Source organism: Drosophila obscura, unplaced genomic scaffold, assembly GCF_018151105.1.
Source record: "Drosophila obscura isolate BZ-5 IFL unplaced genomic scaffold, ASM1815110v1 contig_73, whole genome shotgun sequence".
Taxonomy (NCBI): Eukaryota; Metazoa; Arthropoda; class Insecta; order Diptera; family Drosophilidae; genus Drosophila; species Drosophila obscura.
The window spans coordinates 7,546,797-7,617,319 of record NW_024542865.1 but is presented as its reverse complement, the minus strand read 5'-3'; the positions used below and the strand labels follow the sequence as shown (position 1 = coordinate 7,617,319).

At 43.8% G+C, this 70,523-nt stretch overlaps 5 protein-coding genes and 1 long non-coding RNA gene across 9 annotated transcripts in view; 4 read left to right on the top strand and 2 right to left on the bottom strand.

Moving 5' to 3' along the window:
• The first annotated feature begins 10,632 nt into the window (after positions 1-10,632).
• Positions 10,633-21,299, top strand: LOC111082262 (frequenin-1). The gene is made up of 7 exons (XM_022378438.2): positions 10,633-10,928; positions 15,031-15,055; positions 15,189-15,237; positions 15,754-15,843; positions 16,307-16,385; positions 16,521-16,609; positions 16,714-21,299. The coding sequence occupies exons 1-7, from the start codon at positions 10,865-10,867 to the stop codon at positions 16,879-16,881; spliced, it is 564 nt and encodes a 187-aa protein (XP_022234130.1). The 5' UTR covers positions 10,633-10,864; the 3' UTR covers positions 16,882-21,299.
• Positions 21,300-24,081: 2,782 nt separating this feature from the next.
• On the top strand, positions 24,082-46,390 carry LOC111081994 (frequenin-1). 3 transcript variants are annotated; one of them, XM_022378177.2, is made up of 8 exons: positions 24,082-24,578; positions 36,096-36,316; positions 40,919-40,943; positions 41,355-41,403; positions 42,252-42,341; positions 43,058-43,136; positions 43,218-43,306; positions 43,383-46,390. In XM_022378177.2, the coding sequence occupies exons 2-8, from the start codon at positions 36,253-36,255 to the stop codon at positions 43,548-43,550; spliced, it is 564 nt and encodes a 187-aa protein (XP_022233869.1). In that variant the 5' UTR covers positions 24,082-24,578; positions 36,096-36,252; the 3' UTR covers positions 43,551-46,390. The 3 variants fall into 3 exon arrangements, with proteins under 3 accessions (XP_022233869.1, XP_022233861.1, XP_022233876.1); XM_022378169.2 differs by having other exon boundaries at positions 24,082-24,587; XM_022378184.2 differs by lacking the exon at positions 24,082-24,578 and adding an exon at positions 30,479-30,709.
• Positions 46,391-47,226: 836 nt separating this feature from the next.
• Positions 47,227-48,397, bottom strand: LOC111082015 (transcription factor HES-2). The gene is made up of 2 exons (XM_022378196.2): positions 47,633-48,397; positions 47,227-47,556 (listed from the first exon to the last, which is right to left on the bottom strand). The coding sequence occupies exons 1-2, from the start codon at positions 47,813-47,815 to the stop codon at positions 47,296-47,298; spliced, it is 444 nt and encodes a 147-aa protein (XP_022233888.1). The 5' UTR covers positions 47,816-48,397; the 3' UTR covers positions 47,227-47,295.
• A 3,201-nt stretch (positions 48,398-51,598) lies between these two features.
• LOC111082331 (adenylate cyclase, terminal-differentiation specific) lies at positions 51,599-52,693 on the top strand. Its single transcript, XM_022378536.2, has 2 exons — positions 51,599-51,981; positions 52,044-52,693. The coding sequence occupies exons 1-2, from the start codon at positions 51,658-51,660 to the stop codon at positions 52,347-52,349; spliced, it is 630 nt and encodes a 209-aa protein (XP_022234228.2). The 5' UTR covers positions 51,599-51,657; the 3' UTR covers positions 52,350-52,693.
• Positions 52,694-54,625: 1,932 nt separating this feature from the next.
• Positions 54,626-65,236, bottom strand: LOC111082330 (probable G-protein coupled receptor B0563.6). 2 transcript variants are annotated; one of them, XM_022378535.2, is made up of 8 exons: positions 65,137-65,236; positions 60,732-60,965; positions 59,888-60,074; positions 58,894-59,047; positions 56,011-56,160; positions 55,819-55,912; positions 55,083-55,689; positions 54,626-54,898 (listed from the first exon to the last, which is right to left on the bottom strand). In XM_022378535.2, exons 3-8 carry the CDS (start codon positions 60,035-60,037, stop codon positions 54,770-54,772), a joined length of 1,284 nt encoding a protein of 427 aa, XP_022234227.1. In that variant the 5' UTR covers positions 60,038-60,074; positions 60,732-60,965; positions 65,137-65,236; the 3' UTR covers positions 54,626-54,769. The 2 variants fall into 2 exon arrangements, with proteins under 2 accessions (XP_022234227.1, XP_022234226.1); XM_022378534.2 differs by having other exon boundaries at positions 54,775-55,689.
• Positions 65,237-69,747: 4,511 nt separating this feature from the next.
• Positions 69,748-70,523, top strand: part of LOC111082339 — a 10,919-nt gene continuing 10,143 nt past the window's right edge. Inside the window, exon 1 of the long non-coding RNA XR_002608735.2 lies at positions 69,748-69,924. This is a non-coding gene — a long non-coding RNA (uncharacterized LOC111082339). The remainder of the gene's footprint in view (positions 69,925-70,523) is intronic.

Sequence of the window (70,523 nt, the reverse complement as noted above, 5' to 3'; positions counted from 1 at the left end):
GAAATCACCTGATGAAGTGGACAAAGTCCATTTATGGTTGATGTCTTTGGGGGGCACTGACAGATGGCTGGACAACAACAGCTTACCCACCTCAATCCATTAAAACGGACGAATCAATTTTTGGATCAGCAGTGGAAGTGCGGTGGCTGACTACGATCAGTTCCAGAGCCCAAGCCAGAGCCCATCTGTGAATGTCTTTGATTCTGAATCGTCACGGTGCTAAGCTGTGAGCTGTCGCCTGGCCTGGCCTGTCCTTTAACCTGGCTGCAACATTGCCAAGCTCCCACCCCGCTTGGGCTCCGAGAACCTGAACCTGTCAACTAGCTAAAAAAAACGTAATTAACAAAATCTGAGGCGTTGATCGTGCTTAGAAGCTCTTTAAGTTGTCGAGCCGCTTTAACCCGAATTAATCGTTAGAAAAACGCAATGAAAATGCTTCAAACAATAACAAGCCGACGATAATAATGTTTTTGGGGGACCGTTCTGGCTTCCCCCGGTCCGCCGTCACGTACTGCCCACGCTCTCCCTCCCCACCACCCCACTTTACGCATAAGTATTCCCTTCGCTCTCGCACTCGCCCCCACCCCAGCACATCCTTCTCGTCGTGTTTTATGTTAATTAACTTATTTATTATTATTTCATTTTTTGTGCCCTGTTCCGCTACGTTCCTCCTTCATCGCGGATGTTGTGTTCTGCCCTAAATTAATTTACCTACCGCAGGAGAGGTGTGTGGTGGAAGGAAGCATAAAAATGAGGGAAACACACAAACATACCCCGCAAATCGCGCATTCGCCATGTGGAACCCCCTACCTCTTGTCGTTCTGCGACGGAGCCAGGGTTGACACTCACTGTAGGTTCGTGAGGACTATTTATCGGGGCAGGGTTGACACGCCTCTCTCTTGTGCAGATCGCCAGCAGCCCTGGCAGATAACTCCTCCAGAGAGGAGAGGAGCATCAGAAAACATGTCCGCCGTGCTCAGCCGCTAATTACGTGAAGAGAGGGGTGCTGGTGATTAGCCAGGTGAGTGCGAAGGTGTGTGAGCGAGAGAAGGTAAATAAGAGAAGAGGTAGAAGTCATCAGGCAACATTCCTCCTCCCATCAGCTAATTGTTTTAAAAATGCTCGCCGACATTAAAAAGCACTTTCGCCCACCCCCCCCCTTGCACCTCCAATGATAATCAGAAAATGTGGCCTCCATCTTTCTCCCTCTCTCTAACTCCAGCAGTGAGTCCTTCGAGTATGCTTCGGTGCTTTACTGCCGTTCTTTTGTGGCTTTTTTGATAATGGCGCTGATTAGTCAGCGCTTACGACAACACAGAAATGTGTATGTATGTATGCCTTCCATTCCTTTGCTGCTTTTCTTGCTTTTCCGTGTTTTCATTTTTGGGGAAATTGTCAAGGCCTGTTTTGGGGGCTGGCTGGTAGGGGCTGTGGATAGGTGGATAGAACGGACGGAAAAAAAATCCAAAATAAGACACAAACTTTAAAACAGACCTCCAGTTGCTGACGGCTCTAACTGACTCACTCTGACGCAATCGGCGCTCGAAACTCGGAGGGACGCCATCTAGCCAAACTGTAAATTGTTTCAGCAAAAAAAAAAAATAAATTTGATTGATGGGAAATAGTTTTTCTGCTTCTGCTTCTGTTTCTGTTTCTGTTAGTGCCGCAGAAGCACTACACTTCTCTTGCACACATAAACAGAGCAGCAATACCATTTCTGATTCCATTTGCAATTTCAAATAAACAAGAGAACGAGAAAGAGATGGAGCAACAAAGAAGGCTGCCATGAAGGGTCGAACATGTTGATACCATTTAAAATTGATTGATTTTATTTCAGATATTATTTTCTCTTATTCTTATCCTATTCTTATTTTATTTATTCTTATTTTAGAGTCGTTTGCGACTACCCGCAGTAAAAACTCTCAAAACTCTGAACATGTATGGAACAGAGAAACAGACAGACAGACAGATTGTGTGCTTGGAAATGGTTTTTTTTCCTCTCTGTTTCGAATGGCAACATCTCGTCCAAATCGTGCAAATACCTGCCAGCTCTCCCCGCCAAGGCATCAAAACAAACATAAGAAGGAGGCGAAGTATTTGGCTAATTGCAGTCACAAAATGATTTAGATTCGGATTTGGATTTTTATATTTGTATTTGCCAAATCAATTGGAATGGGTAAACAATTTTGAAAATGAAATATCCAAAGACGATCCGTTGAGCTCTCACCGATCGAGAGTTGATGGAATTTTATGGACCTGCACGGGGATCTGTTGCTGCTGTCCCACCAACCCCTTGCCAGCAGCCTGCTAAAATTAACACCTGCTGGTCCTCGGGGGGGCCGGCCCATAAAAACTGATTCGGGCCACTGGAGGGGCATTTAACGAGCATAGCCACCATGGCACACCATACTGTAGGCGCTGCTACATTATTATTTGTGTGTGAAGCGATTTTACTATGCGTTTCGGCAGTGCAAGATTATTGATGGGTGGGCGATTGTGATTGAGTATCATATCCAATCAGTTAGAGGCTGGCACATATTGTACAATAGAAGTTTATAACTGGACAGATAAATGGTATATATATATGTAGCTCGTCTATAGCTCTGAGCATCTAGCGGCATCTCATGGGGTACGCACTGTACCTGATGAAGAAATGTAAATTACCCAGCCAGAAACTGTAACCGCTAACGCTGCCACGCTGCCACGCTGTCGACGCACTATGACGTGGTTCCAGTAGCCGTACGAGTGTATCCCCTGCTGCCTGCTGCTGTGTCCTCTTGCTTACCCGCCATCGCCATCGCCATCGCCACCTAGCTGGCCTCAGCTCTTTCCAAAGTTGTCTCTCCCGCTCTCGCCCCATGTGTGTGTGTGTGTATGTCTAGGAAGGGTTACGTCATTGGTAGGAACACGCAATGCCGAATGTTTGTGTTTTTATTATAATCGTGTTATGCTCTCTATGTAGTTGTTTGTTTTGTTTGTTTCTTGCTGGATTGCTGAGGGGGGATTGGGATTGCTGGACTACTTGCCAGCCAGCCAGCCAGCCAGCCACGTCATGGCAGGCAGGCAGGCAGGCATCATTGAAATCGTCACATTGGGGGGAGGAATCGTGAGGAGTCCGTCCGAGGTGCGTCCTAGGCGGCGTCTTAGGCGTCGGGCATATCCTTCTCGGGTTATAAAATTTGTTGGTAATGCGGGGCGATTTATCGCTAACTGCTCGCCATGACGATTGTCCTATTTATTTTTTGTTTTTTTTTTTTTTTTTTTATTTTTGGTTTTCATCGGTTAGCTCTTATCTTATGTCGTGTGGTGGTTGGGATGGGGAGATGGGGTGGGAGGGATTGTTATCCTCCTCCCTCCTCCATGTGCTTTTACTTTTGTCCATTGTGCTCAAGAAGTTTAAATTCCTCCCTGCTCCCCCAACATCGTCCTTCTCTTCGGGCACTTACTCGTATGTACATATGTATGTATGTATGTATGTACATATTTCTGTGCTCCCACTGCCACTCCTCCTCATCTTCTTTGTGGTCCTACTCCACCGTTTTTTGGCGCTTCTTGGTGTTCTTTTATTCGGTTTTTTTTTTGTCGTTCTTCCACTTTTGGTCCTCTGCTATTTTCGTTGTAAGTTCTTGCAGCTTTTAACACGCATACCAATGCGCCTCTAACACGCACACCACGACAACAGCGCCAGCGTGTGTGTGTTGGTGTGTGTGGTGGGAAGCTCTCTTCGTGTGTGGTGGATTTCCTCGTTCGTTCTCTGCCTGCCTGCATTTGTGTGCGTTACATAAGTCGGTTATGAGTCGCTATTTTATCTCACTCCCAGGCTGCCCTTCGCAGCCACTTTCTCTCTCTCTCTCACCTTTCCTCTTCCATCGTCTCTCTCTCTCTCTCTCTCGCGCTCTCTCAACAGTCAGTGACCAAGAAACACACCTCGGGGCCCCCATTGAGGAGAATATCAGCAGAAAATTTCTCCATTTGTTGATGGCCTGCGAGACCGAGACACAAACACACACACACACACACACACACACACACACATGGCTTCAGGGAGAGACTCCGTCCGTAGTCCGCAGTCCGTAGTCCGTGTGCGCCGAATAGTTCCAACCGTGCAGAGCGCTTTCAGTCGTTAATTTGACCGCCAAACAAACGGAACGTGGAACGGACATCAGCGGACAGCGAATCCAAGAATCCAGTCCAAAAACGCGTTCGGTCCACATGCAGAAACAACAATAACAAATAAACAAAAAACCTACAACAATAATCAACCAAAAACCAACAAAATTATTAAATATATATATAAATATACATAAATGAAATACGCCACTTTTTTTTGGTAATTTTTTCAAATTTTTTTTTTTGGTTACAAAACAACAAAGCAGAATTCAATGCAAAAGTGAGAAATTCCCAAAGCCCAAAGCAATAATTTGTAATAAAAACATTTTGGACACCAAAACAAAACCAACAAAATAACAGAAATAAATTTTTTAATAATAAGTAAACACAAAAGAACAAAGAGAGAAAAGAAGAGAGACAGACAGAGACAGGGAGAGAGAGAGAGAGAGAGAAACCTAAAGAGAAATTTGGTGTTTTTTTGGATTTGTGTAGAACACTTTTGTGCGACAGTCAAAATATTAAATGAAACGAAAGGGAGACACTGACACAGAGATAAGAGAATAATAGAAGGAGGACAAACACACACACAAAATAACATTGAAAAGGAGTCATCAAGTTGTAGATATTTGTGGATATGGGGATAGCTCCTGGCTCTGGCTCTGGGTCTGGGTCTGGGTCTGCGACTGGTTCCATATTTGGATTTGGTGTGGTTTGCTGAGGTTCTGGGCTTTTGGATATGGCTTGGCGTTTGGTATCCGTTATGCTGACAAAAACTTGACCCAAATTCACGTTTTACGGTCCAGTAGCTGCCGTAGCTACAGGAGGCTAGACATGGACAGTGCTACCGAAGGGGTTAGGAGGGGGAAGGGGGAAAACAACCAGACAGACTGCGAGACAACGTAGAAGGATTATATAAACAACAAGGAACGAAGGGGTAGATTCGGGGGGCCTGAGCTTTTGATGCCCTTGCACATTCATCGAATTGCGTGAGATTGTATTTGTAATTTGCACCGTTTGCCAAGGGATTGCCCCCCACCACCATACAGGTACAGATAAAGGGGTTTCTGATAAAGCTGTGCGTATACCCCAGTTTAGGGATATTTTTTGTACGAAGTGGATGTGCAAGCAAACTGTTCCGACCCCCTGAAGTGTGTACGAGTATCATGTACGATCAGCATCAATAGCTGCGAGTCGATATATAGTCATGCCTGCCTGACTGGTCGTGTGTCCGTCTTGTTTGACCCCCAGTTCTCAGAGCAACCAAGTTTTTGCATCCAGACTCCCGTGATAGCACTGAATCAAGCCCCCTATCGCCCCCGCAGTGGATAATCTGCCCCTCATTCTCTCACTCGCTCACACAATCTGCTCCGTGCAGTGTGGCGCCCTCTGGCGGTGGAGAACAAGCTAGAACGGCGTCTTGGTGTGAGCACAAAGAAAGAGACAGATGTAGCAAAAAAATGTAAACAGATGAAATATTTTAAAATTCTAGGGGCGGTATAGGGTATGTAGGGTACCTCTCCCTCTCTCAAGAATCAATATTTTTCAAAATTTCAAAAGCAGACAGTTGCCAACATCAATTGAGCATAAATAGCAATCTGTCAGAATCAGTTGCTAAAATTTAAATGGTGTGAAATTCTACAGCTTTTGGCGCAAACTATTTTCGAAAGTTGTAAGCTATGGTATTGGTGTATTCATATAAAACATTATTTAGATGTGTATTGAAACTGGAAATTGGAAACTATTTTTTAAGCTTAGCATCATGTTTTGCACGTGTCGCACGGACACATTTGCCGGGGATATCAAAACAGTTTATTTCATCAGCTTTCGACCAGGATTTGATTTTTTTTTTTTCTGGTGTTTCCAACTTTAACGGCCGAACTTTTTTCAAAGATGTACAGATGTGCAGATGTAGAAACGGCTACGCTTGGCATGTCGACCAATGTCGATGCACTGGCCAAGCCCGATGTAATTACGCCATCATACCTTACACTCCCCTACATAAATCATATGCTCAAATACTTTATACATATACTGACTGCGTTCCATGTATAAAAGCAGAGCCGCAGCAGCTGCAGCGGCTTACAGCGTTCCCTTTCGTTTTTAATATAGTGTCCAACTCTTAGCTTGAAAACCCATGAAAATGGATATATCGAAGCGAATATCATTGAATTATATGATTACAAAAATTTAGTCTAAATCATAACACCCCAAGGGATACTATAGAAGGGTATACAAATAGTTTCGGGTCGTTTGCACAGTATCGTATCGCAGAGTCTCGGCCTCGCCCCTCTGCCTGCCCCTCTTGAGCCATCAATGGTCGCAATTATCTGCTCACAAGCCATTCGTAATCATAAATGCCAGCAGCCTGCCTAAGCCTGCCTAAAGCCATGCGTGCTGTTTCGTTTCATTTTACCCAGCGCGCCTTCCTCCAGGGCCGATGTCGCATTACACGTACATATTCCAGTGACAACAAAACACGGCGACAAAATGTATTTTAATTTGCAACAATTATTTGATAATTGGCACTGGCCATCAGATGGCCAGAAAGTCCCACCATTAACACACAGACACACGGACGCTAACACACGGATACGGGGCACGGACACGGACACGGACATGGACACGGACACGGACACGTGCACGTACACAGACCAATTGCAGCCGAGCAGCCATCCGATTGATACGATTTCTCATTTGCAACCAAATTGAGCGCTTTCTCCCGCTTGAGAAAATTATTATCACTGATGGTGCGGAAAGAGCGATTTTTGACTAAATGGAAATTAAAAAATTTAAATGAAAATTCGAAATGGAGCGGTTTAAAATTAATTTATTCAAGTAACGCAGTACATATTTCAAAGTAAAACTCTTTCAATTTAGTTGAAGCATTTTTGCACGATAATTTGATTTGATTGCCACAAAGATAAAATTGTAATTTGCCCATTCTTTCGCTCTGAACCCCTGGCCTAATCAAATCGCCTTGCGGTAGACATTGACATTTATACAATCCTTCGGCAAGTTGATTGCAGTCTCAACCCCGCTATCCTGGCTCCCCGCTCCTTCTATCCTCCTCCTTGTTCTTCGAAGCCTCCGAAGCATCTGGAAGTATTCAGGTTTTTTTTTTGGCATTGTCTGCATCGAGTCTTTTATTTCATATTCGAACTTTTGGTGCTATCCCTCCTTTTCTTTCCGTCCGCGTTTTTTTTTCTATATTCTTAGTTTTTCCGCTGCGATTCTGGCGGCAGTGGAAATGAAAATTAATCCGCCATTCACTAGGCTGGGGCTGCTGGAGATTCAGATTCAATAGGTGTCCTCCAATCTGAGTCGCAGCCCCAATCGCAGCTCCGTTATGGCCTGCTCGCCCCATTCCGGGCATTGTTTACAATTCACTTCATTCGAATAAATTTTGCGCCCTGCTCCAATTCCGTTCTGTGCCGAAACTGTTTATTAAATAGAAGGTAGAACAGATCTCCCGCACTCGAACTGACTTGACTGTACTGTTGTACCTTGTTGCAAGATGTGGGAGTGGGAGACTGCAGCATAAAAATTAAGCACACTGTGGGGGGGTGGGGGCATGACGAGAGAAGAAGGATAAAAGGAAAGGGTGCAAGACACATTCAGACAGATAAAAAGAGTCGAGTTACAGCCAGCAGCCCGGACCTCTCCCGACCGGAGAGTGTGTGTAGTGTGTAGTGTGGCTGGGAGAGGGGTCGAAGTAGGTACATAAGTGGGTAGTGGGCCCTCCCTTTCTTTGGCACCTACATTAGCAGCCAGCTGTGAACGAAATAAACGTAAAAATATTTTTACTGTGCAAAAAATTTCCGCTCGTAGGTCGTTGTAAAAACGCGAAACAAGAAGAAAACGCAGAACTGAAACTGAAACAGAACAAGATAAAAAACACACCCATACGCACACACACAGAGGAGCGCACACCTGACATGATGACACACTCATGCACACACATACACACGCAGATATAGACACACACACACACACACACACAAGCAAAGACAAACAGTGTTTAGTTAGTAAATGCCAATGGCTCATGCTCTGAAAAAAGGGAAGAGAAACAGAGAAAGAGAGAGAGAGAGAGAGAGATATAGCGAGAGAGTGGGAGAGAGAGGGGGATGCAAAAAGAAAAAGAAAAGTGTGTGCCAAGGGTATGGTGGAGGTGCAGGTTTGGGTGTAAGTGTAACCTGTGTGTCAGACACTTTTGTAAACATAAAATGCCAAAAGCATCAAGAATTTTCACCCTCACAAAATCGGAGAAGGTCGGTCCTTCGGCTCCCCCCTTAGTACTCGTATAGGGGGATGCACACATACATACATATGTACACATGTAAATTCATAAGGTATATGAATCTTTGTTATTGCATCAATGAAATGATATTTCGGTAGAAATCAGGAATCGGTCACGCCGCATCCCATTTTGGGAACGTAATATTTATTTTGTGAGTGATTCACAACTGGAAACATCTTGGTCATAAAAGAACCTGTCATTCAGATTATTTTAATTCAAGACTTATAAACAGACTGATCGTTGGCTTTGATCCCCGCCCCCTTTTCAGAGCTACAATATGACATTACCATCTCGCGCTCCCCTCTAAGGGAGTACGATTTATTTTTATACCCGTAATTAAAAAGCGTTAAGGGGTATATTGTATTTGTGGTAAAAGTGGATATGTGTAACGCAGAGAGAAGGAAACGTTTCTGACCCCATATCAGCATCAACAGCCGAGTCTCAGTCTAGCCGTACCATAGAGAATGACCATATCTACCAGATTGCCGAATCTGAATCAGATCGAAACATTATTATAGCCAGAATAAAAAAAATAAAGAAATTGACTTTCAGAGTCTTCCCCCACCTCCTCCAGCGCTGCTGACGCTACTCATTCTCTTTCTCGCTCGCACACACTCTGTCCTGTGCAATGCGCGACCTTTGCGGAGAAGATGTAGAATCTACATTGTGCATGTAGAATCTAAATTTCATATGTAAAAGATATATAGAATTCAAAATAACTCATAAGCTCACAAATTTAAATACTGACTGAGTACGGGTATAAAAGTAGAGTCGCGTCCACAGAAGCGACTCACAACGCTCCTTCTCGTTTTGTCTGGTTTCTTTTTTGCGTTTACTGCACTCTGTGGAAACGTTTTTTTGCATGTGACATCTCTGTGGGTCTGCATCTGAAATTAACAGAATTTATTTCATTTCATGCTTCTCGACCTCTATAACTCATCATATTCCCGCATTCCCCCACTTCCCGCACCCTATCCCTGGAGGGGCAGGATGGCTATGCAGAAAAACAATGGCAACTTATTTTTATACCATTCGCGTCAACCGCAGAAGGCAGCGTGGCCTCCTCTTTGGCCACCAGTGCACGTCCACGTAGGTGCCCCATGTCCCCTGCCCCATGCCCCATGCCCCATGCCCCATGGCAAATACCCTATACCCCTCATTCTCCTCACACAAAGGGTTAAGTTTTTTTTGCGCATTTGTTTGCAGCCTCTGCACCCAACCCCACACCACTGCTCTGCCACGTCACCGCTCTTTCGATTCTTCTTTTTTTATACGCTGGTACTCAAAGAGAGGGATACTCGCATATTAGTTTGTGTGTAGATGTGTTCCAGAAGGAAGCGTTTCCGACCCGATAATGTATAAATACACTTGAATAGTCGAGACAGAAAATCGACTCCGATACCAATTCCGATTTCGGCGTTATAATTTCGTATGATAATTTATAAAATACATACATACTGAATACAGACTTGGTCCCAGGTATTGTAATTTCATGTACCGGATCGACGTTTTTGTTTGTAACTGGCTTGAAAAGTTCGAGTCGCAAGTTGACCTGCAAATTGCCGTTTTGTGTGTGTGTTTTTTTTTTTTTTTATCGGCCTGCCTCCTGTCTCTCCAACTACCCCTTTGCCCCTTACTCGACCATCACTCCTCGCGTTATCATCACCAGCATTGTCGTTTTTGTGCGCGTTGTTGTTTGGTGCGAAAATTACTAATTGAACAGCCAGAGCCTGGTAACGCCCACACCACCTCACTGTCCAAGTGGACAGTTGAAGATTGAGTTGAACTTTGATTGATGAGCCACATGAATAGAGCTTTTTCTCGCTATCGTGATGGACGAATAGAAACGTACAGGTGGGGATAATTTGACAGAAAGGGCATCTGATCACAGAAAGATTCCACTGCGGTCAAGGAATTTGGGAAGCAACAAATTGCAAGCACTGATCTAAGGGAAACAAGAAAACATGAAAAGCAGCGATCACTTCGTGTACCCTAACCCTAACCCCTAACCCTCTCCCCATCACAGAGTTCTGGAGCTAAAAAAACGCATTCGTTTTAAACTTTTCTTCAAACTCAAAACTATCTCTGACATACTGTATCGATACATAATCTGTGGCTGCTCGCGGATAGGTTGTTTAAGCATCAAATGTGCCATGCCATGCCATGAACTTTTCTCTGATTATCTCATTTTTGCCTCATGCCCGTATTTAATTTTTGTTATATAGAAGAATTATAAAGAATATTGAAATACTTATGGGAAAGTTTTGAATTCCCAAAAAAGAAAATAAAGGAAATAAAAGGAAATACAACAACAACAGCAAAGAAAAACTTGCGCAACAAAAACTTTTAGTTTGGCAATAAAAAGCAATAGCAGCCAAGTGCAACAGCAACAGCAGCAGCAGCAAACAAAGAAACAAGAAAAAAGAAACTAGCAAAGAGAGCTGAAACAAATACAACATGGGAAAAAAGAGCTCCAAGTTGAAACAGGATACCATCGATCGCTTAACAACGGACACATATTGTAAGTACTTACTTGAATCGATTTGTTTATGCATGCAGTGTGGGTGTTGTAACTGTAAGATAAATTAAGTGAGTTAAGTGAATGAAGTGAATGCCTTAACAAACGAGGTGAGGCGAAAACATAAGCCAAATTTAAAGAGCAGTACACCTATCGATATATCTGTTTATTTATCTGTCTACCGATAATCGGAAAAGATGTGTACATATTTAATTTTCAATTCTCTCTCTCTTAGATTTTAATTCATATTTTAAATAGAGCACTCCCTCTCTCTGTCTTTCGTGATTTGTTAAGCTTTTACCCTACCCCATAGCTAGCGTAATCACTTGATATCAACCCCATATCGATGCCCCCTTATAAACCCTATTTATATGAAGCCGCCATCTACGTTGTGATTCGTCTTGCAGTAATTCCCATGGCTTACTTATTTATTTTCTTATTTTCCGTTAGCATTTATGCGGGCAAGTACTTTGCCGTCCCTTTTCCCATTTCCCATTTCCCATTTCCCCGATTGGCATTTCTCATTTTGATTTGTTATTGTTTTCGTATTTGCCGGAGTCGGAGTGGGAGTGGAGTGGGTCCCCTGGTCCGCGTCTGGCTATCAATCAAACGAACGGAAAGGTGCAGAAAGTTATCTCTTTGTATCCGCCAGATAAATGCATAATTCAAAAGTGTTTTCACAGAAGTGGTTCATCAAAGAGGGCTGGGCTGGGCTGGCTGGGCTTGCAGCCATCACCCATCGCCCATCGAGGTATAAGCCCCTTCTGTGTAAGCTGACTCATCAGTCACTGTGAACTGGCAACGAAGTCACTGAACGACACACAATCGAACAACTTTTGCGAGTCCATGAATGCGATTATGTTTGTTATTCTCTCCGGAAATATACCCATATATTGATGGTGCATAGCCATCACATCACGCTGATACCTTTTGCTGCTGTTTTAGCCATTAATACGATACTTTGACTGCCATTGCTATATGCAGAATGTATTTGTTATTCATCTCCCAACTAAAATCTCTCATTCTATGTTCTCCATTTTCCATTTGATTGTCATTGGCTGTGTGCTACAATTTTGTAGCGTAACACTTACTGCTACTTTTACTGCTAAGCAGGAGATTTACTGTTACTTTACCTGGCTCACAGTTCTCCCTCACTTTTTTGTTTTGGTTTTTGGGGTTCTCCTCTCTGTTTCGGCCATTTTTTCTCCTTAACAATGCAAGTCACAAACTTTTTCGAGGCCCGAAAGTTTGTAACTAATTGCTTTCGCTTTTTCCCCATTTCCATTTTCATTCCTTTGCCCAAGTATTCTGCTGTGGGGTTCATATAAATAATTACCGGTGGGCATTTGCGGGCACCTGGCCAAAAAGCGAACGGGAAGACGGGGCAGACGGGGCAGACGGGACAGACGGGGCAGACTTTCTGGGGCTGTGGAAAAGTGTTGACAGAATGCTGCCAAAGTTTTCACCATTTTAGAATGGCTTTTTCTACAATTTGTTTGTCTTCCCGTTCGCCGGACTCTGACAGTGGGCTGCATTGAAAGGGGAAAGGGCAAAGGACGGGGGGCTAATGGGGGGGCTAATGGCTAAGGGCTAAGGGCTAAGGGCTAAGCTGAAATGGAATTCATTGTGCTCCCTGCTTAAATATGCAACTCAATAATTTTAATCCTCTTTGCTCACACAAATCCCAAAAGCTGCAATCTGCTACAGCTCAACTTTACCTCCCTCTCTCCCCTATCTGACCCACTGAGCTGGGTTCTTGTGTTTATACCCAGTAATTGAAAGTGGAGAAAAGTGGAGTGCATGGCACTCGTGACGAGAAAGATCGTCAGAGAAAGTTATCCCTTTTGCATAATCCCCTTCATATTTAAGTATACTCGTAAAATTATGTTTTATCTTGCCATGTGCTAAAAATATTAATTCATCGAATACAACGACTCGTACAATGTTTGGGCTAGTATATTTCGGAGAACCCACCACCCCACAACTTGCTTTGAATGCTGCGTGTGTGTGCCTTGGCTGATAGCAGCAACAGCTGGCGGATTACCAGCTTTTGTTTGGCCAGGCAAAACAAATGAATCAACTAAAGACTCAATTTACAACAGTCGCCAAGAGGAATGAAGAATCGTAGTCTAGTCTGTTGTGCGTTGTCTAATGTCCTCCGTTCTCCGTTCTCCGTTCTCCGTTGCTGAATTGGGTCAATATTTGTCCTGTCCATTGACATGCCAATCAATTGGACATTAAACTAACTCTCTCTGTACAGAGCTGCCAGGCCAATCGAATGGAATAAATAAGTAAATAGACAGAAATTATATTAGTTCGGGTGACATGGCAGACCACCGGACATGACAAGCCTCTGAGTGCATTTTGGCCAGGTGCACCGAGGTGTGGAATGTATATGAATGCGTTAACAATTGAGGGGCGTGTGCTGCAACTTCCACACTGCCCTGCCATTCTGCGTGTTCCCCTTGCTTCCCCTTGTATTTTCCGATACTCCAGAGCTAATTGTACTGGTACTCGGCCGCCGTGCACAGACAAACGGCGTATTAATTCTGAAGCTAAGCTGGAGCCCCCGTGTGCGAAGGGACAGGGAAGGTCCCCATCTGGCTGTCGGAATGGCTCCGTGCTCCGTTTGCGTAGGGTGCAACAAAAGGCGGCCTGTAACCACAAGCCACTGCGCTCCTCGTTCGTTATTGTGGTGGTGTCTGACACTGATGGCAACAAGTCGTATGAGCAATGTAAGCTTTATTTACAGTCAATGCTATAGAGATGTCAAAGAACGCACACACAATGGGTGGCAGTTCCCTTTAATGCCTTTATGTTGTATTTTAACATGCCACACACCAGTAGAATGGAAAGGGCGAGTGGGATGCAGCATAAGACTTCTGTCTGTCTATCTGTTTGTCGGTTTGTCGGTTTGTCGGTTTGTCTGCTGGCCAGGTTATCGATTACCAATCACTTCTGGGTATTTTGGTCCTTGCAATTGTTGACTTCATTGAATCGAAATACCCCCTGGGGAACAGGCAAGAGGCAAAGAGGGAAAAGATGCAGCAATGGGGCAGGAAAAAGCAGAATATTTATGTGGCTTTCTGGCTAATTAAAATGCAAATGTTGCCGCCATTTCTTCAAGCGTATAGGCGGCTAATCAAAATGAAAAATGATACCCAAACAGCTGGCAGACAAGAGGGAAAATTAATGAGAGAGAGCGAGAGAGAGAGAGAGCGAGAGAGAGAAACAAACAAAAAGAAGAGCCTCTGCCCAGATGATATATGAACCACAGCAGTATGAATAATTTGAGTGGCCGCTGCAGATAACTGGTAGCCATTGAGTCAATAGCCCCAGTCCCAGTCCCAGTTCCAGTTCCAGTTTCATCTCGTGCGCCATCTATTCTACAGCCACGTCCATATCCATCTACAACTCCAGATAGCTTGGGGTTCCGTTCCCTAATGCCACACCAGAGACTTCCATTGAGGCCATTGACCAATGCGCGTGCCACCCACCACCCCCCTATGGATGCTCTCCATAAAAGCAATTCCAATGTGTGTAATTTTGCGTGAATTTATGTTTTTATGCTTCTGTTTCGTTGCCCTCCATTGAGGTTGTAGGTGTGGCAGTCCCACCTCCCACCCCCTTCCAATTTATTGTGGTGTCCGTGGCCACAGCATGTGCACCATTCCCATGGGCCATGGAGGTATCCTGGGGAGCAGTGTTTAAGCGTTTTGTAAGCGGCCATTAGGCCTGGCCAGAGCAGGGCAGCGTGCCAATGGATAGCAATGGCCAATGCCAATGGCTGTCGGCAATGACCAAACAAAATGAAGAACAAAAAAAAAAAAACTGGCAGTAAGAAAACAAAAAAACAATTGTTATTCATGAATGGCACTGAAGATGGGGAAGGGTATGGCAAGGATAGAGGGCATCTGGAGGGAAAGATGGCCCGAATGAATACAAGAAAACATTTGCATACAGCCTGAGGGGCACAGCCATACACCGATATAGAGGTCACGCCCTACACTCATCCTCAACCACACATTGCAATTACATCAAATGCTCTATGAAATTTTAATTCATTTCGATTTTTCTGATTGTTTTCTGTTCTTTGTTTTTGCAGTCACAGAGAAAGAAATACGTCAATGGTGAGTGCGCAAAAAATTTGCATTGAAAATGTGCCTGGAGAAATTGTAGTTTGAGAATGTCAATAAGTATATGATAATTTCCCCCAAAACCTATTTCCCCCCTTCTTGTCATTTGAACGTTTCACGGTACCAGGCACAAAGGATTTCTCAAAGACTGTCCCAATGGCCTTCTAACAGAGCAGGTAAGTACGTTATGAGGACTGGGCTCTCTTATGCCTTCTATATCACGCCATGGGAGGATGCACCCTGTACATATATCGGGCGGGTGGCTGCTTCGCCAATTCATACAAGTCAACTGGTTGATTAAGCTAATTTTTGTGCTCGCCCCCTCTTCGAGGCGCTCTCGAATGGAGCTAATATCGTGGAGCACATCCCCATCCTCAGCAGGTGGCAACATGTACTCTCGTACGTGCTTTCTCCGAATCCGACTCCGACTCCGGCTCCATTTGGCCATGACAGGCTTCGGTTGTTAATGACATGGCTGTTGCTGCGTCGTCTGCTGCTTTTGATAATGAAATTTATTAATGCTCTCATTATTCAAAGACACACAGACAAGCGCACACATGTGCACCCACCATTCATGCCTCTAATTGATTCATCTTAATACATATGTACCCACATACATACATATTTATATATGTTTATATGTATTTCTCTCTCCCGGTTTCTCTCTTCTCTTCCATTTTTTGCATTTGCAGGGCTTCATAAAAATCTACAAACAGTTTTTCCCACAAGGCGATCCGAGTAAATTTGCCTCGCTCGTCTTTCGGGTCTTTGATGAAAACAATGTGAGTATATCCTACCATACATACATACATATATCATAAGGGGAGGGTCTCGCCTCAGGCCACAAGCAGTTCAATCAACCCTACAAACACCCCACACCGCTTCCTCGCCTCCTTTGCATTTGCTGACTTGGCCAAAAAACTGAGACATCCACGAAAATGTTTGGTCCACAGATTTTTGGTTCAACGTTAACGTCCTGTCCTCCCAGTCCGCCCAATTTCAGGGGTTTTGTGAATCATACATAAATATTTTGAGCGCTCACTGTTTTTGTTGTTGCTCATTTTTATTATTTGTGGCTAATGGGCGTGGTCCTCGCCTCGCCTCTCCTCTCCTCCATTCCCCTCCCATTCCCTATCTGGATCTCAATCATCGTCTCATGTGTGCGTATCTCTCTCTCTCTCTCTCTCTCTCTTTTCTCCTGCTTTTCTTCTGTGCTTCTTTTTATTTTCTTTACATATCCTTCAGGATGGCTCCATTGAGTTTGAGGAGTTCATACGCGCCCTTTCCGTCACATCGAAGGGAAATCTGGACGAAAAACTGCAATGTAAGTTGGACCAAGACAAAGGCAAAGACAACTGTAACTGACCCTGTGTGGTCCCTCAACCTGCCTTTGCTCCGACAAATGCCCATATACGGATATATTGGTACATCTATTGGCTTTTTTTTCTTTTTTTAACAGGGGCCTTTCGACTTTATGACGTGGATAACGATGGGTATATAACGCGCGAGGAGATGTACAACATTGTGGATGCAATCTACCAGATGGTGGTAAGTGCAGACAAGTGGTTTGGGCAACCATGTAGATCAGGGTATACGGATACGCCAACCATGTATGTATGTATGTATGTGTTTGTATATCAATGTATCCACAGGGCCAGCAGCCGCAGTCGGAGGACGAGAACACGCCGCAGAAGCGCGTTGACAAGATCTTCGATCAGATGGATAAGAATCATGATGGAAAATTAACATTAGAAGAATTTCGTGAGGGTAGTAAAGCTGATCCACGTATAGTTCAGGCGTTAAGTTTAGGTGGTGGCTAAACGGATAGCCGTGACCCCCAACAAACAGACCCGATTTCAGCCCAAACAAAAAAAATAAGCACGTATTAAACCAACATTAAGACCGAACCCAGAAAGCTATAGCCGGAGGAGACTCGACTCGACTCGACTCCCCCCTCTTTACTTGCAATTTTCCCTACGCTTTTCTCGATTGCCGATTCACGGTAACCGATAACCGACTACCGATTACCGACTACCGATTCCTGTTTTCCCATTCTCGATTTCGCGCGTCAAATGATACACACATTGAAGATGATAATAATTTTTCATATATAGATGCATAACGAAAATGGATAACTGAATGACATACAAAAAAAAAGCAAGAAGCAAGAAGTAAAAAGCAAAAAGCAGAATGGCGAAAAAGATAATGAAAATTCATTATAAAATATACACAAGAATACAAACAAAATATATAGAAAATCGTGGTGTAGTCCAATCGCAGTTCAGAGCCTACAGGAAAAAAGTAAAAGTAAAAAATATTTATTTATTTAACTTTAAACTTGAAAGGTGGAGGAGGTGCAAATCTTTTTTTTTTCGAAGCATACACCAATTACGAGTAATTAAACTGCGAACACGAATAAATCTGCATAGTTGTACTAACTATAATTGTAGCCGAGCTAAGCCTACGAATCAATCGCGTCTACTTCAGCGAGTGCAGCCTTCGAGATACATTCACGAAACGAACTAAACGAATCTTAACTACAACTACAACTACAACTACAAATAAAACTAAAACTAAAACTAAATTAACTCAACTAATTCAGACAGTAATTGGAACAGCCGTCAAGTCTCTTACACCTAAGCAGCAGCGACTATATACACTCCAATATCTAAATATATATATACATGTAAGAGAGGACAGTTTGATTAGAGAACAGGTGGACAGGCAGGTGGACGGATGGGGGAGGAACATAACTTAATAGATTCAACCCAAATCGAATTAAGGACTTTAGGAAGTATAAATAGAAACAGATAAAGTTACAGATACAGATACAGATACAGATAGGTGAATAGTGCTACCAGCTGCTACCCTACAACTCCCTCTCACTCCCCCTCAATTTCATTATATGTATCTCCCTATGTCTCGCTCTCTCTATCTCTTTCTTACAAAGACTCCCTTCAGAGAGATGCCCCTACAGCTATGAGTCGCACTGTAATTTCGCCTTGCCAGAATTCTGAGCAGCTGTGAGTGCAAGAAGTGTTGCATACTAAGAGGCATATTTGCTTTTATTTGCTCCCTATTTCTCTCTCTCTCTCTCTCTCCGCTTTCTCTCCCTCTATCTCTCTCTCTCTCTCTCTCTCTCTGTCTGTAACTCTCTCTCTTTTACCTGCTTTGCCTTGATTTCCGTTAACAACAATAACAACCACAGCCACAACAGTTACAAAAAAATAACAAAACACAACAAAACACATTGACAATAGAGCCAGCCGTTGGCCGATGGAAACATCTGAGAAATGCGGCGGCGGCCATCATTAAATGATAACAAAAAAAAATCAAACAACGCACAGTCTCAGCTAGGAACAACAAAAGCTTGATAAAGCCACATCCAGCATGAACATATATACAATATATATTCCACCATATTTATATATATATGTATTTATATGTATATACTTTTACTACTCTACAAGAGCCGAGCTGCAGCAGTCATCAGGCAAGAACAAGAAAAAAAAGAGTGAGGAGAAGAATACGAATATAACAAAGAAAATCGACAACAAAAATCCATCATACGATTTAATTTCTATTCTATATGCGGTTCAGCTTTATTATTGCATTGATTTTGATAAACCAGTTAACCCCTTCTAACTATTCCGATAACTATCTATACAGACGGGTCCTGCCGATCACAATTGCTTACTTACGCACACGAGTCGAATGTACATACATATTCCACTCTTAATAATCACATTTTAGCTACCAGACACAACATACTCTCTATACTACATATATAAGATATTTTCATCTCCTTTTTTTCCTTTTCCTTTTCCTTTTCGTTTCCGTTTCCCTTTTTGTATTAATTCTTTTCCGCTTTGCATTGCTTTCTCAAATCTATCAAAAGTTTAACCTTGCTTATCTCTTATCTTTTTCCAACTATTTGCCTATCTTTCTGTAAATTATTTTCAAGCTCGACTTATTCGGAAATGAAATGGAACTAAATTTAACAAAAAAAAAATATGCCATGCCACTAACCTAAAACTCCTCCCCCCCCACCACAACACACCCAAACACACACCTACGCATACACGCACACACATATACAGACATGTATGTGTATATATATTTATGACTTAAACTTAAATATACTCTAAACAGTAAGCACTGCAATACCTATAACGAAAACTAAAGAAAAAAAAAACAAAAACGAAAAACGAATACCGCTTCTATAAACCTCACTGAAATTCTTCGATAAAAATTCTAAGAAAATACACGCTAACACAAACAAACACTTGTACGAATACGAGTACGAGTACGAGTATATATACACGAGTACGATTATATTATATATTATGACAATGACAAACAAAATGGATATGCGAAAACCCTAATCAATAATTAAATAATTCGAAAGTGATATAGCTGACAAAACAAATGTGTCTGTAGTCTAGTAGTTAAAAGCAAATTGAAAACAAACAAAAAAATGCCACAAAAAAAAGTATACAAAAATTAACAAAAAAATATATATGATATGACAATGGAATTACTATGAGTATGACGGGGATGGGCAGTTTTCACGTTGTATTTTTTATTGTAAGGAGAGGTCAAGAAACTCGAAAATAAAAGCAAAATCAAACTGTAAATAACACTGAGTGAATCACGCGCACACCGACAGCACACAAACACACACACACAAACACACACACACACACATATATACCCACAGACACTGATATACAATTAAACATAGATGCATAGATTGAACACCAATTACGAAAAGAATTATACTGCATAAGTTTGTGAACACAAATATAAGTAACAGCAACAGCAACAACAACAAAAACAACAAAATGAAAAAGATAAAACGATAAAACATAAAATGATAAAAGATAATTCAGAAAAAGTAAACCTGCAAGAGCAAGGTATTTTTTTGGGATTGGATCGAATCAAGTCAATTGTAAAACCGGCTATGGGAATATTTCTAATAATTTACAATGGAAAGGCGAGGGAGGTGGATCGATCCTCAGCAGCAGATCCAGATCCAGATCCACAGATACTCATCTACGAGATGCAGATGAGTTTCTTTCCACCGCCGTTGACAAAACCACATGAATGTCAAGTTAAACGTTTCACAAGCAATATTTTACATACTTATATACATGCATTATATACACATACATATATATATATATATATATGAAAATAAATATACGATAATAACTATATACATTATATACACACTCCGAAATAATGAGTCAAACAGCAACTAGATACTAATAATAATAATAATACCAGAAATACACTATGCAACAAAATCGAACTTTTTTTATCTTAAGGCTAACAAAATTTATGAATTATGGATTTTTTTATGAATCAAGTGTTTTTTGAAAAATGTTTGAAAATTGTATTTTTTTAAAGGTTTTTTTTTTAGAGGTAAGCTTGCTTTTTGTCACAAAAATTGAGTATGTTACACATAATTTTCCGCAGCTACCAATCGGCCTTCAACACTTTGTAGCTTAAGCTTACCGTCAGGTCAGGGAAATATTAAGCCTTCAAATGCAAAAAAAAAAAACAAAAAAAAAACCATAATTCATTATATATTTTTGCAGCCCCAAGTTCAGAAGAAAAAGTGGGTTTGAAATAAATCGTGGAAAATAAAAATAAAAGGAAAAATTAATACAATTTAAGGGAGAAATGAGAGAAAGTAGGAAAACGTTTTAAGTGATATTATTTAGCAGAATTTGAATCTTATTTGTCTTGCTAAAACAACACGAAACATGGAAAGTCAAGAGAGGAGAATAAACAAAACAAAAATAATTGCAGTAAAAGCAACAAACAAAAACCTTAGGAAAAATTCGTATATTTTACAAAAATAAAAATACAAATAAAAAATCAAATAAAACAATAACAAAATATATTTGTTTCTGTCATTTTCCTTGACTCGATTTCGGTTCGTTGTTATCTCTATATTTACCCGATATCAATCATCATTGTATAATTTATCACGATTATTATTCCGATTATAATTATTATTATTAATGCAACGTCGGTAATTACTATTGTACGTATGCACACTAGAAAAAAAAACTTATTAAGAACGAACGAGTATAGAACAAGAAATGAAAATCAAATTCTTTTACCAAAGAAAATACTTTTTTTAAGTAATCGCAAAAGGGGGGAATGGAAAATTTATCTTGTTACTGTCAGAAAATATTACTTACTTCAAATAAAAATTTTAAAGCGATGAAAGAAGCGTTTTTTTTTTAATATTTTTTCTAGGAGGGCTATGGGCATGAGAAATCTGTTACTGCGATGCGACAGCTTGCGATGACCCTGGGTCGCCATGGTTAATGGATAAATTATTTGTGACATTTCAATCGCCATCTCATTCGTAATAATACGAAACTGTGGTGGCTTTCTCAGGAGAAAGCCAAGAGCTTTTTAAGTCTACTCCAGGTAAGTTATTTCATGCCCTACGACATTATGGGAGTTAAGAAACTCGCGACCTGGGACTGTGCTGACGGAGTCGACACTCCAGGGGAGCACTCGAGGTGCTCGAAACAGAGGCACGAAGCAGCGATGAAACTTTCAACTTGGTTGTGGAGCACTTCATAGACTTCATTGAAACTAAATATGGCTTAACCATGCTCGACATGTGAGCGTTTTATTTAATGACCATTTAATGCTATAATGGGACACGGGGCGTATGTGCAATCAGTGGAGACAGATATATTTACATAGGGAGATTACATGAATTAGATTTGGTTGAAATGTACCAGCCATACATGCTTCGTTCATAAATGTATAATGCGCTAACAGAAAACCTTTCTGCTGATATGTGGGGTAGGTATTTGTGTTGATGGGAGGTGGGTGGGTGTGGGAATGAACGATGTGTGCCCAGAGCAAACTTCAAGTGTGTTGATGGTCGCTCACATGCTGACATGCTAACAGAATGTAACAAGTTAGGTCAACTTGGTGGATTGGTGGATTGGTGTCATGTCCTACTTAATACTAATTGCAGTACTTATGTACATCAGACCAAAGGCGGTGCCTGCCAGTGTGTGTTAGTGCAAATATCAAAATACCCAGTGGACAAAACTATTGTGAAATTAAAGTCGACAGTTTTGCCAAATGGACATGGACATCGGTAAGTAATGATAAGTCGATTTCGCCGTTGGCACTTCTATCTCATTGCTGATAGGCAGACGGCACTGACTGTTGCAGAGCCAGAGGCGGCGGCAGCGGCAGCGGCAGCGGCAGCGGCAGCGCCGGGTGTTTATCTAGGCAGCCAACTATTTATAATAAAAGGCAGCCAGATAAAAACCGAAATAGATTCTGAATCCGAATCCGAATCCGAATCTCTCTATATGCTGCTGAATCTGTGAGAGTAAAGAGTAAATCTATCTGCATATTTGCTGGGGCAAATAAACCGAAAAACAGAGCAAAGTCTTGAGTTGAAAACTTTTGATACCCTCATTGACTCGTAGCATTCCCCATTCAGTGAAAGGGTACGAGCATACCCATATGGATAAGCGAAAAATGCGAAAACAATGGAATGCGCAACAGTAAAAAGTATTGGACTTTAATATTTTTACACCTTATACACCAACTGACTCATCTAGCATAAACAAACAGTAATTATAATCGGCCCGATTCGTATTCGTATTGGCACTCGAATTTCGAACTCGATTCTTTTCGGCATTGGCCGCGCTGCCCGTTGATGCGTCTCTGTTGCTGCTTCAGTCGACGCCAATGACGCGGTACCATACCCTCTCCTACCCCTTGCCATATTACCATACATATCTCTCCCCTTCAGAGCCCACAGAAGGTGTACCCATTAAATGCCGCTCTTATGTACGCAATTACTAATTTATTCTCCGCGCGTTCGATGGCGATTTGGAGAATTGCAAATTGAAATGGAAAATACTCGCACGAAATGAGGTGGGGGGTGGGCAGGAAACTATCATTGTTTTAAGTATTTAAAGGGAATCTGCTAGATTGGTCGATCGGAAAGACATCTGAAGCCCTTGTAGCGGAGATGCTTAGGAATTAGATAAAAAAATAAATATTTACAACTTTTATAGCAACAACAGATAACACTCACATCAAATAACTTATTGGGATTTTCTTTTAAGATTTTCTCACAACCTTCTTAAACAAAGATTTAAAGAAAGATTTCCCATTTTCAGAGAATTCTATCTGCCTGCCGGGCCTTGCCAGGTGCCGAAGGTAGTGTCTGCAGTGTTCGCTTTGGCGCTGCTCGATCCGCACATGTTCACATAAAAATACCCCAATAAACGGTTCGTTTGATTTGCCTGTTGTCCATATCCGTGTCTGTTCCTGCTGTTGCCGCTTTGTTGTTTATTTGTTTGCCGTTTTCTATTTTAATTTTACTTTTTTTTTTTTTTTTTCTCTCTCTGTATGCCTTGCCTGAATTTGTATTATTTACTATATTTAGGCAGACCATAACAAGCGGAGCCCGAGCCCCATGGGTGTACGATGTGAGGTGTGGGATGCATGGGGAAGACAAGACTATTGTCTACTGATGGATACCGTTGCCTGTGCCTCGACAATAATTAGTCACAGGCACAACCGAAGCTCTCTGGGCCAAAGTAAATTCCTTGTTGCTCAACAATTGTTTGTGATACCTCGTGCTGGGACAGTATCAGGGGATGGATTGGATTCGCGTTGTAGTTGCAACATGCAGAGGGAGAATATTTTGACTGACTTCCCTGAGTGTGTGGAAGGAAAAGTGTACAAGGAAGAGCCAGCAGTATTTCTTTTGCTTTTATGTACAGGGGACAGGAGACAGGAGACAGGTATCCCATAGTCGGATAGCATCGTCTGTTGTCTGGCTACTTGCTACTTGTTCAATTCTCTAATTCTTTAATTCTTCGATTGCTCGATTCTTTTATTATCGTCCGCTGCCAGCTGTCTGCGCTGACTGCGCGGTCGGCAGCTGCTAGCGACAGAGGCCGAGGCCCCAGGCCTGCCACTTCCTTAGTGGGGCAGTTGTTTCTGCCATTCGATTGCCTTTCGCACAAGTTGCATGTTCTCCTCAGCTTGCCCAAAACGCAACATAACGCGACGCGACGCGACTAGTTTTTCTCTTTTGGCTCTTTGGCAACTTTCTTTGTGTTTTCCCTTACCCCCATTTTTGTATTTTTGTTCTGTTTTATTTTGTGCACATTTTCAATTGCTTTCCCCCAAAACCTGGCATCCCCATGCACCGCACCCTCGCGAATTCCTATTAAAAGTCCGCGCTAATACGCCAAATAGTTGTTTCAATTGGTTTGCAATAGGCTGCCAGAACCTCAAATCACAAATTCAAAAGCGGTAGCTTTGTCCCTGTGAACTGCGCGAATCTTTCGCATCAACGTTTATGTAAATTACGTTTATAATTAACGCCTAATCAATTGCACAGCGAGTCCCCAAAGCGAATGAACTCCAGGAGACCGCAGAGTACGAGCAGAGCTGTGTTTTAATTGCAGTTTCCGCATCTCCGAACCACACAAATGCACAGGTAAATCAGGTATGTATGTATGTCCATGCCCATGCCTATGTCTGTGTTTATAATCATAAATTAATTCATTGCACTGTGAAATAAAATTTGCCATTACCAGCTACGGCCAAATAATTGGAGTTGTATTAATTGATAATACATATCAAACTAAATCTGGAGACTTCGTTAGAGCGTATACTTATTATCGAAATCTGTTTTGGTGCACGGACCGGAGACCTTTGCTTACGTTCCCTTTGGGTCAGAGGCAACTGGATGTGATTCGATCAGTCCATTGGGGATCTCTATGCGCCCCTTCGCATCCTTTCGTTTTCCACTTTTCACTTTCCACTCTTCACGTTTTTTTTTTTTCTATTTCCATTTCCAGTGGAAATTCGCAGTGGAATCAGGCCACGTGACGTGGCGCGTAAATGAGGCAAGAACAGTAGTAGAATCTGTTGAAACACACATATTCATATCTCTCTCCTTCTCTCACTCACTCTCCTCCTTGTATGCGGATGTGTGTGTGTGTGTGTCTAAGTACATAGACATGCTTAACACACACTCACACTCACACACACACACTCGCAATGGAGCCTAGAGGCATAATGGGCGAGCGGCATGCGCTCCATCCGCACAGTGGGATCCATTGACGATGATTTACGGCGAAAAAAATCAACGCTGCAGCTGCCAGTACCTGGGCTATCCCGATTTAGCCCTTACCCAATTTGGAGATGATATTTTTTGCCACTGCCTGTTCCACTGTGCTCGCTAAGAGGCGCACTCCCATCCCATCTGGGTGCCTACTAACTGTTTGCAACTGTACCATCAGCGATCCACAGCCCACAGTCCACCTCCCATCCCGCACCCCGCACCCCGCACCGTTCATCCCTCCCTCAGTCGTCCCTCAGTCATCCCCCCCAGTCACCCAGTCATGGCCTGGCTTGAAGTAAACAGCATTCGAGGGTAGTGTAAACAATCATTGACCTCGTTCATATTTCTTGGAGCGTTCGCTCATTTGCCTTTTGGCCCGAGCCTCGCCCCAGACGTAGCGCGGGTGGTTGGGGGGACGATGACTTTGCCTGGTCGCAATTAAAATTGTTGTTTAGCTAGTTGCCGTTCCCCCCACACCCCCATGCGCGGCACCCATTCTCCCATTCCATGCTGCCTTCGGCCATAATCATTCGCCAGTTGGGAGTTTGGAACCAATTAGCCGTAGAAAAGGAGCAAAAAAAAATCGGATTCTGTTGCGATTTTTTCGCTTCGGCCCAGTCCCGTTCCCGGTCCCGGTCCTGTGTGTGTCCTTTAAGAAATGATGATGGGCATAAAGCACAAAGGCAATAAGCCAGCAAGCGGGAGGAATCAGTAGCCAGAAGGAGCCCGGGGAAGAAACGACCCAAATCACGATAGGCCCAGAGCAAGCAATGTATGAAAAAAAAAAAAAAAAAATTAACCAGACAGCAGAGGAATCTCCCAAAAAACCGAAGCCTTGAATACTCTTCTTCTTCGTTTGTAAAGTTCTTTTCAAATAAGAATTGGTAAATGGTCTTACAATCGAACGATGATGCGAAATAAATGTTGGTGGGTCTTACCAGATAACACTCGCAGCTGCATAAGTACTACTATGTGTAGGAGCAACTCTGCAAGTTGCTCCTCTTAGCTTTCATACCCCCTCCAAGGAGGGCAGCAAGCTGCGTTCCTGGGGTGGAGCAGAGAGAGAGAGAGAGAGAGAGCTGAGGAAAGTTTAAGCGGCTTGTTTGCAGCCTGCTCATATCCCTTGGCCCATGACCCAATATCAAGGCTGGCAATCAGGATAACGCGCGCTATCCCGAGGCCCACATATGGAACGGAATAACGGAATAATGACATTGCGGGGTGCTTTGATGGAGGCTAGGGATCAGGCAGTTAGAAAATTGTGTGTATTTGTGTGTGCGTCGTCGCTGAGACGCCAGCATAGCATTTTTATGTGTCCCCCCGACTCCGACTCCGACTCCAATCATTGGCCTACAGAGACATTATGTAGTTGGCTTTATCGCCGACGATTTGCCAAGCACGATATGACGTGGACCAAGACCAAGACCAAGACCAAGTCAAAGACAATGACAATGGCAGTGGCAGTGGCATCGTAACCCTCAGCATCAATTAGAGGCTGGGAGAGTTTTTAATATGTGATATTGGGCATACGTGCCCCTGAGCGTCGCGAAAGAGATATGTACCCCTTATCTCCCTCTTATTTCACTCCTCTGCCTCTGTTCCACTTTCTCTGCTCTTTCTTCTTCTTGATTTCCGCTAATATCGAGCAGAGCAAACGCCATGGTAAACATACTTAATCACAGACTCTCTCTACCCGTGGTATCCCGTTCGAATATCAAGCATTAAGCTGCAGACACTGTACTCTGCTCAGTTGGCACTTGATTCTTTATACTCTCACTTCTTTCTTCCTCCTCGCTCCATCTCCATCTCCATCTCAATCTCTTCTCATTCTGTTTCTCCGTCACAAGGGTGTCTCTGTCTCAGTCTTAGTGTTTTTCTTTGTCTGTATCTGAGATGCTGGCGCCGGCATTCGGTGAAGTGTCTGGAAGCTGTCGCCCCGGGGCTGCAAACAGTGATTGGACGGTAGGGTAGGGGAGGGTGGCAGTGGATCGCCCAGTCAAGCAGCCGCAGTGTCAGGATACTTTAAATCTACCCCATCCACCACCACCACCAGCCCACCCACCTGGAGGCTCTCATTTGCTTATTTTTACGTCGACAATTTTGAAAAGTGTCGATTAATTTTCATCATCCGAAGTATTTTTCAATAATTATGTCCTAACGGAGTCTCACTCCACTCCACTCAAAAAACAACAAACACGCTCACATGGTGTCATATCCCTCCATTCCTGCACTCTCTTCCCGCTTCCCTTCCTGCCCCATCTCTTTCTCTGTCCGCCTCTCTTTTATTTTTGGCCTATGAGGCATTTATTTTTGCCGTCGACTCTTTTACACACACAAAATTAAATAATTATGCGCCTAATTATTTCTTGGCGCTTTACACCCTAAAAAGGAGACAGGAAACAGGTGGAAAGACACACCACCAGACTGCCAGTCTGTGTGGAAAAAGCAGCGTGGAAGAGTTGAAAAATATTTAATTGTTTTTTAAGTTGAATTTAAATGCGAAATCCCAAATGCCATACAGAAGACAATGAGCCGGCTATTAGACAGCTGCGGCAGCTGGGCCAAATCTTTGCCATAGAAACTGTCATAGGCCATAAGGGGCGGGGGGCGGGGGGCGGGGAGGTTTGTTATTTGGGGCAGATATAAGGAGAAGGAAGGCTTTTAAGTAGGTAGGCTCATGCTCATGCCAAGCTGCAGCGATTGATTCCCCAGCAAATAAGCAAAGGCAGCAGCTGGCAGCTGGCATCTGGAATCTGGAATTTGGCTCACGTTAGATTTGTTTTGCCCCACTTGCCCTCTCTCTCTCTTTCTCCATCAAGCTTTGCCCGGGAATTTCCCCACTGGGAGAGTGCATTTCCTTCCTCTAATTTTCTCGTATGTTTGCTGTTGATTAGTATGCGATTGTCGCACACATTTCAATGGAAATCCAATGAATCTGTTCACTTTCCCATTCTCACTTCACTTGTATCGTATCCGTCGCTACGATTTCAGATCTCAGATCTTTTTTATTATCTGGGAATTTTCATTGCGGAAACTTTGATTGGCTATTGGAGTGGTGGTCCTCAGTTAACTTCTGGCTCTGCATTTTGGCGCAGACCCTGCCAGACCACTCCTACATATCGCCTCTGTCCCTGACAACCTGCCTTATGGGACACTCTCCGATTGAAAATTGGATTGGCCTTTCGCCCAACGCAAAACTTATTATTAGCTTTCGTTGGCTTTTGTGACGCAGCACCCAAGGCAGCACCCATCTGCCCATCTCTAGCCAGCAACAAACCGCATTTCATCCTGAATGCGGAATGCGGTGGGTTGCATCCCTCCTCAGGCTGGCGCCGCCGGCGGCACTCGCCCAAAACTTAGCACAACATTTTGTCGGCTTAGGGCAGACCGACCCTAAGCCTGGTTGGGGGTCTCCCCACTCAACCACTTTCCACCCCTCCTCCTTCATCCCTTGCCCAGCACGAGGCTCAGCCCTGTGCAATGTGCACACTAATTACGACAAGGTCGGTGCACTAATTAACAATGGCTTTGAGGCAGTTAAACGCTCGAGAGTCCCAGAGCGACTAAAGCCAGAGCCAGAGCCAGGCCGAAGAAGTACAGGGATAGAGACCCGGAGTACGGTTGCTCACGTTGGTTCACTCCCAGCGGGGGAGGCCATTCCCGCCGCTGCCATTGCCTTTCCCAAGCTGCAAATGATGATAAATATTTTTGTTGATGCGCTGATAACCAACAAGCAGTGGACGAGGCAGGACCCAGAGCAAGTCGCGCAGGTGGTTCCATGGTGAGGGCGTGAACAGCACTGATTTAATGCGATTAGATTAGATGCCGCCACTCGTGGAGCATAGTCCTAATACAAAATACAATACTGCGTAGGAGCATGAACCCAAACAAGTCAAAATGAGGTTTCAGATTTATGTAAATATGTATATCCATCTGTTAGGATTGTTTTCGTACATCTAAATTTATGCTAGGCATGTTAATTCATTCAGTATTCAGTAGTCTGATTACTGGGCATAATGTAGTCTGTGGTATATGGACATATTTGTGTGTTTGCTATTACATAGCTGGATTCTTGATTCTTGACTGCTTTTCCGTGGCTCCTCCTGATACTGGCGCCAAAAACTCCGCAGCTGTCGCAAACAAAGCTCCGAGGCCGAGAGCTTTTACTGTCGCAGCAAAAAGCTTTGTGGTGAAAAAAGCCAGACAAGAGAGAGGGAGAGCGAGAGAGCGAGCGAGAGAGAGGCTGGGGTTGGCGTGGAAGCTTATATGCTCGTAGTGTCGAGTTACTTGCGTTCCGCGAGTCCTTATGCCGTGTATTTTTATAGCTCTGTACTGGATATTTTAGGGCCGTTGCCTTTTTCTTGTCATGCTCACGCACGGACGAGCACGCACAATACTGTGCTGGGCTGTGCGGCTGCGGCTGCGACTGCGACTGCGGCTGCCACATATTAATGCGGTCATATAACGCATACGACACGTTGTGCAGGCCAAGGTTCTCCTCGCGGAGAGTGTGTGTGTGTGCCCTTTACAGGTGCTCCTAAATAAACAAAAATGCAAATTAAAAAATATTCCATGACATAATTTAATTACATAATAGTCCCCAGAGAGAAGCAAAAAAAAAGGACGGGTCCAATTGAATTCGAGTTGCAGAATGTCCCCCCTAATTAAATGCTTTGATATGCTGCTGCCAGAACAGTGTTCTGGCTTTGAATGGAATTTCCAAATGCATGCCCAGACTCTACCGGTTATTAAGCGCTAAGATGCCTCGTAGAGTGGCAATCCCAGCCCTGGCCTGGTCCGAAATCAAATGTCGGACGTCCTAATAGTCGCTTAGCTTAGAAATTTTAACCATTTGTACCCAACTTCTGACGGGATTTCTAGTGTGACCAGGCTGAACAGGCTGCCTGGAGGCCCACGAATTTATTTATTTAAACTACTTAAGATATATCTGTGCTGGCTCAGTTGCTGCTCTGCTGGAAGCAGCCAAAAACCTCATTTCGCCTTCCGGCTGCTGCGATGATGATTGCCTTCTGCAGAAAGCTCGCTCCAGCCATGCGGCCATGCGGTGGCCCAGAGGAGCCACGATGACTGCGAACGGCGAACGGCGAACTGCGAACTGCGAACTGGGGACTCTCCCAACTCTCGTCTCTCGCGTTAAACTTCGTCCTCGTCGGCATCGGCATCGGCATCGTATCAGCAAGGACATTCGACCTACTGTTGATTGCGCTCCGAAGCTGTTCAGTTGATTTTCAGACCGTGTGACGTACGGAACGGAACGTTAAACGGAACAGGAAGCCGAGCCCAGAGACCGAGCCCTGAAGTTCCGGAGTTCCGTTAACGGTTCCGCCCACTCAACGCTGAAGCCACCTTCCCTCCCACTCTCCCACCAACTAACTGTTCTTCCTTACTGGTTGTTGTTTTATTTTTTTGGTTTTTTTAAATGTAAAAAACACAAACAATAACTCGAGTTTGACAACAAATAATTGCGGTTCTGCTGGAATGTAAGATAAATTTACAAAAAAAATATATACAATAAATATGTACCTCAAGCGATGCCGTCTGCCATATTCTCGTACGTGTTTGCGACCGTGTGTATGAGTTGTTCTGTTGTTCTTTTTATGGTCTTTTGTTTTGGTGTGAGGTAGAAAAGTGCAAGCTAAAAAAATCGGCAGCATCATCAGTGGATGTTCCGGTCAGCAGAGACGGCCACATCAACTGTGGCTCCTTTTTATGATAAGGTCACATACACACACACACACACTGATTTACAATGAAAATACACGCACGCACACACACACACACACACTAACACAGAAGCCAAGAAGGAGTCAAGTCTGACAAGTCTTAAGGACTTACTTGGCGAAAATCTAAACTAAAAGTAAAGTAGGAAAAATTTAATATAAAAAAAGTGCAAAGACATAAAATAACATGTTAGATATCCTTCCTTTCTGCCACAGTTTTCCCCAACAAATATGTGTTGAATGGAATGGGGCAGGAGTGAAAAGGAGCGCGTGGATTGTGTGTTTCTGCTGGTTTAAGGTTGAACGCTGCCCAATAGACGCTCCAGGCAGCCTATAAAAGGGGTAGCCGGAGAGCTCCGGTGTATACGAAATATGCATACATAGAACACACACTATTACACTCAGAGATACATATATGTATGTATGTATGTATATGTATATGTATGTGGAAAGTCGGAAGGTGTTGCTTACACCAGTAAAATATTATAAAACAAGAGTCGCGAGCCACGACACAGTTTTAATATATACAAATACATACATATACATATGTACATACATATGTATGTCCGTTTGTCTTTGCGTTTGTCTGTTCGTTCCATTTGTCGACTAGTGTTTATATAGAGTTTTTACTGTATTTTTCAAGATATTTTATATTGTATGCAGTGATGTTTATTTAAGTGTAGCAACACATAGGCATACATACATATGTACATATGTATTCATGTGCATTTCGACTCATCTCGTAAGTGATAAAATATTGAAATTATTTTTTTGTTGCCGATGGCTTTGGCCATTTTTGTTATTCTTGCACAGATTTTTGGTTTTTGGATTTTGATTCTTGTGTTGCTGCTTCTGCTGATTATTCTGCTGCTGCTCTGCCTGGTCTCCCCCCTTTTCGCACCCATTTTTTGCTGCTGCTTTTGCAGATTCTTTTGTTCGGTTTCCGTTTCGGCAAACTGCATTCTCTGTGCCTCATGCCCCAGCTACCACTTGCTCTTTTTTGACTGATTCCATCTCGTACTTTCGCTTTGCTTCAACTACATATTTCCACCACTTCAGCTTCCGATACTTTTTGACTTTCGCACTGCTTAATCTTCTTTTATTATGGGTCGTATGACGCATGCAGTGAGAGCAAGAGATATGATTGCTTTGGGTTGGTTTTTATTCGATCTGGTTTTAGAGTTTTCTAAAGGAATTAACGATTGCTATGCTCTGCAGTTATTGCTCATGCTATATGTGTCATACGACACTTGTGTACTGCTTCAATTAATTCCACTTTTCCACTCTCACTCAACTGCTTATCTGTGGTGTAGCTGTTGCGCTCTGACGCTCCAGCGACGTCAGCGATTCGCTTTGACTCCCACTCCCACGCTTCTACTTATCCTCCTCTGCCTCTCCTACTGCTGCATCGCTGCTTCGGCTAATCTCATCCCCCTCACCACTCTACATCTTGCTGCCATCATCTTGCTGCAGTTATTCTGCTCAGTTATCCTGTTCGCCTGACTTGCTAAATTGAATGAAAATAATTAAATCAAAATTAACGAGGTTATGTAAATGTCGCTCACATGCAAGTTTGCTCCTTTCCCTCTTTCTATGTTTCTATCCCTTTACGGCTATTTTCCTTAAATTTATCTTTAACTCTACCCCCGAAATAGGCAGAGGGCAATTGTGTGTGCCTTCAGGTGAATGAATCACAGCATTGCTGACTGCTAGCATTGACATTCCTTCCACTCCTCTGCAAGCAGCTATGCTTCAACGATAAGATTAGACAAACTTTCTCAATGAAATAAGTATTAAAGTGAAAGTTAAAGACTAGGAGTAGCACTCAACACTTTCAGTCAATCAGTCATTCACTCTGTCACTCACACACACACACACACACACACAGACAATGGGACCCAATCACAGCCGGCGAGCATAAGTCTTGAAAATTTCCATTCCAAATGGACAAGAAAAAATAATAATAAAAACTATTGAATAACCTGAAGCAGCAGCACTTGTCACCGCAGGAGAGGAGCAGATAAAAAAATGCCTCTTGCACCCCTCTTTATTTCCCCTCTATTTGAAGGGAAAGTCGTAGAAAACTTTTCACCAAAGATTTTGGTGAGACGCCAAGAAATGCAATTCCCTGATTGGGGGGCGAGAATGGTGATGGTGGAGGGACTACTTTCTGCTAGCTGGCTGCCCAAATGACGTGACTCAGAGAGGACTGGCTCTAATGAAAGCAACTTGACTGTGGACAGCAGTTGTTTTCGGGGCAAAATGGACGGCGACTCTGCGAAGAATAGATTGAGGGGTGCAGAGCGCTGATGATTTAGACCTGTGCACCATGGGAACAACGAACACTTGTGTTATGTTAATTGTTGCGACGTTTAAGACAACTGCCCCTTAGCTGAGTTGAAAATAGCTGTGCATTTTCAAGACTGCAATTACACAAAACTCACAAGAGCATACATATTTCATAATTCTCTTATTTTTTTTACTTTTTATGGCCAAAACATGCTCAGAAAATGTTCTTCTACGATTGGACTTTATGTATGTATGGGCTATGGATTCACTATTCTGTTGGTACATATTACTAATTGACTTAGGCCAAGTTTGAGCCAGTTTGTCTCTCCCCTTTCCATTTCTATTTTCGTAAGCAATTAAAGCGATAAAGTTTGAAAAGTTCGATAAAGTGCAGGTCATAGGGAAAGTTACGCAAATTTTGTAATTATTTTTGTATCCTTTCTCAGGTCGAAAGTTTCTCTGGCTTCCCCTAGTCACTCTTTGCCTCTTTTCTGCTTCAAACAAATTTGGCATTGAAACTCGTCAGAGAAAAATCACTCCCATCACTTTCAAATAACACCTCCTCACCTCCTCGCCAATCTTTTGAGTCTTACGTGTTTCAAAACTTGTTTACCAGTCGGTTGGCAATTATTAAATTCAATGGCAACGTTGATGGCTAGTTTATATAATTCCCTGTTGGACACATACATTTATAAATGTCTGTACGTATACTAAGCTGTATAGAGAAAGGGAATTGAGGGGGCAAATGCATTTGTAGTTGGCCGGAAATCGCGTAATACCCCCGAACAGCCGAGCAGCCACACCACACCCAACTGAGGTGCACTGACAGTGTAAGATTCGGTTCAAATCAGAATCAGAGCTGGAGACAGAGCCATGACAGACTGGCACTGTGACCAGGACAGTGGACGGAGGCGCCTAAAAGTATGCTCAATTTTTTCTTTCCTTGTAATTTCCGACTCTGACAGAAACAGACAGGGACATGGGCATGGGCATGGGCATGGGCATGAACACGGAATTGGAAACAGACAGGCGCCCTAAGCAGTTGGTACAAACAACTTCCGACAACTTCAGGGAGACTGCAGGGACTGCGACATGGTTGTGGCGAGAATATGGACGTGGTGAATGGACATGACAGGGCAGGTCGATGGTCCGGGGGAGTCTGTTCGTTAGCAGTTGCATCACCGGCAACTTGGCCTGCCGGTGATGCAAGCTCACAAGCCCACAAGCCCACAATCCCCTAGCCCCCATGCCACATCCCCGTCCTCCATTCCTCGGTCAGCATCAACTACCCAGCAACTTTTGGGCATTTTTGATTCGATTGCCTCGTCTGGGGCTCGTTTCGTTAAATAACCGACGAGTGAAATGTCTGTCCGATTGATTTTTTTTGGCGATGCGGAATCCATTTTCGCTCCATTAAATGGGCCTACTTTTATTACTTACATATATTGTTATAGATATATATATTTAAAACATTTCCAGTCACTCTAAGACCTGCTCCACACTACTCTCGTTCTCTGCAATTAGCTTTGGGAACATCCGTTGCGACTTGTTGTCGTGGCGACAGCTTTGTGTCCCTGTCTCTGCACCTGTTCGTTGTCGTTGTCCTGCCAGTCCATACGTCTGCTAAAGATGGAGCTACATAAAGTTGGAACTGAAAATGAGAGCTGGGTTGGGTATTTCATCAAAAGTTGCGGCAAGTCTGTGACATGTCTTTGCCAGCTTCCGCCAGGGCCATCAAAATTTGTCCGCAACTCGTAAAATGGCAAAACCGAAATGAAATATGAAATATGAAAATGGCCAACGTGGACAGAGAGAATGTGACAGTAGGCTCGAGGCAGGACAGTAGTTTCCTTGCGATTGTGTTATGCAAGTTCTTGTCTAATTTTGTCGTTTTCTGCGCGGCCATGACGCGTCTAGGGAGTCTAATTACGGTTGGGAGGGACCCCCTTTATGTGGCCATAAATTATGATTATTGCCCTACACGTGCGGGGGAGGGGAATCTCTGCCTGCGCACTTCATCGGCAATCCAAAGTCAATTAAAGTCTCACGCAATTTGCTTGTCAAGTGGCAACAAGGAATTAAAAAAGTTTTCTTCCTTCTCCGCCGTAACGGAAAACAGGTGCAGGAGAGCAGGCTAAAACTTGCCTGGGAAATTATTAAAATTTTAATTACGCAAGGATATAGAGAAAACTTGTGGACAGCGTCGCTGCCATTGTCGCCATCCCTGTCGTCGCGCCACCACAAAAGGTAGAGCAAACACGAAGCCTCGCCACAAGACGAATCCAAAATACCCTCAGGGATTCTTCATTAAGGGAGCCCGCCCAGCCGTCCCACCCGATCCATCCGTGATGGGGTTGACTTGATGGATGGACTCCCTCCGCTCAGCAAGGGAGCTCAGGATGTTTCTCCAGTCTATTGTGCCTAGTACCTACCTGGTCTCTGCTGCTGCTGCTGCTGCTTTTGCAGCTTTGCTGCTGTTTTCGTTGTCGTTGTTCTTTGCCTTGTTTTCGGTGATGTTTGGATGGTTGGTTGCATGGGTTGCATGGCTGGTTGTGAAACTATGGAGAGGGGTCCATACAGAACTCGGCGTCGACGTGCTTAAATATCAAAGTACCTTTGGCTATTTATCACGGGCAGGAGGCCCCAGGGCAGCCCTGACCATGGCAGGTGGTGATGCTGCTGGTGCAGCATACATACAGACAGACAGACAGACAGACAGACAGCCCCTCTGTGTGGATGCAGCATGATAAATGACGTTTTGCCTTGAAAATGTACAGCAATGCCTCGTTTGGGCCACTGACGATGGCGATGATGGGAATGATGGAAATCTTTAATCTGCTGCCACTTGTATTTGCAGATCGAACTGAGGCCCAATCAGGATAAGACACGTGCTTCCTGCCAATCACCTGTCATCGCTGCCACAACCATCGCCAGTCTGACACTTAGCCAGACCCGGGGGCATAACAAGAGTGCAGCAGGCCAGGGCAAGATAATCAGCTGGAGGCAACTGTAAGATGGGCAAGAAGAACTCGAAATTGAAGCAGGACACCATCGATCGCCTGACCACGGACACATACTGTGAGTACCATCTATCCCCCTACTTTGGGTCATCCAGTAAATCATTTCTGGCCGCGCGCTCCCAGCCATGAGTTACGAGCGCCACCTCCAGGACATACCTGGGACATACATATTTGGGCCGCACTCGGATGCATTTCTGGTAGCGAAATGTAATTCCCAGAGCAGCTTTTACTCTTTCGTCGCGCTCGTAACTGTAACTGCAAGTTGCGTGAGTCCAAGTCCCTCTCTACGCGTAGTTGCCAACTCCTCTCAACTCTCGTATATCAGAGAAAAAGTTTCGCACTTCTCAGGAATTCCTAATGAGTGCAGGGTTGTCCTTCACACCATCGCTTCAGACCATGAGGAGTGCCGTACACTTTGGCAGAAAACACTAGAAAACACTTTTCTCCTTATTGGAAAAGTACGTTCCAGAGCCATGTCCAGACCTATGACAAGGCTCATACATAGTACAAAATATATGAGGAAATTACCTCTATACTCATCCAGTCCTACAACCTAATTTGTGTCTCGTGCAATACGAATATAGTACACTCTACGTATACCCATTGAGTAGCGGGTATACTCGTAAAAGCCAACGTTGAAGTGTGTGCACCGTTGATTAGTTTTCGCATGCCCACTCCGCTCCGCTCTGCTCTGCTCCGCTCCAATGCTACCCTCACCCATTTTCCCTTGCACTTCTCCCTCCCTTTGCAGTCCTTTGGCGGCAGGCTGGGGCAGCTTGCATGGCTTTCATGTCAATTTCTGTTTGTTTTACGCTTTTGTAAACAGTCGTAGCGCAGAAAGCAGGGTGGTGTGGGTGTGGGTGTGGATGTGGTCCCAGTGTGGCATGTGGGGACTTGGGGGCAAATCGCTTATAAAACTAAAATGCACGACCCTGCCCTGCCTGGGGATACCATATTAACGCTCTGTAGCATGCGACACGCTGCTGCAATGTTGACAGCACTGAATGACAGCCGCATTCATTTGGCTCTGGGCACATGCATTCCGCTATGCAAACAGACAGCTGATAGAGGCAGCGAGGAGGCGTGCTTAGAGTGGGGTTGAAAAAAGGATGCTTAGATGCTTGGATGCTTGGATGCTGCTCTGTGCTATCCCCACTGACACTTCCATTCCCATGCGATTTTGTACGCATTGGCATCCAGTCATCCAGTCATCCAGTCAGTGGCCAGCACTCAAAACTCACTTCCATGTTGAAATGATTATTGAACTTGTTGTGCTCCTTTTCGTATTCGCTATTCCTTTTTCCCCCTGGCACTTATCTCGTTCTGACATTTTCCTGTCACTTAACAGTGGAAATCAAACGGGTACATGCACAAATAAAAGCACAGCCATCGCCAGGAACCAGAGACCAGCACGACGAGGCGACTATACTCGTAGATGAAGGGCAGGGGAGCGAGTAAGAATGGAGTGTATAGGAGGGTATATTGGAGACCAAACCTGCATTTCCCATTTCAATTTCGATCCACTATACAGACAGAAGCAATACACAAACATACATATGTACATATATACATATTTATTGTGTACAATTTGCTAATGGCGCCATCGCTGACTGTATCTTCTCCTTTCTCCTCGCACTCACTCTATCACATCTAACTGTTCCATAATAGCTTCAGTAATTCATTCAGTGACGTATTATGTGGCTTCTTTTATACATATCAGTAAATTGACGAATCAACAGGAGAATACACTATAAGATTCATCGATCCAATGACTGCTCCATCAACTGCACCCATGCGAGTGTGACAAAAATTTATTGAACTCCTATGCACTTATTAATTTAGCAAGCTTAAATGGCCGAGGGCCCCACTGTGCGAAAGCATGCACATGCATGCAACAGACGAAGCTGTCGGGCAGCGGGTTCGCGGTCAAAAACGAAGCATAGCCGAAAAGAGAATTGAAAGCTCGCGCGCTCCCTCTGTACATGGGGCGTAGCGATAAGCCACGCGCCATAGAACCCTTTTTTCGGTCGCTCATGCAGCATCTTGCACAGTAAGTTTCGTGAGCGAGAGAGGAAGAACAGTTATTTAGATTTGGATGATATTGAGAGAGTGCTGGAACAACAAAGCTACGACAAGAGAGCGGGCTAAATGCAATGTTAGTGCGTAGGGCGTAGAGCGTACCTGCGAAGAGCAACAACACAATCACACACGACTAACCCACGCACAGTGGTCCATTTCAGCATGCTAAGTTAATACTTCTGAACAAAATATGATATTTACATGAAAATAATCAAATTCAGTTGCTTTTCTAGTCCCATGCCCCTGGCGTGTGTTTGGAAGTTCCCATTTTGGTTTCAGTTGCGTGCGGGGCTATCAGCAGTTAGCCGCGGGTAGCCACATACATATGTATGTACATATGTACATTCATACGTGTGAGTTGGAAACATGCGAGCCCACCTGTGTTCAGGTTAAGGTTGAGATGTTCAAGGAGGTGGAACAGGCTACTTGTTGCCCTATGCCTTGGGTATCGGTGTAGGTTTCGGGCTCGGTTCGAATCTAATCAAGTCTGGTAAATATTTGAGCCCATATATGTATGGAGTTGCTTCAAGGCTCAAACTCCCCATGGCCCTGTGCTTGCCCCCACCTGCTGCAGCGCATTCCCTTCATGTGTGTACGTAGCCCGCATGCAGCTCATTTAAAGTTAGTTTTTGGCCCTTTTTCCAGGTCCCATTCATTAATTAGCATGTGGCCACACCCACAACCACACCCAGCGCGGCAAGTCCTTGCTTTCCCAAACATTCGTATGTACATACATATGTATGTATGTATGTACATTCACCCTCTTGTGTCCTTTCGCTGTTTGTGCATACACACGAGTATGTGAAAAAGTTGAAATTAAATCAGCTTAAAATTAAATTAAATTAAATAAATACCGACAAAAAATAAGGAATTTTGGCCCGCTTTTTTATGGCTCCCTCTACCCCTGCCCAGCTCCGCCCACTGCGGCAGCACGAAAAAATTAAATAAAGGCTGCGGGCCACAAACCACTTTTGGTATAAGAAAGGAGCTGGGATTGGAGATAAGGGATCCGTGATGCGGCAACTGAAAGGCAGCAGAGTGCAGAAATGCCTCCTTGCGTAAATAAACATTTAGATCGAAATTATTATACCCTAGCCAAAGGGTATTTTGTAATTGAGTACTTTTACTTACAAATTATTCATCAACATCGAGAGAGAGAGCCAATGAAATATTTATTACGAGTATAGCCATGTCTGAGCCATGTTTGAGTTGTACAGAATGGCCAAGATCGAGCCGCTACATCGCATGCACACGAGTATATGCCAGAGGATCGATGCAACGACAAGGATATCAAAGGCTTCGACCCATAGGAAGCCTTAAATTCTGTGCCATACTGCGTGGAGCGAGAGTAGCTGGGGGCAGACGGAGGAGCCCCAGAACTGGCTCGGTCTCGGGGGGACTTTAAGTATCAGTGCGTCCTGGCTGCGAACTAATTTGCTTTACTGCTGCCGGCGCTATACAAATATACTCATGCACGTATACGTACAGCAAAGGAGGTAGCAGTGGAGGAGTAGGGTAGGTAGGGTAGGGGGGTAGGGGTACTGCAGGAAAGGAACCCACTACACATGTATTATTCAGCTAGCCGATGTAGAAGTCGTTGTCGGGCCCACATCGACAGCCACTGACGAGCGGCAGGATAACGCTCCTTGGAGCTCACTTAGCCCTGGAACGCCGTGGCGATGGCGTGCGCAGACTTTTAAAAAGGTTGCGTGGTGTGATGCGGTGTCATGTGGGTGGGGGAGGGGGTCGGGTCGTGGGTGTTACTGGCTATGTCTGGTTATTCAGATACAGGCTGCGGCTAGGCCGAGACCGGGCAATTTCAATTGCGTGCCAGAAGGCACACTGCGAGAAATGATTGAAGATGCCGAAGAGCAGCTTATAGAGAATAGTTATAATATTTTTTTGGCAAACGACTCGATCTCGAGTCTCAAATATTTTCAGTGTAGAACTAAAAACTTAGGCAGGGGTTAACGTGTCTGTCTCACTTTCGGGAGTAGATCATCATGAACATCTCATCTCCATCATCTATGTATGTCATTTTTCTGTTTTTAATTTTCAAAGTGCTTTTCACTTTGTCCTTTTTACTGTCCTGTCTCACATCTCAGCCAGGAGAGTGCCGCACGCGCCTCAAAGTAGACTCGTATTATTCTGCTTGAATGACGCGCTGGCTGGCGAAGCGGGCATGGAACCGTAGTTAATTAAATGATTTATTAAATGAGTTGTGCAGTCGCCAAGTCGCGCGGCAGCTGCAACACTTTCGCATCTTATAGAACTTCTCTGTCGCTGGGCCATAAATTTCAATTGCACATTACTCATACGCAATGCACTCTGTGCTGCTGCTCGCATTCACATCAGCAAAGTCGGAAATGGGAAATTGGAAATGGGGGATGTGTCTTTGGGAGGTGTCCTAAGCTAAGCCCAAGCAAACCTAAGCTGCAATAACTCAGCGGCTCCGCCAGGACACTTGGCCCAAGCAGAGAGCCGCTTGAGAGAGAGAGAGCTGCAGGCGCAACCCCGTGCGAGCTTCAGTTCAATCTCCGGAAATCGCTTAACTAATCTTGAATTTATCTATTTATTGCAGTCACCGAAAAGGAAATTCGTCAATGGTAAGACAAAATTTTTGATAGTTTTCAGTTTTTTAATTAACTCAGACGATCTTTTTCACTTCCTCTGGAAACGAACGGAAATTTAAATTACAAATTAAAACCACTCCAGAATTGATTTTTTGTATCGTCGCGAAATTATCCAGCTGTGGAAAAACATTTTTTATGCGTTCAAAAATTATTTTTGGTTTTTAAATTTACTTTTATTCTTTATTTTTTTTCGGTTCACTTATATTTCTGTCTTTCTCCCTATCTCTGTCTCTCTTTCTCTCTCTCTCTGATGCTAATTTATTTTTCTCTCTCCCTCTGGCTCCTGGTTCTGCCTTTTCTTTTTCCCACTGTCTCTGCCTGTGACCTCTGTGTGCTATTCGCTATTCGCTATCCCGATCTCTGACTTCTGACACCAACGAAAAGGCACAAAGGTTTTTTGAAAGACTGTCCGAATGGCTTGCTGACCGAACAAGTGAGTACAGCCCAACCGTTTAACCACCCCGAAATCATAGTTCGTAATTAACATCATCATTCCCATCCGCATCCGCATAAACATCATTCCATTAGTGGGGCATTCCCTATTCGAGCTACCTCAAAACGAGCATCCAGCTTAATTACTTAATGCTAATGCTATTGCTGATGGCCATCAGCCATGCTTCGGCTATGGCAAATTTTTGCGATTTCCGATAACCGAAGCATGGCAGTATATTTACTTATATAAATACATATGTACACATGTACGTTAATTGAAATGTGAAATCGCACGGCTCCGATTTGTTTGTTTTTACAATTGAACCAGTGTGGGGGGTAGGTGGGGCTCGCTCTGCTGACTTTTGCTCATGAAAAAAAAGATTTGTGTTTGAGCGATATTTAAAATTTAACGTCTGATTTTTCACTATATAAATTGGATTTGATAATTGGAAGTATATACTTATATATTTTTTTTTCAGTGCTCCTTCAGAGTTATAGTTCCTAGCCAAAAAAAAAAAACAAAAAACGTACATTTCAGTTTGCTTAGCTCACACTTGCTCATACCATGCTCAGGATCACTACCACCCCATCCATTTCAACACACACACACAACCATTGGAGTCGTTAATTTCACTTAACTAGAGAACTTCGAAATTTTTACTCTAATGCTATTTTATGTGTCCTGCTCTGACTTGCCCACCAAACCAAACCCAACCCACTCGACTGCAATTGTGTACGAGTTTGGGGCCAATAGCAAATATTTAACTTGTCTAACACGTACTTGTATTTTTTTTCTCTCTCTCTCTCCCTCTCTCTTCTGTCTGCTGTATCTGTTGGTTTTTTCCTTAGGGCTTCATAAAAATCTATAAGCAGTTTTTCCCTGATGGAGACCCCAGCAAATTTGCTTCCTTGGTATTTCGTGTGTTCGATGAGAATAATGTAAGTATTTTATTGAACTTAGGATCGGAGCATCTGAAAACCGGAAGCTGTGCTTTCAAGAGATATACCTAATAATCAGGGGCCGCAAATAATAGTTCTGAATGCTAATTTTAAGTAAATAAAACTATAATTTATATTTCAGCAAAAAATTTCTATTTACGATTTATATATTATAAATCATTTTTAATTCTTATTTTTAATTTTTTTTTAATAGAAATTAGAAGTAAGGGTTATTATTAATTTGTATTTATAAAATTACAATTAATAGTTATTTATGATTTTTTTAAATAAATAAAAAATAAGAGTTATTTTTGATTTTTATTTTAAAAGTTGAAATAAGAGTTATTCCGTAACTTTTATTTTAAAATTCAAAAATAAAAGTTAAATTGATTATCCTTTGAACTAAGTGGTGTACTATCATAAATTTATACACATTCCTGATCTATGAATTAATACCTTTCATGCGATATAATATCTTTAAAGTGCGCCAATGGTCTTTTATTTCACTGCTATCTTTATTTAGACATCCCATAATATTTCAAAGTTTATTTAAGCTGTTTATTCTAGCTGCTGCCGCAGAACCAAACATAAACCTCCATTCTATAAAGCTCTTTTAGAGACAAGAGCTTTTCAGCCACTCAAGCTTTCCTTAGCTTAGCTTTCGGCAACGTTCATGCATGTAATTCTTACAATATTTGTGTGCTATCTATCTGCAGGATGGAGCCATCGAGTTTGAGGAGTTCATACGTGCCTTGTCCATAACATCACGAGGAAATTTGGATGAGAAGCTGCACTGTAAATATTGTATTGATTGGATTCAAACACCTCACACACTCGTACCCTGCCATAATGATAATCCTTACATTCTCTTGCCAGGGGCCTTCCGTCTCTATGATGTGGACAACGACGGTTACATAACACGCGAGGAGATGTACAACATTGTGGATGCCATCTACCAGATGGTCGTAAGTTGTTTTCTCTTCTCTTCACTCTTCTCAACGATGGGGTAATCAAGCACATTAAACACTCGATTGATTGCAGGGCCAGCAGCCGCAGACGGAGGATGAGAACACGCCGCAGAAGCGGGTGGACAAGATCTTTGATCAGATGGACAAGAACCATGACGACCGCCTCACACTCGAGGAGTTCCGCGAGGGAAGTAAAGCTGATCCACGTATAGTCCAGGCGTTAAGTTTAGGTGGTGATTAAACGCACGAGTTGTAGTTGCGTTAAGCATTGTTGGGGTGGTCCATTGTGGGAGTGGAAGCTGAGGCAGAACAGCAGTGGGAATGAGCGGAAGGAGCTAGTCAGTGATATGGGACAACGAACTCCACGCAATCCCATCCCCTCCCCCCAGATCCCAAGATCCACAGCAGAAACTACAGCAATGTGTGTGGATCTCGATTGGAATCGATACTCACACACACACACACTCTCATGTTTTTACCGAAAATCCTTCCCTCTACACCCCTCTACACACACGCACACGCACAACCACTCAACACACACACACACTGATACTCGTGAAAGATGCAAGGAAAGCGCCAGACAAAAGATCACCAGAAAATCTGGTGAAACGCGTAGTGAAATTTCAACTAACAGAATATGACTATGAATACATGTGCATACATATATCTGAGATATTATATACATATATATGTATGGATCTGTATGGTATGGTATGGATAAATATTTCAATTATCAAAAGGCAGAACTGTAAAGAAAGACGCCAAAAATTTATAAAATTCATCAAGAAACAAAAATTACAAACAAAAGAACACCAATTTATGTCAAATGAAACGCTTTTTTAAAAACATATTTCATAATCTATATACATACATATATTTATAAAATAAAAAAAAAAAAACAACGTAGATATACATATACGGGGTTGAGAGCCAGTTTCAGCCCTTTATAGGTAAATATGTGTGCAACAAAATATTAAATATTATCCAAGGCATTTTTATTGAAATGCTTGCCATGCAAATTCGAATAACAAAAGAAAAAACACATTTAAATTGATTTATAAATATCGCATAAGTATGGCTATCTAATCGATAAGTTGAAGTTTATTGAAAAATAATTATGAATCAAGGCGAAAGCGAAAGGAGAGAGAGAGAGAGTGAGAGTGCACTCTTGAACTCAGCTCAGCTACTTCTGCTCTATATGGATATGAATATGAATATGTATATGTACATTACTCAATATGTATATATGCTTATACTTATACTTCTACAAATACAAATACAAATACATACATATACATAAAATGCTACTACTGGCCTAGACGCTTGGCAGAAGCTTTACACCGCTCCTTCTCTTGCTCCAGATCCAGTTCCTCATAGTGTTATGACATTCGATTTTGCCAATTTGTCTGCGTAGAGAGAGGAATAGCATGAGAGACAAAATTGTGTGTTTCCAGCAAGCCAGCAAAATTGTATCCGCAAAGTAAAACAATGGACTTATTCTGCCACAGCGCGTTCTCCCAGCTCCGCTGGGAAGCCAGCTTCTCTCGCTCTGACTGCCGGCATTTCCCATAAGGCTATCTCTTTTTTTGCCAGCTAGTCGGTTAGAAAAGTTCAATGTCATAGCACTATTATCCATTATCCACCATTATTGTTATTATTATTATTATTAATGTGTGTGTTTCAACCTTTTGTGCTGAGCAAGCGCTCTGCCGAGCCAGCCAGCTACTAACTGTTGATAATCAAAATTGTTGATAATCGAAAATAAATACACACACGCATAAATATAGTAATTACTCTCTCTAACTAACCAAATACACTAGCCTAGCTACATATGTATATCTTGATTATATATAAACGATATTGGAATAGACGTATATTTGCTTCTGAATGCTGACTGCTTCTGAATGCTTCATAAATATTTTGCCGAGAATCATTCAATGGCTGCCATCACCCATTACATCCCTTAGATCCATACTAGATCAGCCACAGCCACACACAGAATATAATAAATTTAAACAAGACTAGCTCTAGCGTAAGTTCAGTTTACGCATGCCTCATAAGAGACACACAAAAATATATCAACTTGAACCATTTATGGAAACCCCCTATCTCCCCCACACAGAGCTTGAACTATATGTATATCATTCCATTCAAAGTGGGAAACCCAACTAATGCCTTACTATTAAAACTATCGCCTGAACTGTCATCGACAATCTCTCTCCGTCTCCCTTTATATGTATATCGCTCCATCTCTCTCTTATATATTAGTTAGTGTTTTTTTTTTCGGTCTTGTCGGACTGCTGCTGTTGGATTAAGTTTTGCTTCTTCTTCTTCTACCCTAAAACGGTTCTACCCCTTCTAATCACCATGCTAAAATAATTTCTATTTTATATGTGGTTCAGCTTTAGATCGTAAAAGAAACAACACACAACAATGTAAAGAAATCTTTCTCTGTACTCTGTACTCTGACTCATACTCCAACTGCATTAAAATCTACAAAATCGACGTATTATTTATCCTATCGTATCATCAGCATTTATCTTTGTAGTAGTAATTACAATGATTTGATTTTTTGATTTGCTTGCACCACAGAACCGACCCACATAAGCCCCGAATTACTTGATCTATTACAATCTATAGGGAAAGATATCTTTATATAGAAATATCTATGCACACACACACACACACACACACGAACAAACAAATATTGATAACTGTATACACACAAAAAGAACATATTTACATAGCCATATACATATGTATGTATATGTACAACTTAGATGCCGTATTTGTACTTGACTTGCGAAATTTGCAAATTGTTTTTGCATATGTATATTTATTGTTGGAGACGATTTAAATTTCAAAATGCCAAGCAGTTCTTCACACAAATGTTTGCATGCTTTTTCTATAGTCCTATATCAGCTTTGAAACATTGAAAAATCTCAAAACCGGAGTCAGATAAGAGTCAGATAAAGAAAACGATATCTACAAAATACATATATAATACTTATTAAAATAATCTTATACATATTCACGACAAATACAAATCAATTTCGTGAAGAAAACTGAAAACAAATGAAAAACAAATGAAAACAAAATGCATCAACAATCAATTTTCGCGCTTCTTACACTCGACTTTGACCTCAAACTCGAAATTATTGTGAACAATTAATTGTACATATTTATAAGATGGACGGAGGCTTTAAGAACTCCAGCAAAACTAGAACAAAACAAAACAATAAAAAAACAAAATCTAGAATCTAAGACACACAGAATCCTCCGACAGGAGCACACAAATAAATATTTATAATCAATCGAAAGCTAAAGAGTAATCTCGAGATAATATTTTTTTCAAATACTACGTATACATATGTACATGTATGTATGTTTTTTTTTTGGGTACTTGTAAGCTACTTACTTGCACACGTACTCGTACTACATATAGATAATGTGCATCGATAATGTTCATGTTAACGATTACTAGCAACGCTAATGATTACAGATTACTGATATTGATATTGATATTGATTGAACTGCAGAAGCAACCTAATTTTGTGTGCATTATATTCAACATAAGCAATACTTAATTTAGCATTGAAATGCGTTAAGCAACACAAATATTTAATACCAATTAAATCAATTCTAATTGAAGCCAAATTAGAGTAACAAAAGTCGTTTTTAGCTATTTATTTGGATTCGCAAAAACACATTCACATTCACACAATCAAAACTTCCTCACACACACTTGTACACACATAATAAAAGTTTTTGGAATTACTGCGAAAAGAAAACCCGAAAAGCAAACAACATTTTCAGTGTATTTTTTATTTGCATATCCATTGGATCGGAAGACCCATCCGTCAACAGAGAGTTTTAGCCTAAACTAAGTACATATATTAGCGCTTAACTTAGGGGGGGGGGGGAGCAGTTATCATCCACCCGACCTGAGCTCATCCTGTAAGTTTGTTTTGTGCGTTCTGTGCGTTCTACCAGGGCCTCCAGAGGGGCGGCTCCGGTAGGGCAGGCTTGTCCGGCAGGATCTGCTGCATGAACTCATCGAACTGGTCGCAGAGCGTCTTGTCGTGGTGCTGCAGGAAGCTGGACACCTGCCTAGCGCACTGTCGGAAGCCGCCCCAGTACGACGCCTCCAGTCGCTGCGATGAGGCATGGGCGCGCTGCTCCTGCAATAGGTGCACCGCCAGCTCCAGGATGTCGGCCTTCTCCAACTTGTTCAGCCCCTTGGCCTCCTGGGGGAGTTTGAGAATGGTCCGAGAATGATCAGCTGGGACTGATTCTGTGTCGGATGGACGGACGGCTACCTACCATGTGAGTCAGATCCGAGATGATAATCTTCAGCTCGTCCAAGCAGTGGTTAATGCGTGCACGACGCTTGCGCTCCATCAGCGGCTTCATCACCTTGCGGTACTCGGTGGAGCGTGACAGGCCCTGCTCTCCGTAGCCACCTCTGGGTATCTGGTTGAGCTTCATCTCGCTTGGACCATACATTGACTTCGCAAGGGGTTCCCCTGTTTCGGACTCCGAATTGCACGCCGTTTTTGCACCGACTGACTGGCAGTTCGCCTCGGCAGCAACAGCACTGGCCACTGCCAGTGGCAGTGGCAGTGGCAGAAACCGAGAGCGCGGCGCTTTTCGCTCAAGTCAGCTCCAATTTCTGGTGGCCACTCTGACGGCAACAGCAGCGTTAACGCTGACAGCGACGAGCCTGCATTCTCCATTGACAAAAATAACAAGCAAATAAGGCTAGCCTCGTAGGCCGGAGTGTTTAATACCCTTGCAGATAATACCCAATGTCAGCTGTATGACTATAGTCCGTATCTGTATCTTATACTCTATTTTGAGACTATCATTATACACACTGTTCAAATAGGCGAATAATAAGCAAATGTACATAGGTCTTGGCAAAGATTCAGCAAAAGAGAAGACTACCTTATTTAAGGGTGTACAAACTGTCGATGCCAGGAAGTTTTGTTTATTAAACTGGAGATATTCTATAGATATTCAATAGCGGACTGCGGACTGGGGACTGGGGACTGGGGCCTGGCAGAGACATATGTAGGTGCTCTGTCCGCCCAGATCGTGTCGTTTTCCCTAGGTGCGTTCAGTGGCTGAAGGTCAGTCTCCGTCCGAGCTAGGCGAGCTGGGCTCAGTCAAGCCACTTTCTTTCCACGTTCACCTGTTTATCAGCTGTTTATGTAACCAGAAACTGTAGATCTCACCTCGCTGGCTGAGGGGTGTCAAAGTAAACCGCCATGGCGGCTGTCGCCATTCTGTTTATCCAATGGCGACAACGTGCAACCAGGCACTGGTCTGGTGTCACCTGACAGAGCCTACTGGTACGATAGTTATGCTTAAGAATTGCTTAGATGTTATTTTTTATCTGCCGCTTCTGTTTGCGCATCTGTGGTGGTGGCGGTGGTGGTGGCGGTGGTTGGCGGCGCGATGTCGATCTTCAATAAAACGGAACTGCGCCGCCAAGTCTCTGATTCTGATGCCTTAGTTGATCTTTGCAGCAGTGGCTTTTGTTTTTTTTGCGGCAAGTCGCAGCTTCCCACGATTGGGGTCCATGTTGCACGCGAGCAAGAGAACACAACACTGCTGAGGCAGGCATTCCTCTCTTTCCCCTCTGTGGCAGCTTTTAAACGCCACTCATGACTGTGAATTGCTGAGGGCAGGAGGCAGCAGGCAGGAGGCATGCGGCATGGATGATGGCGACAACACATGTTCTGTTGCGCACAGAAATTTCATCTGATCTCCCCCCCCCCAACCATTTTATAGCGCTCCCGCCCCTCCCTCGGTCGTTGCGGCTGTGCTCGTGCGCAAACTTAGAATGTCCTAATACCCTACCCGAACCAGGAGTTGCAGCATTCGAGAGAGGAGAGAGAGAGAAGTGGGCCTAGAGGGAATGGATCGGCCAAAGGAATGTGAAAGAATAGCAAACAAAAACATTTACACTCGCTCAGAGATATTTGAGACTGCGCACAGAAAGAGTTGGAAGCTTGGAAAATAAACAAATATTTGGCGATACTTAGAAAGAAGCCGAAATATTAATTGGGTGCTCCCATTCCGAATGGCATTTTCATACAAAAAGGAATAACAGCAACTGTCAGCAGTCCATCGCATCCATCGCAGAGACACATCGCCAAGAGCATGCACATCTCTATAGGGTAGAGGCATTACTGTAGACTCCACCCAAATACACGAAGCTCATTAACAGCGATGAAGACTACTTGTTGGCTGGGCTGGCTCCCCCTCAATCTTTTGGTTAATGTGGTCCGCGGGCTGGGAGCGTGAGAAATATCGCGCAGTGGGTTTCGGGTAGAAATGGGGCCCCCACCGAGTGGCAGGGAAAAATTGACAGATTTTCGCGCACAACAACGCGTTGGGCGTTGGGCGTTGAGCGTTGAGCTGCATGCATCATGTGGCATGCAGCCACAGGCAGGCGCAGGCGCAGGCGCCGACGTGAAAGGAAGTGGGCTCGGACTCAATGGCTCTGCCACAGGATTCTAGGACTAGATCCTGAAAAATGTGGTTCGGCCAAACAAAAGATGATGACCCCTTCTGTCCATAGTGCACTGAAGTAAGGGAGGGCTGGCTGACTTCGCTTGCCATGTCCATGAAATATCAGAATTACATTTTTAACAGACAGTTTCATTGGGGATCCTCTGCTAAAGGCACACACACACACACACACATATATAGGAGAGGCCCTGCCCGTGCAATGGGCTGAAAAGTCAATAAAGTTGCTCATTAAACATAAGTATTTCAGTTGAGGATAAGGGGTTGGCTGGCATTAATAAAAACCTTCGTTATCGGTGCTCCCTCCATATTTTTGTTTTGTCTGACTTTGTGTAGTCCCCGAGATATTCCCAAGCAGCCAAATATAGACACAAATTGTAACGCACTTTAAGTGCACTCTGAAACATCTTGAGCAACAACAGAGCAGAGCAGAGCTGAGCAGAGCAGAGCAGAGGAGGCGACACGCAGAGGCGCAGGCGCAAGCATGTGAGGCATGTGATATTACGAGTACGAGACAGCAGCAGAAGGGGCTGTGGCAGGGGCAAGGGCAGGGACATGAAACGAGTCGCGTTGCACATTCAACATATGAATGCAGAGTTCAAGTGCATGCCATGACACAGACACAGCCACAGACACACAGACACACAGACACATAGATACAGACACAGACACAGAGAAGTATCTGTATTTGAGTGCCTGTGGCTGTGGCTGTGCCTGTGCCTGCCTGCAAAGTGTTTTTCCCAGGAGCTATTTATAGCTACGAGTATGCCGTTATTCCGTTCCCGATCCCATGTTTCGGCACAATGATTATGACGATGGATGTGACGTTGTTTTCGTAACTCATCTGGCTATTTAAGTAGCAGAATCTCTGCTACTCTACACAGAAACAGAAAGAGGAATATTAAAGAAGAAGGGAATATTGAAGTCTCCTGTTAGTACATTTTTTTTTATCATCTAAACTTCTAAACTAATTGCTGAAGTAGCTATGAAGGCAAAAGGTGATCACCTGTGATCACTGATCAGTATCTCTGAGCCGGAAGGAGTTTTAAACTGATAGCCGAAAGCATATATGTAAGCTCTGATAGCGTGAATCTTAGCGCTGAAGATCGATCAGTGCCAAGCTCTTCACTTAGTCAGGAGGCCAGGGCGGGCATACCCTTCCAAAGGGAAACAGGCGCCAAAAAATGCTGTTTCTGGCTTTTGAATGCCGGGACCAAATATTCGATTTAAGATTTGGGAATGGACATGGACATGGAATTGGAGATAAAGATAAAGATGGAAATGGAAATGGAAATGGGACTTTGACTTTGACTGTGACTGAGAGTGTGAGTCGGCCACATGCGAGGAGGAGTCGGTGCAGCGAAAGTATTGCAGCTGTGTGAGAGACCAAATCTATTTTTGGGGCAAGTAGTGCCTCTGCTGCTGCTGCTGCTGCTGCTGCTGCTGATGCTGTTGAGGCTGCCACATGTGTTGCTAAAAGGCACTGAGAGCAGAGAGCAGAAATAGAACTCCACTTGAGCAATGTCTCATAATGCGGACTTGAAGTTTGGCGCGCAATATGCAGCACACACACACACATAACACACATGGACACATGAACACATGGGCGTTATGTTTTATTTTTAATCTTTCGATTTTGGAACTGATTCTCTCAAAAAAAGCCTCTGTCTGCTGCTCGCCTGCCCCTGCCCGAAGGGAGAGCGAGCGATCATTCGAGGGAGAGAGCACTGATATAAGACGAGCAGTCTGCGCGTATTTTTGGACAGTCTTTGTGCAGCAGCTCTGCGCTATAGAACCGTGAGCAGCAGTGCATGCGCACCGGAACCACAATGGGCGTCATCTATAAAATACTCAAGCAGCAACGCCAGCAGCAGCAGCAGCGACACGGACACGGACAGGGACAGGGACTTACCATGGACCTCCGCCTAAGCACGGCCACCAAGTGCAAAATGCAGGCGGCCATAAAGCAGCGCCAGCAGCAGCAGCAGCAGCAGCGCCGACTCGAGGATCACCTGCAGGTGCCAAAACCAGAGCCAGTACGGAGCGAGGAGAGGGATCACGACAAGGAGGAGCTGGCTGAGCAGCAGTTGCAACAGCTCTGCCGCTTCCTGGCCGAGAATGCGTCGCGCAAAAAGGTGAGGAAGACCTCCTGAAATTTACCTGGCCGTGTGCTAAGCCCCACTTTTTTCTGGTGCAGCGCCAAAGCTTCAAGCTACGATACGACAGCGAACCGACAGCGGAGCTTCAGGAGGATCCAGAACAAGAACGAGAACGAGAACGAGAACGGGAACAGGTGCATCTCTTAGCGCCAGAGATGGATCTCATCGAGCAGCTACATCACGCCCACTCACCATTCACGGTCGCCAGAGGTGCAGCGTCCACGGCGCCACGTGACAGCATCCTAATGAAGATACGCCACCAGATCTTCGAGCGCAAGCGACAGCAGCAGCGGCAACTGGCGGAGCTAGTGCAGCAGCGACTGGTGGTGTGGCGCCCATGGTAGGACTCTGCTGGCTGGCCATAGCCATAGCCATACGCGAGAGAGAGAGAGAGAGAGAGAGAGAGACTCGAAAACTTAAACTAGTCTAGGGTTAGGCTGTAAAAATGATTTCGGTATTATTCCTGCTGCTGAGTGATGATGGCACTGCTCTTCCATTTTCCCCCGAACAATAACCTTTTTTTTTTGCTGTTAAATATAGTTGTAAAAATAATAATGATTTATCCTTAGCACAAGTACCATAGATGGACGAGTATGTGAAAGATGCACGAGCTTCCCATACATATGTATATTATGTATTCGCTATGTTTAATTTTTTATTTTTTTATTTTTTAAAGTGGAATGTGAACACGATGTATTTTTTTAATTAAAATTTTACTATTTTATTTTATTTTAATTCATATTTGTAATTGTTCCCCTGAATGGCAAGCAGTTCCTACAAACTCCCACTCATTCGTTCCTCTCCCATTTCTGCTCTTACTTCTTAAATGCCAACATTTTGCGCTCAAAATTCGAGTTTCGGTTGAATTTTCATTTTGGGTGATTTTGCTAGGAGTTGCTGTCAGACGAGTGACATTGGCACTCCATTCAGAGGATTAGCTATGGTTATGGTTAGGTTATGGTTATGTATGCATCTGATTGATTACTGAATTACTGAATATTTTGTATGCTCTTTAGATACCTTTCATATTGAATTACTTTTGTATATTTACGTTAATATTTATGTCGTGCAATTTGGTACCTTAGCCGAGGGATCCGCCATCCGCCATACGCAATCCGCTATTGGTATCCTAAATGCTTGGGGCTACTGTACTCGTATGTAAATAGACATTTTATAGCAGTAAGGAGGGTTATAGGAGGTACACACATTTAGTTTGGTTTTCGTGGAGCAAGGGCATGTAAAGGTGGAGAATACGCATATTCGCAATACTCGTATTCCCATAAGACTGACACAAATTAATGAAAAGGAAACCTCAATCGGGGACTAGGCCGGGCTCTGAGCTCAACCCCCGAATCTCTCCTCGCTGTTGTCACTGAACTATCTAACTTAGATCAAATTTAGAGCTAATTTAGAGTACAATATGCGTGTAGTTGTATATATGTACATGCACATACATATATCTTATCTTAGAGTTAGACAAGTGTATACATAAAAACGCGTTTCACACCAATATCGATTACTTATAATATTGACTTAGACATTTATAGATAAGTATACTTTATGGTTTAGTATTGTATGTGTGTATCGTATCGTATGCATCATCGTATGATTCTCTGCATGTATTTCCTTTTTATTTGCTCGTATGTTATGTCTGGAGTGGGGATGTCTGAGTGGATTTGTGAAATGAATCTATAGCAAGTTCTTAGCGCCTTCCACACACACATATATTCTATTCTAAACGTCTAAATAAACTATCTTTAAGATAACATTTATAATTTCATTCCGAAAATCGTATTTTCACTTATCACTTTATTTTTTAACATAAAAATAATAATTTTTAATGCCAAGTATCGTTTCTAACTGAATCCTGAATACCGATCAGATTTTTCTGCACCTAAGCTCGAGCAATCTTGTATTTATTACTTTCTTCATCCCCACAGGAAGACACGTACATATGTATACTCTATCCCACAAGCGAGTATACCATATGGAAGATACATAGTAGAATGTATGAAGCCTCCCCCGCTCTTTATGCCATTCTGTCTTTAATTCTCCCATTTGTCTATCTCATCTCTCTTTATGTTCGTCTGCAGCTAAGCTCTCGCGAATGTCGTATCGAATACTTATTCTCCCCATCTTCCCTTACCATCGTATGTGTGTGTTGTGTGTTGTGTAATCGTTTGCTTATCCTGTGCTTAAGCTCGTATGCTTCTCTCCCTATTGCATCGATGAAGCTTCCAAGTGAATATACTCTACCGATAAATACCCCATACGATAATGGATAATGCCTAAACTCTTCCCTAAACTTCTTTTTGGGGGTGTGTGTGGAATGCCATTTACGAGTATGTATGCGTGAACATTTATATATATTTTTTGTTTTTTTGCAATTACTTTTCACTTAGCCTAGAACTACTGAGGGATCACTACCAAAAAAATGAGTGTGTCTGTGTGCACATAATATGTATCTATATACATATATGTATTACACATATGTACATATATAAATGTTACTAAGATGGACTTATTAATAGACATCTAGACATTCAAATCGTTATTGAAGATTCAAGCTTAGTGGCTTATGTGATTGACGGGTAAGTCAGGTCAGACTCGGACTCGGGCTCGGACTCGGGCTCGGGCTCGATCTTGGAGTGTGGAGCGTATAGGTAGAGCGTGGTGAAGGGGTGCTGTCTGCGGGATAGATGATGGTATGCTTGGGTGCTTAAACGATGGTGGTGGTCATGTGGGATTGGCTATTCAGTCGGGGCTAGATGCTGGTGGAGCGTCCCAGATCAATGCTCGATGTGGTGGTTTCTGTTTTATTGCGGTTGAAATGGGGATGCTTGGTCACCTTAGCGAAGTGCACCATGGGCATGCCCCTTTCGGTCTGGACGGGCTGAGTGATGTGGGTGGCGAGTCGGATTTGGTGGTGGTGGCAATCGTTGCATGCGTTTGGGTATAGGTATAGGTATAGTGACAGTAGTAGTAGGATTAGAACTGTTGCCTGCTTGGGCTGGAGCAGCAGCAGCAGCAGCAGCAGCAGCAGCTGTGGCCGCCGTCGCCGGGGGGCTAGCACTCACCTCCAGGTCCACCTGGTGGCAGAACTGTCCCTTCAGCCAGGGCCACTTGAACGTGCGGAAGAGTGTGTTGCGGAAGTCCTCGCTGAAGAGGCAGTAGATGTAGAAGGTCAGCGAGTAGTTGATCAGCTCCATGAGATTGGCACTGGCACGGAACACCTGAAACGGGAAGCTCGGATACACCTCCGAGGCGATGGTCATGTGGAGTATGGCCATCGGCGAAACGCAGACCAGGAACAGGATCGATGTGCTACCCAGAAGAAGAAATAAGCGGCGCTCCTCCGCAAACTTCCTCGGGTCATCGTCCTTGTGGAAGTTCGAGTTGGCCCGGGTCAAAACCATTTGGCGGCGGCGTTCGCATGTCTGTCGGTATACAATCATTATCTGCAGGTTCAGTCCACCAATCACCATGGTCGGAATCAGCTTGAAGACCATCTCCAGCATGATCTTGTACACCTTGTAGAACATGGTTTGCTGGTAGATGGTGTTATCGCGTCGTAAATAAACATAGACATCGGGCGAGGAGAGAATGCACTTGATCAGCTCGCCCCGAAAGATGCTCGGCAGGTAGACGATGATGGTAACCAAGGAGGTGAGAAATACTACCAATCTATGGATAACAAACAGGAAGAGGAAGAGGAAGAGGAAGAGGTGACAGGTAATCAAAGAATCAGTTCTTTAATTTACTACATAATATTTGGTTATAGTTGCATAGCCAGCAATTGGCCGCTCCACTCACCCAGGCCGCCCCATGACGGGGCGCGTGACTCCGGGATGGCATACCGAGACATATCGCTCGAGTGTCAGCACGAGAAGCATCATCACGCCCACACCTGCGAGAGGAAGCAGTTCCGTTAGTTGCGCTAGTGCCTTGGTGGATCGAGGCACGCCCGGAAAGTGCGCGCAGGCCGGGCTTCAGGCGAGCACTCACCCAAGCACCCGTTGCCCAAGTAAAGTTCCAGGTGAGCCGTGTAAAAGGCGGGGCCGAACTCCTCCCACTGGCCCCGATCCTTGTGGACCTGCATACGGATGCCGAAGGGTATAGCAAAGAGAATCGCCAGAAGTGCTGCGGCCGAGTATGCTGCGGGGGTGAGCAAAGCGAGAGCGAGGCAGGCGGCAATGAGAAAAACAATGGGGATTAGCTTGGCTGAAATCTGTAAAAATTTCCTTTATGGCAGCAGGAAGCAATCGCGAACACACACACACACACACACACACATACTCATGTATAGACTTACACACATACTCGCACAGAGGCATCCATCGACTGTTGAGTGAGTGAATGAAATGAATGGCTTTCCTTTCCGGTTTGCTTTTGTCCTTTTTATTTTCAATAACTTTTGCCGCACTTGATGTGCGAGTGTGCGAGTGTATGTGTGTGTGTGTGGCTGAGAATGTTTGTTTTTATATTGATTTATTATTATTATTTTTATGTATGAGCATAAAATTACATTATTACTAATATCATGTATGAGCAGCGTCTGTCTGTTTTGTTCTGTTTTGTTCTGTTTTGTTGTGTGCTCAGATCTACTCTACTGCTCCATTCCGGTATGTTCGAATAGCTGTGTACACTTGTAATGAGCGTAATGTTTGACTATTTGACATCCCGGCTCCAACACGCACAGCACAGAACACACACACACAAAGTGGTGGCAGTGGGGGCAGTGGGGGCAGCACCCTCTCATCATAATGGGCATATAATTGGGTACAGGCACGTATTAATATAAATGTTAGTTTTGTTTGTGCTTAGCCTGACAAGTGTCCGGCCATCACATTCCTAGATTCAGTTTCTGCAGCAGGCTGAATCCTGCTGCCTCACAGCCTGCCAGCCCAGCCCAGCCCAGCCCAGCACAACCCACTCCACTCCACTCCACTCCACTCCGCCTTTCTTTCTGATTTATTTGGCAAGTGGACAGGCCAAATAAAAAATAAAAATATCTGGTGTTTGTCTGCTAACAACAGGCAGGTCCTATTATGTCCGCAAATGTGACTCAAAGGTCTGGGGCTGACAAGTGATTTTGCTCGTTAAAGATCAAGGATCTTCATGAAGAGAAGATGGAAATTTCTTGTGACTCTATGGCTTCTTTCTTTACTCTCATATTGTCATAAGTTTTGGTTAACGCACACAGGTGGGTGCAGCCCAGCATGCCGACACCAACACACATGCATACATACATGTATATACATATGTACAGCCAATCAGAGAGGGAGGAAGAGCCCAACATTTGGTGGCAAAAGGCAATAACCTCTAATTAACTAAATGGGGAAACAGCCGCGTCGGCTGGTGAGCTGTGAGCTGCGAGCTGCGAGCTGCAAAATATTTGTGTCTTTTATTTCAATAAAATGAGCTGGTCGGCCACAGGGGAGACTCCTGCCACTTCTGGGCAGTGCGGAGTGATAGAACTTGCTCTGATTTCGGTTATTATTACCCCTAGCCATGCGACAGCTCTTCACAACTTTTATTTACTGGCTGCCACTTGCTGCCACCAATGCTGAAACTATGGCGAGATACATATTGCATGTCTCCATTTCTCTCTGCTTTTCTTCTCGACTTCTCCACTTTTTCATATCTCCATTTCTGCCTTTTTCATTTCTCTGTTCTCTTTTCTCTGCTCCACTTTACTCTACTCTATTTGACTATGTCCTGGCTCCTGTGATTCGTGGTTTTCTCTGGCTGTAGGGCAGTGGAAAGGGCAATCAATTATGCTGCCATAGCATTCGAATTCGAATTACAATTTAAGCTTTTTAAATATTTTTATCACATTTTCAGGGGACTTACTTTCCTTGGTCCCTCGGTCAACCGCTTACTACGCCCTTTTTATTGGGTCACATATACCTCTGGCCATCTTATACACTACCATTTCTTGGCATGGCATTTGCCTAGAGTGCTTGCAGCTTCGGCTTTGCCTTGGACACCTTCTTTGTTGTTTTGTTGCTAAATTGTTTTCCCAGTAAAGTGAGTCGTCTGCGTAGTCATTGGCTCCGCCTCTCGCCTTGCAGCATTCTTTTTCGGCCGTCTTGAATGAATTATAGTCGAGGCTAAAAACTGGCTAATAGGCGGCGTTGACAAAGTTGCGTTTCTCACGTTTCTGCCTGCACAGTGAGAGTGAGCGTGAGGGGGAGAGTGAGAGCTAAGAGCAGCGAGAGCTCATTTATCAATTAAAGTGCCACAAAGCAGGCGGGCATCTAATGCTAGAGTTGACATTCTGTGCAATACCGAACATTGTCATTGTTGGGCGCTGCCCTGGCAGGCTTTGCGGATTTGCATAAATTTCGACGGGGTTAACCAGTCTCATCTAATGAAATAACTTCCAATGAGCCTGCCACAGCCACAGCCACGAATATGCGCGCACACATGCACAAGCAGCAGGCTCAACTACACACACACATATGTGTGCATGTATGTGTGCATGTATGTGCGCATGTGGTTAGCGAAGGGGAGGGCGGGCAAGAAACGCGTACACATTACTGCTACTTGCCTACTTGTGGGTATGCCGAGTATTTCATCAGAAATCGTCGCGAGGTTATGTTAATGAATAAATTCTACAGCACAATGGATGTGATGGCAGGGGGGGGAGGGCCGAGGGGAGTGCAGGACGGCAGGACGGCAGGAGCGTGCCAATATTGGTACACATTCTCAAAAGGAACAAACTCAATTGGGCAATCAGTCAACAGTAAACAGTCAACAGTCACCGTCTTCCCATTCATTTTCGAGAAGAATCCCAATGGAGCTGGGTGGGATTCAATGTGTTTTTTGGGGTGCGAAGACATACGAGTGTCTCCTGGTGGATTCCGGACTCTGATGGCTACTTACCCCGCATATAGATGTAGGCGGTGCCGCGCATGTTGCGACGGGTGAGCACAATTAGATTGAGAACATTGCCAATGATGCCCATGGCACAGATAATGGGCAGCAGAATCCCGTAGCAGTACTCGCGGAGGGTTTGCGTGCGCGGATCCTCCACATCCTGTGAGAAGAGGTAAACAGAAATACATACATATACTCGAGTCGCTTATAAAGAAAGGAGAAAAGCTCATTAATCATCTGCCACGCTGTCCGTCCCTCTACTCGTATTTCCCCGCTTTCCGTAGTTCCTTTTTGTGTCAGAAAGCTGAGCTGCTCCTTTTGTATCTTGGATGGGCATGAAGTGCCACAGATAAAAATTCAATAGTCGACTTGACACTATTATTTTTGTGACTTTTTATGCACACACGTATACCCCCCCCATACCCTCCCTTCCCCCCGCATTCCCTCTTACATGGCTTTGGCTTTGGCTTTTGTTTTCCTTTTGGTTCTATCTCTGTTTCTCCTTTACCCATCCCATGGTCGCCTCGAGCCAAAGTTGTGTACAGAGCAGCTTCTGCCTGTCTTCGAGAGCAGCAAGGGGGCAGGCAGGAACTTTTGCAACCAGCATTCAGAATGGGTTCGTTCAGAGTATAGAGCGTGCTGTGCCATGAAATAAGCTTTTCCCTCGGGGCCCTGTTTCTCCTTGCTGCTACTTGCTCCTCCATGCCGCTCCATGCTCCTCCTTCTGCCTGCTGTTTAACTAAAAAGCATTTCAGAACCCCGTGGCGCCTAAAAGTAGCCAACAGTTTTCACTCGCAGCAGGCAGTCCTAAACAGAGCAGAGGGCGAACTACAGCGGGAACGAACAGCCTCGCCTCGGAGAAGAGTTATGCAAGCTGACCCAAGGCAGTGGTAATGTCATGCGAATATATCTTCAGCTCAATTGCCATTTGATTGAGGAACCAACATTTGCCCCATCTGTGGTGGGAGTGGGAGTGGGAGTGGGAATGGTAGAGACTTACCCGATAGATGTCATCCCGCAAGTCGGTGCCAAAGACGGGCGTGGCATTGGCAGCTCCGTCCAGAACATCTGTGGTGCTGCTGAGATTGGACCCCCAGATAAATGAGCAGTAGGCGGGATCCTCCTCGGTGTGGTATAGCCTCGTTATCATTGTTGTTGTTGTTGTTGTTGTTGTTGTTGTTGTTTTGCTGTTGAGCATCGAGTTTAATTTGTGTAAGTGAAGCGAACCCAACAAAACACCAGAGCAAGACCAGAGCACAAGATGGTTTGCTCTAGCCAGAGCATACGGCAATGAGATGGCACTATGGCAATGACTGATACTGCATGGGACTTTTACTGGTACTGCGACGAACGAATGGAAATGGAAATGGAATGCCTTTTCAATGCCAGTAATTTAAATAGGGCGAGGGAAAAGGGACTAGGGACAAGGGACAAGGAGAAGGGAAAGGGAAAGGGAAAAACAACTGTGACGCGTCTAGCGGAAACGGAAGCGTTCACTTGTACTACAGTGCGATAAAAACAAAGCTCAAAAGAAAAACACACAACGGCGAGGGGACTAAGAGAGAGAAGTGAAGGAGAGATGGCGTAACAATCGAGGCTTTGATTGCAGGCACGCAGCACAAACAAATCAACAAAAATTGAAAAGCAGCCTGTGAAAGCGTAAAAGCAAAATGCTGGAAATAATTGCGGGCCGTAAACAAGTTGGCAATGAGCACAAAAATAAAGCACATATTTCCCAGGGACACAATTCTCTTTCTCCAGCTATCGCCAGTTTGGAATCTGTGGCCGTTGCTTTCCTTAAATAATTTTTTAGTTGCCGCTTGAGGGTGCAGAGTGCCACTCACCTGTTTGCTTGTGCTTGATGTGCTTGATGGAAAACCTTCCTGGTGTTTTCTTCCTTAGTTACCTCAAAGTAGCTTCAAAGTTCAGCTGCTTAGTAACTCTTTTGCTTCTTGGTAACTTATATTCTTCTTGGTAATTAATCTGTTGTATCTGTAAACTTCTTCGAATTTTTATCGAAATAAAATCGTTGGATCGAATTATTGTGGCAGTTTTCGTTTGTAATAAATTGCTAGTATCTATTATCAAACAAAAAAAAAGATAAGAAAAGAAGATGGAAGAGATTGAAGAGAACGTGTTCTAAGAATAATGTGTGTAATGAAATTTCGTATTATTATTTCGATATTTTATTATGCGACAGCCGGACCATGGCTCTACCACCTGTCACAGTGTATTGTATGTGTGTGTGCCACATTATTGACGTGTGGCAACAGGTGCGTGTTATTTGCACGCCCACAGCCCACAGCCCACAGCGCACAGTACTGCCAGCAGTTGGCAGCTCCCGCTAAGCGCTTAAATCAACGTTGACAGCCAGAAGAAATATTGTACGTACCTATAATATTTTCCAATAAATGCCCGAATCATAGCCCACCAAAAGCCCGAACAAAAGGCAACAGCTGATAGTCCTGCGAGTCTTGGAAATTTAATTCGTCTCATTTCCGATTTCGAATTCGATTGGCATTAGCAGCAGGCAGCAAGAAGCAAAAGCAAGCAGTGCAAGTGCACTGTGCACTGTGCATATACCCAAAAGTATGCAACACTTTTTGCGTTCACCATTTGCATACGCACCGTGTGCCGTGTCGTGTCGTGTCCCTGTCCGTCGCCGAGCTTGGTGCGGTGTGCGGTGCGGTGACACAAACATGACACAAACTTAATTTCCCCAAGGCAAAACAAAAAAGCACTCTGAATCCGTGACTGACTGTTGCTTGGGCAAGGATGGGGGTCTGTGGCGTGTGAGAGCGTGTGAATGTGGGACTTCTGAGGGTTCTTCAAACGGCGGCTTCCCAGCGAAGACACCTGCAAAGAGCTCTCTGTGTCATCTCCACTAAATCCCAGTCTCAGTCTGATTCAGAATTCAGAATTCTGGATCTCAGTCTGAATCTGGCGATGGCGATGGAGGTTGAGCATAATTTATGCCTGCGATTATCATAATAATTCGCCAGACCCAACCAGACCAGTCCGACACACACGACTGCTCGCTCTGGAGCTGGATCTAATAGTGTGGTGTGGACTGTGTGGGTTTTTCGTTGTGTGGGTGTGTGGGTGTGGACTGTCAACTGTCGCTTGTTAGTTTTTTTTTGTTTTTTTTGGTGCCTTTCACTGCCTGTGCTTTTGGGTGCTGGGTGCTGGGTGCTGGGTTCTGGGCTCTGGCTTCTGCTGTTTGCCGAGCACTTACAGTTATTGCGGTTTAGTTTTGCCCGGCAACTGAATAGAGACCGGATCGGTTGTGGTTCAACCAAACCAAACCAAACCAACCCACCCACCCATCCATCCCTCTGTGGGGATGGGATGTCTGTGCTCCGGATTTGTTTTACATTTTGCTGGTTTTTTAGTTTGGTTCTTTCTGCTGCTGCGGCGGCGGCTGCTGTTGCTGCTGTTGCTCGTATTTTTTTCATTTTATTCGGTTAACAAACAGCAGTTTGTCATTTAGACAAACACATGCTCTCCGCACATGGGTGAAGGGAGATAGCTAGCTCGCTTACTGACTTTGGCTGTTTATCTTCCACTCAATATGTAGCGCAACCCGAAGCACACGATGTAGGGCTTAATCGAAGGGCTAGGGCTGTCTCGCTCTGTAGCAGGGCTCTGGGCCTTGTGCCAGCGATCCATCTATCTCTATCTTTGCCTCTGCTTCTGCCTCTGCCTCTGCCGCATGCGTTCCGGCATGATTAATGCCTTTGTTTACATTTTCCGCTTTCCGCTCCCCATTCGGCCATTTTCTTTCGGGGCTCTGGCCCCCCCGCCCCCTTCTGGCTGGCTGGCTGGTGGCCGCCTGCCAAGCGAATGATATGTTTAACAAAAAAGTTTAACGCAAATTAAGTCAAACTGGCAGCGCCTAACGATGTGCGACATAGATGAATATCTGTGTGTGTCGAAGAGCGTGTGTTTGGCTCTAGTTGCAAGCTGTTCGTGGTGTGTCTGTGGGTGGCCCTTGGAGCCAGGCATAGGGACTTTCGACGCGGACTGGACTCGGGCCTTCAGCATTCACCCACAAAATTATATGGCCCAAATGACATCCGAGGGGGCAAAAAGAGGGCGCTGACAGCCAGGAAACACACACACACACACACACACACATACATGCCCACAAATTAAGTTTTGCTTTGGAAAAATAAAGCAATGTAAAAGGAAATCAACTCAAGACAAAGTTTATATAGATTCCCCAGAAGCATCAAGCATCAGACCTGACCGAGGCCAGGGCACAGTAGAACACATTGTGCAATTTTCTGCTCAAATATATATTCTCATATTCTGATATGAAACCATGGAAACTTTTGCGTTTATTCCACTATCCACTTTCCATTCCATTAATATTCATTGTTGTCATTCATTTTGAGCCAGAATCTGCAGCCTACTGTGAGGCTACATCTAAAATATGCTTCTGCCTAATGCTAAATACACACATGCATAATGAAAGACGCTCAGCCATATGATGGTCTCAATTAGTCCCCTTTCTGGCCATCACACTTTGAATATACATATTCGAGATGACATCATTTGTGCCACTGTTGCAAATTTAAATCTGTCTGTCTATGATTGGAAAGCTCCCCATACTATACGAGTATAAAAACATATAATTGAAAAGCATAGAGTGGAAGATTATCTGCATTTTGAATCAGCTGGACGCTCTAAATATAAGCAGATTACTGGCTCGATTCATTCAAGTTTCTCTGTTGCATATTTGTCAAAGATTGCACATGAAAGAGGAGGGGAAGGGTGAGGGCAAGGGAAGGGAAGGGAGATACAAAGTTGGATTTGCAAGTGACAGAAGATGGAAAGTCTCATCAAGTGCTTCTAATGCCACTCCCACTCTCATGAGCCACATTCTCGTACCTACTGCTCGTACATGGTGGAGCTTTTGGTATCTGCTGGCTGACGTCGTTTAGGTGTCCCTTGGACATTCTCCTACCCATGTGTGTCCTTTCCAACCATTGAGTTTTTAATTTGCCTGACAGAAAATGGTCGCTGCTGATGCTGTTTTCTGTTTGCTGTCCACCTTTTGGGCAACAGCTTCAAGGACTCTTTTCGGCAGTGTTTGCTTTCCATTACGTTTTCATCGTTTCACTTAACTTTTTCGCTGCTCCAAGTAAGCTTTTAATTAAAACCTAGAGGCTCCACAAGTCCATTGCCTGCCTGCGAGCCCTTTTCTTTTTTTTTTTAATAATTTCGCCCATCTGATTACTGTTTTTAACCGAAAACTTATCGCAAAACGTCACTGACTGTCCCCGATTAATTTTCAATTTAAATTTACATTTATAGGCACAGCAGCATCAACTTTGGCCATAAATTGTCATGACCCGTTAACGTTGTCGCTTGGCAGCAATCGAAATTGCTTGCTGGAAATACTGGCACTTGCCCACAAGATTTGGGGCGTCTCGCTTCCCGAGATAAACATGCAAAGTGTGTGTCCTTCGGGACGGAATGCGTGGCTGCCTTACCGCCGGACCGCCCCATAACTGCAGCCAGCTGATACCGCTGATAGTCATTTAAGCTCTGACTCACCGTGGTGAGTGGCTGAAAATAAATTTCACTCTCTATGAAATAGCCAAATCCGAATCGGCTCTGGCTCTGGCTTTGGCTTTGGCTTTATTGCTAGTCAAATGAGGAAGCACAAATGTTGTGTGTTTTGCGCAACTTTTGTTGCCACTAAATGCAGCAGGGCAGTGTAGCAGCAGAGCTGAGTAAGTATCAGTATCAGTAAAAAGGAAGAGGCAGGATCTTAATCTTTCCAATGCCTGTTCCCCCTACTCTATGTACCTTTATTAGCTCTAAATTCCAAGTATTATATTATTATTATTATTGGTAAATTTTAATCGTTTGATTCTATTATTTGTATTAATATATAATGAAATACTATTAAGATCGGTCGGCAAGGAAGGGCACAAAAAGGGGTGGGGGTTCCATAATCTGGCTACCCTCTCCCCTGCTGTTGATGCTGCGGGCGCTGCTTCGTTGTTGTCGGAACTAGCGCGGGGATAAATTGTAATAACGTGCTGACCCCGACACCAACGCAGCAACATCCATTCACATATGCTATGCCACCATGCCACCCGCCAGAGGAACAACTTTTGTGGCGGGCGAGACTGTGGCCGCGGGGAGAGCGTGGGGGGCCGGGGGTTCAGCAGGGGGAAGTGCGAGGCAAAGTAAGGGCAAAAAGCGGAATGCACTCAAAATGAAATGTCAACTTACCCACAGAGGCGTGCGAAGGGCACCAATGACGCTCACGTCGCAGTCGGCTGCTGCTCTGCTCTGCTCGGCTCGGCTCTGTTACTGTTACTGTTACTGTTGTGTTGTTCTCTGGTGTTGTCGATGTTGCAACACGTTGTTGTTGCTGCTGCTGTTGCTGTTGTTGCTGCTGCTGTTGGCTGGCAGTGCTGCACTATGCTGTGCTCTTTGGTGCTTGGAAAGAAGAAAGTATAACTTATTTGAACGTATTATATTTTCGCCGCTTTTCTTTGAACTTTTCTTCGAACGCTTCGGTTTGGCAGTTGTTGTTGTTGTGGCTTTGGCAGTTGTTGTTGTCGTTGTTGCAGCTAGCTCTTCGTCGTCGCTTCTTGGCAGTGACTCTTCTATTGTTTCGGTGGTTATTTTGTCTGAGTTGCGGGGACTCAGAGGCAGCTTCATGGGCATAAAAAAGATAGGATATACGAAAAACATAAATCTGCACTTAAACGTGGATCACCGTCGGTGGTGGTAATGGTGGCAATGGTGGCAATGGTGGCAATGGTGGTGGCGGTGGTATGCGTATTGGTCGTCGTGGTATCGGCGGAGACTCTGGTCGTACTGTCGGTCAAGGCCGCTCCGGGGACGATCCGTCTAGTCAGCACACAGTACACGTCATATAGATGCAGGTGCCCAGGAAGATAAGAACACTGGCGGCCAAGACAACGATTACCATAATCATCCTTGCTTCAACCTCTAGCGACTGTTCTTTCGCACCAAAATTCAAGATGCGAAATCAATCGAAGCACTTGGTCGGTTCCGACTTCCCACGCGCGCAGAAACTTTCTACACTTTCAACTACACTGTCTGTCTGTTTGCACTTTTCAATTGCCTCAAAATATTTCAGCTAAAATCACCAGAAAAAATTTAAAAAAAATTTATATAGTTGGTTAGGATTTGAAATCTGTTGCCGTTGACGTTGCTGTCGCTGCTGATTGCAGAGACTGTTGTCCGGGACGAGGAGCTTAGGACGGTTGCTTAGATGATGATTTCTGCTTGTTGAACTTATTCTGTAGATGGTTCTGGTTCTGGGTCTGGTTAGCTGTCTGTGGCCTTGGCTTCAGGTCCTGTTGCTTCTGATTCTGATTCTGCTATTGCTTTAGCTGGTTTTGGCTGCTTTCAGTGATTGGGTACGCCTGTGTGCTTCGGGTCCTGACGGGTAACTGAGCTGAAATGGCTGGCGCAGCGCCTTTTATAGTCGTTGAACGAGGCTTTCAATCGGGGTTGAACGTCGCATTCAACCAGCGAATAGTGGGAAAGTGCTGGTCGTGTGCTGGTCGATCGGCAGGATTCGGGAATCTGCCGCTGCACTGATATAACGGCGACACGGTGCGGCGCCATCTGGTGCCTAAGCTTCATGGGGGCCGTGGTCGTGACTCCGTGACTCCACGACTCCACTCCCTCCCCTTTGGCCATGCTTCCCAGCATTTTGCGACTGTCACGCATGAAATCCTCCGCCGTGGCGAAGGAGGACCTGCTCTGGTGCTGGGCCTTGGACGGCGAGTCCTTATATCTTTTGGTTTCTTAAGCCCGCGCAGGATTACGGATTGCCCGACTAATGCCCCTCTCTTTGTCTCTCTTCGGAGGCCCTCTCAAGATCTAGCGCTGCCTGACAAGGCTGGGAATGGCCTCCGCCTGCCTGCCTGGCTGCCTGCCTGGCTGCCTGCCTGTAAGCTGCCTGCCTACGTTGGTGAGATTTGGACTCTTGGCTCTACGTCATCTTCTCCGGGCCCTTCTTCAGAACCAATCCAATTCGAAGGCCCATTTGGCAAGCCGACGTCGACGCTAAGGATGAGGATGAGGTCGTCAACGACGCCAGCGTCGAACTCACTTCAGAACTATTTCAATAAGCGTTATGCACGCATCGCATTGTCCTTCACCCTGTTTTTCTCGACTGTCTCTGTGTAGGAGGGAGGAGGGTAGTGGGGCGTATAGGTGGATGGGGATGTCTATATATGTATGTGTGTGTGCACGTGTATTTGTGTGTTCACACCACGTTGATGTGATGCAGTTTTCCTTTGCACTTTTCCTTGTTGAAACTAGCATCCTTACGCGGGGTATATCCACCGACTCACTGCACTGCAATCGAAGCCAAATCAATCTGCGGACTGGAATTTGCTCCTTTGTCCTATTATTTTTAGTAACTAAAAATCTGGTATATATCATGAAATACACAAAATTAATCAAATCTCTGTGTGTTTCTTGACTTTTTCGGTTTCTGCAATTTGATTCGAATTTATTTGGATTTATTGCACAATCTTTTTTCTTTTGCCCAACAGCATTCCCTCCCACCTGCTGCTGGCAATGTCACAAAGGGACCCCGCGTAAGGAATGCCAATTTGAACAAGGAAAAGTGCAAAGGAAAACTGCATCACATCAACGTGCTGCGAACACACACAAATCCATGCACACATCCCCAATTCGTTCACTTTGTTTCAACTCAAAATTGGATATTTTGTCACTGATTTTAGCAAATTATAAAATGGTTAGCAATATTTGTAGCAATATTTATTTTGCTTTTGTGTTTAGCTGGCTGTGAAGTGAGTTTTTCAGATACCTAATGGGACTGGGACTGGGACTCCCTTCTCCTCTCCTCTCCTCTCCTGACTAAAGCACAGCCTCCCTCCCATGTGTATCTTTTTCTTTGTCGGTCATTTTTGCGGCAATTAAAATTGAAAATTGAAAATTTATTATTTATTTAATATGTTTCACAATGATAAACTAGAATATCAGATATCAATGGTATATCAAGGCAACACCCTTCTCTTCCCATCCCTTCCTTGTCCAGGGCAGGGCAGGGCAGGACAGGGCATTCCCACTTCGTGTTGGACAAGTCCCACTTTCGTTTCACCCATTATTTTCTTTTTCCATTTTCTCATCCGTCGCCAACGTTTTCGTTGTCGTCTGCGTTGCCTACAAGCAATTTGCAGCGGTTTACATTTTTCGATTCTCATTTTGATTTTGTTGTTCGTTGTACTCATAGTTGCACAGTTGCACGCCGGCGCACAGTGGCTCGCTTACTCAAAACACGTTGCAAAATTCATACATTTTGAGCTCGATTAAATGTCAGTCGCAAATGTGATATATACTCTATGTGCTACATATATGTTGTACATATACATCACAATCTAACAAATGTAGCTATTTTGTCTTTAGTAAAACTTTCGTGAAGTACGAGGTAGGATCGAGATAACAACGTTTAATTGTTCACTAAAGTATGCAGATTAAAAATTAATATGTCTCCCTTGACCGTTTTTGCCCGATTTGGAGAAAATTTCATGTGAGTTTCGTCGTGAAGCCCTGCAAAAACGATCGCATCGCCCTGATGTAATGAATTTTATGTTGGCAAAAACGAACAAAAACAGGGTAAATTATAAAATAGGTTACATAGTCTGAAAAGTAGAAATTTCAGCAATGCAAGCTATTATATAAATACAATTCATTCTGATTATCATAACCTTTAAAATTAAATTAAATTTAATTGAATAAATACTTTCCACATAGAGTTCTGGTTTATTTTTTCGATCTGAAAAGTTATGAATTTTGAAAATCGAAAACCTCTGTTTGAAACTCTGCCTTTTGCATAAATTATTTTTTTCTTCCAAAAAAGCTCTGTCACTAAGTTGATAATTCAATTATCTTAATATAATACCTTAAACCACGCCTAATTAATGCGTCTATCTAAAACTAAAAATGCATGCCAAGAATTATTTTTTTTTTTACTTTTCCCGAGTTTTTAAAATCAAAATTTCGAAAAAAAATACCGCAAAAAATGATGAAATTTTAATTTGAAAGCTTAATATCTTTCAGGCGTTAAGCTGCAGATACAAAGTGTCTGGGTCGAATTTATAGCTATATAGCTTTGTCAGCTTTTCAACACTGCAAAGTTCTATGCAACCAGATATAAGATACTTAAGTTATGTGAAAAATAAAAGCACTACCTCTGAAAAAAAACATTTAAAAAATTAAAGAAAAAAAAACTATAAAACCATAATTCGTTAAAAAATGTTAAGCCACGAAATCTATAAGAAAAAGTCATTTTGGGCCACAGCCTAAATTTCGTGTTGACTAGTGCTATCAGGCAAGGTCGGGAAACTATACGGTGCCAACTGGGTCGAATATGGGCACATGGGAAGGGTTAGGCGTGGTCCTATTCGTCCGAAAATTGTCACATTTAATATTAATACTAATATTACCAAATGTGCAAATTTTCAAGTCTTTAACTAAGCTCCTAGACTTTGTGCCAAACAAAATCGACTTTGGGACCATTGTGCAGCTTGCAGCTTCCTGCCGTTTTTGTTGTTTTCGTTTATATCCTTTTGTCGATTCTCATCTCTATACCAGTCTGCCAGTCCTTGCCGCTGCCACCTGAAAGTGCCGGCTCAAGTGTGTCTGTCTGTCTGTCTGTCTGTCTGTCCCTTGACTGGGCCACCTTGCGCCAATTAATGTCCCCTACTCGCATCCAACGCTGCTCGCTTTTCCAACTTTGCTTGCTTTCATCGCTTGCTTTCCCCATTTGCGGTGCGACTTTTCAGCTTTAGGCATCGCCTCGCACCAAATGCCAACGATACGTCCATGTCCACGTTCACGCAAATCAAACAGAGCCCCGAGCGAAAGCTACGCGAAATCGAGTCACACTTTTCAGTTGACTTTCAGCTACTGCTACTGCTGCTGCTTCTCCCAGCTCGGTCTCTGTGCCTGGCCACCCCTAAGCCAGCCTTTTACCGTCAACCCAGACAAGTCTGCTATATTTTGGTGAGTAGGTCACTACACACTACACAAAATTTGCTTGAGGACTTGCCCACCTCAAGAATGGCCCCATTTAGTAAGCAAGTACCCGGGATAACTCCGACAAATGCCGAGCAATTAATGTACATATATTTTTGCTTACATATGTATATGATCTCACAAATAATCTCACATTGATTAGCCCGTACTGGGTGCTGCAACCTACACCGAGAACTTTCAGTCGACGGGCGTCAGGCATCAGGCATCAGGGTGCGGAAACATCCAAGCTGCCTGCATACATATCTGATGAACATGCACAAATAATTCGAAACGCATTCACAAGTTTGCAAGCGCGTCCCTGTCCCTGTCCCTGTCCCTGACTGTTTCTGCCTGTTTCTGCCAGCCCCACATCCCAACATTCTTGGCAGTGCATTCCGGATCAGGATTTGTGCCTTGATGGAATGGTTAATCGAGCGTGCTAGGCTGCCAAAATGTAAATGGATTTCCATTTGATAGCTTCTTCAAGTTGCTTAGCAGCTTCGGGTTGCTCGGACACCAGCCTGGAGCCTGCAGCCTGAAGCCTGGAGCTGCTCACTGGATGAACTAACAAAAGACAAAAACTTCTA

Coding starts and splice junctions, on each gene's coding strand:
- LOC111082262 (XM_022378438.2), top strand. CDS start 10,865: ATGGGAAAAAAGAGCTCCAAGTTGAAACAGGATACCATCGATCGCTTA. Junction 15,056..15,188: donor GAGAAAGAAATACGTCAATG/GTGAGTGCGCAA, acceptor TCACGGTACCAG/GCACAAAGGATTTCTCAAAG. Junction 15,238..15,753: donor ATGGCCTTCTAACAGAGCAG/GTAAGTACGTTA, acceptor TTGCATTTGCAG/GGCTTCATAAAAATCTACAA.
- LOC111081994 (XM_022378177.2), top strand. CDS start 36,253: ATGGGCAAGAAGAACTCGAAATTGAAGCAGGACACCATCGATCGCCTG. Junction 36,317..40,918: donor CCTGACCACGGACACATACT/GTGAGTACCATC, acceptor TATTTATTGCAG/TCACCGAAAAGGAAATTCGT. Junction 43,137..43,217: donor TTTGGATGAGAAGCTGCACT/GTAAATATTGTA, acceptor TTCTCTTGCCAG/GGGCCTTCCGTCTCTATGAT.
- LOC111082015 (XM_022378196.2), bottom strand. CDS start 47,815: ATGTATGGTCCAAGCGAGATGAAGCTCAACCAGATACCCAGAGGTGGC. Junction 47,557..47,632: donor TCTCGGATCTGACTCACATG/GTAGGTAGCCGT, acceptor AAACTCCCCCAG/GAGGCCAAGGGGCTGAACAA.
- LOC111082330 (XM_022378534.2), bottom strand. CDS start 60,037: ATGATAACGAGGCTATACCACACCGAGGAGGATCCCGCCTACTGCTCA. Junction 55,913..56,010: donor CTTGGGCAACGGGTGCTTGG/GTGAGTGCTCGC, acceptor TTCCTCTCGCAG/GTGTGGGCGTGATGATGCTT. Junction 55,690..55,818: donor CCCGTCATGGGGCGGCCTGG/GTGAGTGGAGCG, acceptor TGTTATCCATAG/ATTGGTAGTATTTCTCACCT.
- LOC111082331 (XM_022378536.2), top strand. CDS start 51,658: ATGCGCACCGGAACCACAATGGGCGTCATCTATAAAATACTCAAGCAG. Junction 51,982..52,043: donor AGAATGCGTCGCGCAAAAAG/GTGAGGAAGACC, acceptor TTTCTGGTGCAG/CGCCAAAGCTTCAAGCTACG.